Raw genomic sequence first — 72089 nt, 5'->3', positions numbered from 1 at the left:
ATTTATCTGGGTTACAAGAGGTCGACATGCAATCAGTACCAACGTGTGTCACCACACGAGCCTGTAGTTACTACTTTGTTGGCCAAAACATAGCGTGCTCACTCAATGGTCATCTGCCCTCCTTGCCCCGCTGGTCTTGGTTGTCTTTTCCAGTTTGTCTTCGGGATCTTGAATTAAGTATTGGGATTGGCGTCGGCGACAGCGTCCAACAGAAACTGTGCACGCTGGAATTCATTGAAGCAGAATAATTCAGGTTCTGTTGGCATCGGAGGGCAATTTGAGCAGAAGCCCCACCAGTGGCTGTTTGCTCTCGCAAGCAGAGGTCTTCATGGGTCCAAAAATTCGTGCCCGACCCCAAGAAGACCCAGATATGTACTACCCAGAACCAAACCGAACCCGTCTATTATTTTAGAGTGCAGAGTCGAGAAATGTTGGACTCAAACCCAGCCGGGAGACAGACCTGATCAGCTTTGTGTCTTGGCTAATCTAACATTAGTAGCCTTCTCCGCTGTGCCTGGCCGTGACACATACAGTCCACCCTCCTTGCAGAGACAGTTGGTAAAACACATCCAGGTTTTCTGTTAGTCCTCTCTCGCTGATTAAAACAGCATAGCAAATCCACTCATTATTTAAGCTTCATCATCTGTCATGGTGACAGATGATGAAGGTGACTCATTTAGAATCAGCTTTGCAGTTTTGTTGCATCAAGCATAATAATGTAGCGTTCACCGCTGTTAAAAAACACACTTCCAAACTTACAACTGAGTGTTGCTTTATTCACGGCTGTTGTCGGCCACAGCCACGTTGTATATACTGCCATTAAACCCACCTCACAGGTCATCTGTCTCTCCAAAGACCCGACCCACTAACCCTTGACTCGGCAACACCCAGAACTGCAAAAGAATCTCCCCCAACTATATATACAACAAACATTTACACCCCCCTGGTGAACCTGAACACGCTACAATAAAGATAATGTCGACTGTTTTCCCTTTTGAACTATAATATCGATTGCCCATTCATTGCCACGGCTGCTGATTTTAGTATTGCTAATTTGCTATCATCTGTGCTCTCCGAGATGAGTCTGACCGCTGCTCTCTCAGCGCTGTTTGATCACGGCCGGGTCTTCTCGGAGCCACGTGGTTATTACACATAATGTTAAACAGACTCAGGACCCGCGGTAATAGAACGGGACCTGATCCAGACCCGATTGACCCTATAAAACGTGGATCCAAAATTGTTCGGGTCCTGGGTTGGGTCTCACGTCTTTGGGCTCGGGTGGACCCATGAAGACCTCTACTCGGCAGCTCAGGTTCTGGATGGTCCCCACCAGCCATATCCTCTTGCTCAGCTAATGCAGCCTTGGCCTTGGCCTCTCTCCGGTGCATTTCTTCGGTCGTATACTCTGTCTGGCCCAAATGAATACAGTTGAATATCCAATTCAGCCAGAACACTGTAAAATGTATCGTCATCCATAAGATCCTCTGCACCCATATTTTGGGAGGCCATTTTCCTTGTTAGAAACATAGTTTGCAATACAAGGCAAAGAGAACAAGGAACAAGACATTTGTTTTTGAGTGGCATCTAGAGTACGCCCCCTGGCTGAGGTGCAGGCGGAGACTAGAAATCCAAGCTGAACTTGCCGGTAGCTCTCCCTAGTCACCAATAACAGATTTTACAACTACGTACCAGAGACACAGAAAGCATTGGCAACAACTGCAGGCGTTTTTCACATGATATCCCCCATTCAGAACGAGAGAGATAAGGTTGAAAATCTGGTCCTTTAACCCTCTTAACCTTAACCCAAGCCCTAACCTTAAAATAGACCTTTAAAGAAGTGAGGACCGGACAAAATGTCCTAACTTTACGAAGAAATGTCCTCACTCTGATGGTTAAAAAATAAAATTCGTCCTCACATTTATATAGAGGTACAACGACAACTTGCTCGCTGGTTGTCCACCGTATCCGATAGTGACCATCTTCTCCTATTTGTGAGTCTTTTGGTGGCTGAATAGTCCAATCCCAGATAAACAGTTGCGGTTGCAGACCGGGGGTGTAAAAGTGGGGTGGGGGGCAGCTTTGCGAGCATGCCTCTTCAGATGCTTTGCTACACAGTGTTATGTGCGCTGATTTTCCATACATTTCACTCCCTGTGAGATGTGAGAGCGCCAGATGGTGCGGCAGGAGGCAAGTTCCTCCAAAGAAGAGGGGTTGATCTGGCATCTTTTCAGCATGGTCTTCATTTGGTCTTTGAACCGCTTCTTCTGCCCACCAGCAGTGTGTTGACCAAGGTGTAGTTGGCCGTAGAGGACTCTGCGTGGGAGTCCTTGGCTGGGCATGCAAATGACATGCCCAAGCCACCTGAGTTGATGGTGGTTTAGGGTAGACGCCACGCTGCAACTGCCTGCCCGTTCCAACACTTCTGTGTGTGGCACTCTGTCCTCCCAAGTAATGCCGAGGACCCTCTGGAGACGTCTCACGTGGGAGGCCTCCAGGCTTCTGAGATGGTGGCCGTAGATAACACTATATCCCCAATTTGGAAAGAGAGAGATAAGGTTGAAAATCGGCGGAGTGGTCCTTTAACCTCTCCTAAGCTTAACCCAAGTCCTAACCCTAAAATAGACCTTTAAAGGAGTGAGGACCGGACAAAATGTCCTAACTTTACAAAAAAAAATGTCCTCACTCTGAAGGTTAAAAATTAAAATTCATCCTCACATAGATAGAGGTACAACAACAACACACGTACACGCACACACATTTGTTCACACAACTAGGTAGTTCATGTGTTGATTAGATTCCTCCTTATAGACAAACTACCAAATGACCCCGGGGTTCAATAAAACCGTTGCTGTTGATTTTTCCTAAAATGTGATGCAAATACTGTCTTTTTTTAGCAGTATGTTTAATTTGTGTGTTTGTTTTGTTTCAATCTGTCACAATTTAGTCAATTAGGTATAGCGGAATTAACACACAAAAGGGACTTTTTCAGATTATGCAACAGTGTGTAGTTCTACACTTATCTAGACTTGATTTAGCTGCTTACTAGCCAGCCCATGTTGACTAGCAGACATACGTATGGCAAGTGGAGTCAGTAGGAAAGGCCCGACTGGCTAATTTGCTACCAACATGAGGTACAACCAGCGCTCTGTCAGCGATGGCACAATAATGCCTTGGTCTTTGTGCACAGTGGCCCTGAATACACTGGCTTTCTTCTGCAGTGCCTCACTTTTCCACCTGGCTGTATCTCATGACATAAATCCAATCTCTACTGACCTGACCTCGCTTCACCGAGCATGCAATTAAAAGGTGTTGTCAGGATCTGGTTTGCCGGTGTTAGGTGGCTAGAAAGAGAGAGGGGAAAGAAAGCGAGACAGAAAGAGAGAGAGGGAAGTGAGGGATGGAGGGAGAGGTGAGGGATGGAGGGGGAGAGAGAGGTGGAGGGAAGTGAGGGATGGAGAGAGAGAGCGGGATGGAGAGAGAGGTGGAGGGAAGTGAGGGATGGAGAGAGAGAGAGCGGGATGGAGAGAGAGGTGGAGGGAAGTGAGGGATGGAGAGAGAGAGAGCGGGATGGAGAGAGAGGTGGAGGGAAGTGAGGGATGGAGAGAGAGAGAGCGGGATGGAGAGAGAGGTGGAGGGAAGTGAGGGATGGAGAGAGAGAGCAGGATGGAGAGAGCGGTGGAGGGAAGTGAGGGATGGAGAGAGAGAGAGTGGGATGGAGAGAGAGGTGGAGGGAAGTGAGGGATGGCGAGAGAGCGAGCGATAGATAATGTAGGTACACCACTGATGCTACCACATTTTCACCTCTCCACGTGTTTGTGTGCGAGACAGCTTCCGTGTAATTGCCTCGCTGGGTCCGACCATTACTTTCACACACTGTCAGACGGCTCATTCTGATGGTAATGGTGTGGCACATTAGCGTCCGTCTGCCTCGCTGTAATCTAAAGTGTTAAGTTTGCAGTGTCGTAGTTTTCATCTTTTTTTTTTTTTTCCCACATTTCATCACCTCTTTTGTTTCTCTCTAATCTCCTCCGTCGCGCCCCGGCCTTCCCTCCTTATTAAAGTTTGACTGTTTGCTTCGCTGGTGTGAAAAGTGGGCAGCCGCTTAGGATTCAAAGCGGCGGCATTAGTATTCCTGAAGCTGCTGCTCTGGCTGTGCCATCTGCTGCTTGCCGCCTGAGTCTGTGGCCCTCTGTCCTCTCCCCAGCCAGGCCCCAGCCCTGCCTCCAGCCACACACGCACCACTCGCACATCTAAGACATTTGTACAGCCAAGCAAGGCGAGTGTCTGACCGAGAGTGGTTTGAAGCGGTGGTTAACTGTAGCGGTGGCTTGCTGGAGGAACCGTAAATCAGTCTGTCCGTCGAGACGGCCCTGCCGAAATGGTCCCCAGCTGCAGCGCAAATCAGCCCATTGAGATGCCGCACGCAGCGAGCCCTGGCACCCGCTATGCCTCTAGTGTGTGTGTGTGTGTGTGAGTGCAATTGTGTCTGAGTGTGTATTTGCTTGTGTGTTACTGTGTTTGTTATGTAAAGGTGTAAATTCAAAAACAGGCAGGCAGAGATGGAGGCGATACGGGAAGAGCTGTAAAAAAGTTGCTGTAGCAAACTGCGGTGTGGGCGTCCGGGTACCGTGGCGGTCTATTCCGTTGCATACCAACACGGGGATCGTCAGTTCGAATCCCCGTGTTACCTCCGGCTTGGTCTGGCGTCCCTACAGACACAATTGGCCGTGTCTGCAGGTGGGAAGCCGGATGTGGGTGTGTGTCCTGATCACTGCACTAGCGCCTCCTCTGGTCGGTCGGGGCGCCTGTCCGGAGGGGAGGGGGAGAGGGAACTGGGGGGAATAGTGTGATCCTCCCACGTGCTACATCCCCCTGGTGAAACTCCTCACTGTCAGGTAAAAAGAAGTGGCTGGCGACTCTACATGTATCGGAGGAGGCAGCCCTCCCGGATCGGCACAGGGGGAGGAGCAGCGACCGGGACGGCTTGGAAGAGTGGGGTAATTGGACGGGTACAATTGGGGAGTAAAAGGGGGGGGGGTCCCCCCACAAAAAGAAACTACAGTGTGAACTGAAGAGTCCTTTAAATTGCAATTCCCGTACACATTAGAAATGGACAACTCGCACAAGTTTCTGTCACAACAGAAGCTTGTTAAAGTTGCTTCTTTCTGACATTATTTGATGCAACATTTTCATTTCTTTCGGTGAAAACATCAGTTGTTTGGTGTGGCAGGGCCCTAATGCTTACAGACACAGTAAACATGAGAGCCTAAGAACCACTGGGGATGTTCCGAGAGTGGAAAAAGTACCTGAAAAAGTAAGTAAGGCTGGCTCTGAGCCTCCAGCTGCACCGGTGGCGCGGCCTTGGAGCCAGCAGCACACCACACGATTGTAACTCTGCTCGATAGCTCCCGGGCAGCAATGTGCACATGTAGCGTGCATGTAAACATTTTCTTCCCCTGCGTCTGTCCTCCTGATAGTTGCTGCATACAAGAATGATGTGCTCTGTGTCAATGGTCCTCATTGAATAAACGATACTGTGTATTCTGCAGCGCCCGCAGTTAACCTTCAAATTAACTGTCAGTCTGACAATAGATAATAAATGATGATTAAATAACAATGTAAATAAATGAGAGGACAGAAAGCTCAACATGATTGTAATAGGTCTGATAGTAAATACAGTTAGGCTAACATTGCACAATCCTGAGATGCACAAACCGTATTGTACCCAATTTGCTAACAAAGATATAAGAGATGCTTTTTAAAATATATATTATTAATATATATTATTATCATTTTAATTATATATTATTATCCTATTAAATATATAATATAATATATAGTGTATGATTATTTGTATATGATATATAATAAAACAATTTATATATATATAGCAGGGTTTTTTCTGGAAACCGTCAATGGTGTTGACAGTTTATATGTAAAAGCCCAGTCCCTGTGATGGCCTGGTGGCCTGTCCAGGGTGTCTCCCCACCCGCTGCCCAATGACTGCTGGATAGGCTCCAGCATCCCCGCGACCCCTATACTTAAATCACAGCTGCTTTCACACTTACTCATTACTGATTTCCTACACTAAGAAAAGATGGGTCCACACTAAAGCCTGGTGAACCTCTCTCTGCAAGAACCAAATAATTAGCCTGGTATGGGGGATGTGTTGTTTTTGAAGGGAATGGACAAAGTAAAAAATACAAATACAAACTAGTCAGTTTTCTGTTGAAAATGATGGCACTCAAGTCATGACACGTGCTTCATGCTCCATGCAAGGATCGAGTCCATCTGAATTTTAATTCATTCTGACTTTGAAATGGACCCAGCCTTTGGTGGGGAAAGCTGGTGCTTACATAGCCGGAGCGGAAGCAAGGCAAACAAACACATCGACAGGCAGACACACAAACGCATAGATAGATACTAATGCGTACAAATTCAATAAACACTGTCGAGTATGACCCGGACACAGCACACCGGCGACACAGCACATTGGGGACAAAGCCCTGGGCTACTACAGATTTACACTGCGAGGATTTACAGATTTACACTGCGAGTATGACTGCATTGAGAAATGATAAAAATAAAAATAGAGATTTAACTTAAGAGAAATGAAACACAAATCCCAGCCCTCTAAAGAACGTTGAGAGAGGACTGATGAATCCGGGAAGCAAACAAAGAGGAGGTCAAAGGGCGTGTGTCCCCAGGGGAGGCAGTTACCCATAGTTACCAAGCCGTACCCTTAGCTGCCTCTTTGGGGGATTGGACGAGGCGTGGCCAGGCTGCTGGCGGAGGATGCTGGGATGTAATGATGGAGGAGGAGGGAGGGCGTACCAAAGGAGGAGCGTGCTGTGTAGCAGCCGATGGGGGAGGGGGAGGGGAAAGGGGTAGAGGGGGAGCGGTCGTTTGCCGTTATTATGCCAGATGCCAGTGCTACGCTACGCTATCACACAGCTCAGCACTCGAAACCAGAGGTAAGAGAGACCACAGATACACACTGTCCTGCACATGGGTTAGACAGAGGTGAGGCCATGCAGTAGTCAAGAGTCCTCGGCTCGAGATCTTGTTTCAACCAATTCTGGTAAGCAAACCCTTTTGACAAACCGTGCCTATATTTCTGCAGGTGTATGCATGAATGGATACCTGAATGTGTATGCCAGTGTTTATGTGTGGTTATGGTGTGCTGGTACATACATTTACACCTGTGTATCTGTGTATGTATGTATCTGTGTATGTATGTATGTAATCTTGGTAAGGTTTCTACCAACTCATTACTCAAAAAACAGTCAGCCAGGAAGGTGCAATTAGTTGTTTCTATTTGCTTTGATTCTTCATGTCCTTGTCCTGTCACTCAAATTCCTACAGGGGAAGAAACATTGGCTGTGTGTGTGTGTTTGTGTGTTTGCTCAATGTATGTATATGGCTGCTCATATCTGTGTGTTGGGGTGGTTATTTTGTTGTGTTGTGTTACTCTAATATTTAATCGTCATAATCACTGATAATGGAAAATGTAAGTGCTGGAGAACTGGTCTGTATAGACATGAATTTGGTAAGACAGGAGCTGCAGGAGTAGCTGGACTAATGTTGTTTCTGATCTCATCAACCTTATTGCAGAAAAAGTCTAGAAACTCATGGGCAGTGAATGGTGAGCAGCTAATAGACGGCTGCTTTTTAGTAAGTTTAGCTATAGCGTCAAGGAGAAATCTGGGATGATGTTTATTAATATTGATTAAGTGAGAGAGGTACGCTGTTTTCGCAGCAGATAAAGCACACATGTATTTCAATAAACACTCATGCCACAATAGGTAAAAAACTTCCAATTTTGATTTTCGCCATTTACGTTCCAGTCTCCTGCAGGCCCACTTAAGAGCACGTGTCTCCTCATTAAACCAGGGTGTAGGCCTCTTTAGTCATCTAGCTCTGGTAGGGAAAGGTGCAGCTGAATTGAGGAGACTAGAGAGGGCCGCATTTAAGTCACTAGTGACATTTTCATCAGAGTCAGTCTCTACAGTGAAAGGAGCCAAGACTTCAGGCAGCTGTTGGCCAAATGCTGCTACAGTGGATGGACCAATGTCGCGAGTGGCAATTACATCTGTGCTGACATTAACTCGACAGGCCAATGATGCTCAAATTTAATGAAAAATTATCTGACACAGCAGATGTGACTAGCAAGACAATCGGATCAGAAACGGCTATCCCTTTAGATAAAACCAAATCAAGGGTGTTACCACTGCATGAGTCGACTCTTGAACAAACTGAGTGAACCCAAAAGTATCAACTAATTCCAGAAAGGCTTTACTTAGAGGATCAGCGGCCTTATTCAGATGAATATTGAAATCACCAAGAATCAGAATCTCATCAGAATGAGTAAAAACAAGGCCTGAGACAAATTCTCCAAATTCTTCAAGAAACTGTAAGAGCCAGGAGGTTGATAAAGTATCACAATCTGGACTGAGCCGAGTCTATTCGTGGCTGAGGGAGATGGACTTGGAATAAGAGCCTCAAAAGATTGTAATTTAGATTCAAGTCTAGAATTCAGATTGAAAATAGACATATATTAAGGCGACACCCCCACCTTGTTTATTTGCCTTAGCTACATGGGCATAAGTATAGTCGGGTGGGGAAGCTTCATTTAAGGGAAGGAAAACATTTGGTTTCAGACATGTTTCACATAACAAAATCACATCGAAACTATGTTCAAGAATCAGATCATTTATAGTAAGGCTTTGGTAGACAATGATCTGACATTTATGACACCAAATTTAAGCATCTCGTTGAAGTGATCAGTAGTAGGCAAAACTGTGGAACTACCTCATCTCATCTCATCATCAGCGGCTTCTCTGGGGTCAGGTTGTGGTGGCAGCAAGCTAAGTTGGGCACTCCAGATGTCCCTCTCCCCAGCCACACCCTCCAGTTCCTCCTGGGGGATCCCAAGGCGTTCCTTGGCCAGATTGGACATGTAGTCCCTCCAGTGAGTTCTGGGTCTAACCCAGGGTCTCCTCCCAGTTGGACGTGCCCAGAAAAGCTCCAAAGGAAGGCGCCCAGGAGGCATCCTAATCAGATGCCCAAACCACCTCAACTCGATCCTTTTGACGCAAAGGAGCAGTGGCTCTACTCCAAGCTCCCTCCGGATGTCTGAGCTCCTCACTCTATCTCTAAGGCTGAGCCCAGACACCCTATGGGGGAAACTAATTTCAGGTGCTTGTATCCACGATCTCACCCTTTCAGTCACTACCCAAAGCTCATGACCATAGGTGAGGGTTGGAACAAAGATTGACTGGTAAATTTAGAGCTTTGCCTTCCAGCTCAGCTCCCTCTTCACCACAACGATCTGGAACAAAGTCCGCATTACTGCTGATGCTGCACCTGCTCCATCCTACCCTCACTTGTGAACAAGACCCCGAGGTACTTGAACTCCTTTACTTGAGGCAACAACTCATCCCCAACCTGGAGGGAGCAGTCCACCATTTTCTGGTAGAGAACCATGGCCTCAGACTTGGAGGTGCTGACTCTCATCCAGGCCATTTCACACTCAGCTGCAAACCACCCCAGTGCGTGCCGGAGGTCGCGTTCTGATGAAGCCGGCAAAACCACATTGTCTGCGAAGAGCAGAGATGCAATTCTGAGGTTCCCAAAACAGACACACTCCTCACCTTGGCTGTGCTTTGAGATCCTGTCCGTGAATATCACAAACAGAATCGGAGACAAGGGACAACCTTGGCGGAGTCCGACACCCACCAAAGACGTGTTTGACTTTGTGCCAGAAATGCGGACACAGCTCTCACTTTGGTTATACAAGGATTGGATGGCTTGTAGCAACTGCCCCAGAACCCCATACTCCTGCAGTACCACCTACAGAGTGCCCCGGGGTACATGGTCGTAAGACTTCTCCACCTCCACAAAACACATGCAGACTGGCTGGTCAAATTTCCATGTCTCCCTCAGCACTTCGGCAAGGGTAAAGAGTTGGTCCGTTGTTCCACGGCCACGACAGAATCCGTATTGTTCCTCCTGGATCTGAGGTTCGACAATCAGTCGGAGTCTCCTTTCCAGGACCCTAGAGTAGACTTTCCCAGGGAGGCTGAGCAGTGTGATTCTGTGGGTGGTGGGTCCACAGGGTGGGTGGATGGGTCCGACGCCCGCAGGGATGAACATTGGGGTAGGGTGCGATGCAGGCCGGGCAGCAGGCAAAGGCGGGGACCGGGGTGTGCTGACTTCCGGCATTGCAGACTGGTCCTTGGGACATGGAATGTCACCTCTCTGGCAGGGAAGGAGCTGGAGCTGGTGCGGGAGGCGGAGCGGTACCAACTAGATATAGTTGGGCTCACCTCCACACATAGCATGGGCTCTGGTACCAAATTCCTGAAGAGGGGCTGGACTTGACTCTTTACTGTAGAGCAACCACTAGATGAACTAGTCATTGGAATTAGACACCTTGTATTATAGTTGACCATTTTGAAGACCTACGCTTTGGACAATATGTGGTCACACTTTTGATAACATTAGATGTTTGGTTCTGTAGATTATTAAGTACTTCGTTGTACATTTCCCCACCACTAGTGGTAGGAAAGATTAGTAGATTGTAATTCACACATTTAGGAGAGGAGGGCTTGACAACAATACAACAGGGTAAAGAGACGGTCTCACTGTTATAGACCAAGCTGTCAATCTGATAATCTATACTATGAGAAATTCCCTGACTAAACATATTAATTAAACTAGCTGACTCCACATCCACACTAGATTAAACCTAGCAGGCTCTCTAATCACCTGCAACCTACTGAATGATGAGTCCCTAGTGTCACACTAAATGTAGACGGCTATCTATATTGCTAGACAAAAGAGCGGCATCATCCCCAGTAGGGTGACTGCCGTCTGCTTTCAGAAGGTAAGGGCAGCCCCAGAAAGAAGGCCAGTTATCAACATAAACGAATCCCTGCTCATTAAGGTAGCCAGTGGTTAATTGAGGTATGTGTGTGTGTGTGTGTGTGTTTTACTAGCACTGACAAAGCTTGTTGTGTCTAATAAACGAATCCCTATCTACTATAAGACACATTTATCCTCTCTGGATAAATGTGTCCAGATGAACTGATTCAACTTTCTGTGATTACATATAGTACATGCATGCATAAAGACATACATACATACATACATACATACATACATACATACATACATACATACATACATACATACATACATACATACATACATATAACTTTGGGTTCTAAGACCTTTTCCAGGGTTGTTGTGTTCATCTACCCAGGACCCAAATCACTCTGACCCACCTATTTAGCCATGATAATGTTTTTTATCCTCTACCTTTCGGATAATGGCAGGATTCCCATTGTCTGGTGGACTGTTCAGAGCCAACAAGGTGGCGGTAGATCAATACCAATCAAGACTGACTGATCATCTGCAAATCTATAATAAAGATAGCACACGCACACAGCACTTTGGCACAGCACCTTGGCGTAGATGACCTTGTTTTACTTATTGATTCCTCGTACATCAATGTCCCATTGCCTTTGCATTAAGGCAGGATGTATAAAAAGGCCTCGAGTGATTGTTTCCTTTGCTTTAGTCTTCTATGCCAGGGCCAGGAGAGATGGAGTGGTATGTTGGATCCAGTATTGTATTGTGAGAGCTGTAGTGCTAGGTAAGCAGATGAGTATTACCCTGGGTGTAGGTTGAGCAAATGAAGCAGCTGTGCTCAGGATTTGCTACAATGGACCGACCGGTCTCTCAGGCACAGAAAGCATGTGGCAGTTGCATGCAAAGAAAAGAAAGGGAGGAGACAGAGGGGGGCAATGATGAGAGAGGTTACATGTATGTGTGCTTTTGTGTACATTTGCATGCTTGGGTATGGTTATGTTCCTCTAGGGCACTGTTGGAGATAGATCAATCCAGTGTATTGATATAACCTGCGGCTGTGGCTATCGAATGGCACTCCCTCTTTGCCTTCTGTCTGTATGTTGCTCTCTCTCTCTCTCTCTCTCTCTCTCTCTCTCTCTCTCTCTCTCTCTCTCTCTCTCTCTCTCTCTCTCTCTCTCTCTCTCTCTCTCTCTCTCTCTCTCTTGCTCTCCCTCTCACTCACGCACACACACTGGTCTTCATCTTCAAGGTATTATGTGTGATGACCGTTGGGTTGAACATTCTGTTCTATTCCATTGTTTGTGTTTCCATAGTGTCGCTCACAAGTCCTTGTGATGTTAAAATGAATACATATATATATATATATATATATATATATATATATATATGCAGGACAACATAGAGAGAGAATCTAGAATCAACATTTGTACTAGATATAATTTCTTAATTGTTTTTTCTTACAGAGTAATTATAGAAAACAAAAATAGAACATGGGGTGTTTTCTATTTGAGATAAAAGAGGAAGAAAAAAGGAAAGAAAAAGTACAAAAACCGTACTTACATGAACAAATTTAAACAAAAGAAGGACGTTCTGGGGACATATACAATTTCCACTTCTCTCAAATTTCCTCAAATTTAGTTTCCTGAAGCCTCATGTAGAAGGTGATTCTTCCCATCACAAAAAATGTCATAAAGTATATCATACCAGTCCTCTGTAGACGGGCTGTCTGGCCTCGGCCATTTCTTTGTAATTGCTCTTCTTGCAGCAATATTCCAAATAAGTAACTTGTTTTAATGTTTGTGAGTGTTGCATGTAAGAGACCAAACAGGAGTTCATCTTAACTAAAAGTAATTTTTTTCCCAAATATAGTCACTATTTCTATATAAATACTTTTGGGCAGGCCCAGAACAAGTGGTAGTGACTGGCTTCCTGGGAGTTACAATTTCTCCAGCAGCTGGAGAAATTGGTATTTTTTTTCATTAGAATTGTGGCTATAAAAATACATGTGTGTAATGGGATTAAGAATAATTAAAAAGGGAAGCAGATATGTAATATTTCGGTTCGCTCACGCGTTAAAAACAGCCTGCAGTAGATATGTGCATTGTTGCTATTCCACTGATTCTCTTTGAGCGAGCATCTATGTTAAAGGTACAATCTATCCATTGAGCTAAATTAGGAGCCACTAGGAATTACAACACCAGAAGATTTATGGCCCATACCGCTGAGTGATTGTGGCCCACAAAAGTACACAACTAAGAGTACACAAAAGTACACAACCGAACAATATGTCACAATTCGGGAGCTACGTAATGAAGCAAACCTGCAAAAATGTCAAGTGAAGAGGTAATCCTGTTATGGAAGACTACAATATTTGTAACTTATCCCACATAGCTGTACTTTAAATGAAAATGTTGCTTACCTGTCCTACAGCAGCATGGCAAGTTTTGCATCGATTTTCATACCTTTATAGTCGTGAAGTTTTTGGCCCCTCCCCAAAGCAATACCTATATATGCATTCTATTTTTGGAGCGACCTTTACCATCTAAATTTTTTTTTTTTTTTGCAAGTTGAAAATATTTTTTGGATTCTTTAGAGTTATGTAGATTTTTGTTGTAAGGCTAACTCCCCCATACTGAGTTGTTGAAAGACCTGTAGTTTTGAGTTTACTGGTGGCATGTTGCTACTCACTGTTATCTTGCAGAACCTAACCATATATATCCAACACAGCTTTCGGTGACTAGTACTTCAGTTTGGTGTTTTTTAACATTATTGTAGTGATGAAGTTTGACTCAAATAGCCACCAATAAGACAGGAAGTTAGTTTTGGATTAGGGTTTAGCCATTAGGGATTAGGGTTTAGCCATGTCCAAATATATGGTGTACTGATTTAAAATCATATATCAGAACAATGATTGGCAGCACGGTGGGCGTAGTGGTTAGTGCAGTCGCCTCACAGCAAGAAGATCCTGGGTTCGAGCCCTGGGGTAGTCCAACCTTGGGGGTCGTCCCGGGTCGTCCTCTGTGTGGAGTTTGTATGTTCTCCCCGTGTCTGTGTGGGTTTCCTCCGGGTGCTCTGGTTTCCTCCAACAATCCAAAGACGTGCAGGTCAGGTGAATCGGCCGTACTAAATTGTCCCTAGGTGTGTGCGTGTGTGTGTGCGCGCGCCAGCCCTGTGGTGGACTGGCGGCCTGTCCAGGGTTTCTCCCCGCCTGCCGCCCAATGACTGCTGGGATAGGCTCCAGCCTCCCCGCGACCCTGAGAGCAGGATAAGTGGTTCGGATAATGGATGGATGGAATTCAGTCATTGTCAAGCTGTGAAATAGCAGCTGTTGCGTCTGTAAAGTTGGATTCTTGATTTTGTCAGGTGAAACTCAAAGTGACTCAGTAGTGATGTAAAGTTTTGCTCCTCTTCTGTATTTGTCTTCCAGGGTCAAAACCATAGCAATGCATGGCCTGTAAGCAGCCAATCATGGCTCACAGGAAGAGGCCAGGGACCAGCGGTGCGAACATTATGGCTGCCCCTGTCCCTGCTCCCTGTCCCGCCCCTCATCCTAAAGAGTCACATGACCAGACGTCTCTACCTTCTCGGCCACGCCCGATGCGTTACCCCAAAGAGTCAAACGATCAAAAACGCCTTCCCCGACCTTATAAGACACAATATCCTTCTGCTAAGTCCCATGACCTAAGTCACACCCAACCGCAAGAGGAGGTGGAGGTGGAAGAGACTCGCTACTGCAACCAAACAGACCCAGTGCTACAGAACCAACGGCCCGCTACACCTTCTACACCAGAACACGACCGCGACCTTGACGGTCACGAACGGGCAGATTTCCATGGTGGAGCTGACAGCTTGGATGAGGCCTCCAGCTCTGACTACATCAACAATACCTCAGAGGATGAGGAAGACTATGATGAAGGTGATTGCGACATTTTGCAGTAAAATGCAATAGAAGATGAGTGGGAACAATAAGGATGCATAGTGTCAGATGTACAACACAACTGTTTGTAAAATTTGTAACTGAAAGTAGGTTTTGTACTGACTGCACATGATTAATCAAGTAGCTAATGTTACATATTGTTTACATTATATCCTGACTGCACAGCTAACACTGACATTGTAAAATAGATGCTTCTGCGGTGGTTCAAAAGAGCAAACGTAGCTGGTCTGAATCACGTTTTAGCTAACTGACAACCCGGAAAAACAAACTGACACATCAGAAACACCGAAAATCTTCTATCAAAAGACATTTTAAAAGTAATAGAGAACACCTTACCTGCATCTCTGTTGATGGCGTTTCTGTGAACTCCTATCTTGAATGAAACCGCATGGGCAATACCAAGTGATGGAATATGAGGGAGAGAATAGTAGGGGGAGTGTAAAAACAATAATTTGTCAATTTTCTTACCAGCAGACCTTCACAAACATGGCCGAGGTACCCCCACTACCTCTCAGAAAGGTAAAGATCGGTTCTCCCCATGGTCCGTAATGTTAATCAGCCGATGTTCTGTTTCCTTTGATTGTGTCTATGATCACGTATTTTATGTTTCATCATAGCGTATAACACAATGTTGGTGTTGTCACTGATGATCTTGTGTTTCTGTTGTCAGATGACCGAACGACTATAAAAGTGATTTGATCATAACGCTAAAAGCTCTGAAATTACCATTAAACTTGTTTAGCCAGTTTGTTTGTTTCCCCCCCTTCTTCTCCCCAATTGTATCCGCCCAATTACCTCAGTCTCCTGAGCCGTCCCGGTCTCGGGGAGGGCTGCAGACTACCACATGCCTCCTCCGATACATGTGGAGTCGCCAGCTGCTGCTTTTCACCTGACAGTGAGGAGTTTCACCAGGGGGACGTAGCACGATCACGCTATTCTCCCTAGTTCCCCCTCCCCCCCCGAACAGGTGCCCCAACCGACCAGAGGAGGTGCTAGTGCAGCGACCAGGACACACACCCACATCCAGCTTCCCACCCGCAGACACGGTCAATTGTGTCTGTAGGGATGCTGGACCAAGCCGGAAGTAACACGGGGATTTGAACCGGCGATGCCAGTGTTGGTAGGCAACGGAATAGACCGCCACGCTACCCGGACGCCCCCAGTTTGTTTGTTTTTTGACCCCTGATTAAATCATTATTTTATAGTTGTGCAGTTGCACCTCAAAGACAGTTTTGACCCCCAGGTGGTCAGAATAATGAACAGTACGCACCTTACCCAACTTTCATTGATTTATTATTTTATGGGATTTCTCATTTCTTATTTGTTGTTTTTGTTATTATTTCTTATATATAATCTTGAGGGTTGAGAGAGCTGGAGCATATGCACTTCATTACAATTGAAGGTACATAGTGCTTTTTAAATGTATATGACAATAAAGTCAACTTGACTTATTAGACAACGGAAAAATAAAGATAAGTCAGTGAACTCACCTGTATTTTATTATACACTATGTTGAAACACAAGCTAGGTGATCACAGATGAAATGGAAGACAACAGAAAGTTGGCTTTCTAACATTGCGGACACTGGGGAGAACAGATCTTTACCCTACTAAGACGAAGTGGAAGTATATCAGCAATGTTTGTGAAAAAGGTCTTTGCAGATTATATTGATAATTTAAAAAAAAAATAGTCTAACATCTTAAAGCTATATATTTTTGGATGCACCCACTTGCAAACATCTTTTTAGGGGAGTTTGAAGGTGCTTTGCATATTGAAATAAGTCTCGCTCTGGTCTTCTAACATGCTCCAGGTCTGGCAGAGGAGGACGAGGGTGTAACCTACTACATCCGCTACTGCCCAGAAGATGACAGTTACCTAGAGGGCATGGACTGCAGCAGCCAAGGAGACTGTAAGCACAGCCACAACCAGCAGGACTGCTCTGCCACCGCCCAGCCAGGTGGACCCCATCCAGTCGAATGCCAGGAGGCTGTAGATGAGTGGGTGGAGGAGGCAGAGGGAGAGGAGGAGACGAGAGAGGAAGAATGGGCAGACGATGATGAGGGGGAACAAGGGGGAGAGGTCAGGGAAGAGTGGAGAGAGGAGGAGGAAGAGGTAAGGGAGGAGTGGAGAGAAGGGGAGCAGGCGAGAGAGGAATGGAGAGAGGGAGATGAGGAGGAGGAGGAAGAGGAGAAGGTGAGGCAGGAATGGAGAGAGGAGGGGCAGTGGGCGGGGCGAGAGAGGCACAGGGTGGAGGAATGGGGCGGGACCGAGGGGGAGGTTCGCTGCGAGGTGGTGGAGCAGGATCCGGACGAGCACATCTATGACGGACGACCGGAGCCCATTCTGGACCATCACCACCATCACCATCACCACCACCACCAACAGCAGCATCACCACCAGCACCAGCACCACCAGCCACCGCCGCCTCTGCAGGACGCCCTGCATCCTGGGCAAGCGGATGGGGATGGGGAGGAGGAGGAAGAAGTAGAAAGTGAGGGGTACTGCCCCAATGAGGAAGAGGATGAGGATGGTGAGGAGGATGAGAGACATGGTAGAGCCTACACAGGAGACTACTATGCCTCTGAGGACAACGGAAACTCAGTGCGGATGTCCCCATACCGCGGCCACAAGGTGTTGGTGGTAGAGGGTGAGACGGGGGAGGAGGCGGAGGAAGACATTGACCAGATCGTGGCCGAGATCAAGATGAGCATGAGCATGGGGAGTCTGAGCAGCAGCACCGACCAGAGCCCGGAGGAGCTGGTGCAGGACACGGTGCCGGGCGACTATCCGCAAGCCAAGCCCGACGCCGCCCCCTACCTCCCGCCACCTCACCACCGTCACGACAGCAGGCCAAAGTCTTTGAACCTGCCCTCCGCACGCCACAACCCTGACCTCCAGCGGGGGGGCTACAAGATGCACTCACGCACTCCTGAAGACAGGCAGAGATGGCCCCAAGACCAGGTGAGTTATTTTTAGGTGTTTAGAACAGGGTTCTCCGGTATCGTGGAAAAACCCGGAAATTTCTAGACTAGTATTCCAGTCATGGAAAATACCTGGGCCTGGAAATATTACCGAGGTGACAGAAAACTGTAATGTTAGGCTATAAATCGTGATTGTAGCTGATGTGATGGCATATTTTTAACATGCTTTTTAGATGACATCGCATATTTTCAGCCACATTCTTAGCTACTGAGATTGCACTCCAGAGCATGAAATTTGGGTGGCATGTTCTATAACCAGCCAAGTTACACTGTCCACTAAGACACTGTTGTTTGAAACAACCCCCAGTTGGTGTTATGGTATGCTGCGGTGTCAAACGTCACACAGTAGATCTTGGTGGTCAAACGTTAGTTGTTTGAGAAATGGCGTGTGTGTGTCAGTTAGTTTGTCCATCTGTCTGTCTATAAGGGTCATAGTGAGGCTACCAGTGATAGTACTTTCTGAATGATATAAGCTCCTGTGAGCGGTGGCTATCACGTATATGCAAGCAAATTCCATGGAAAAGGATTTCCCATAAGAAGTGGGAACCCTGTAGAATTATGACAGTACCTTGTTATTTCCTGGCAGGGACAAATGAAGTTTTAAATGTAAGCCATTGCTTAAAGTGATCTCACTTAAAGGTCTGACAATGGCTACAGTAGTTTCATTTCCAATTTGTACTAGTTTAATCACCGGCTGCATCGGTGTTCCTGTTGACCGTGACCCAACATGGTCAACAAAGAATGTAAAATTGGACCTTTACAGACCTTAAAAAGGGATGTTTTCTTTGTGCAACGTCGACAGATTTATAAGAAGTTCAGTTGTAGAGGGGCGTCCGGGTAGCATAGCTGTCTATTCCGTTGCCTACCAACACGGGGATCACCAGTTCGAATCCCCGTGTTACCTCCGGCTTGGTCGGGCGTCCCTACAGACACAATTGGCCGTGTCTGCGGGTGGGAAGCCGGATGTTGGCGTGTGTCCTGGCCACTGCACTAGCGCCTCCTCTGGTCAGTTGGGGCGCCTGTTCCGAGGGGGAGGGGGAACAGCATAATCCTCCCATGCGCTATGTCCCCCTGGTGAAACTCCTCACTGTCACGTGAAAAGAAGCATCTGGCGACTCCACATGTATTGGAAGAGGCATGTGGTAGTCTGCAGCCCTCCCCGGGTCGGCAGAGGGGGTGGAGCAGTGACCAGGACGGCTCAGAAGAGTGGGCTAATTGGCCAAGTACAATTGAGGAGAAAGGGGGGGGGCATTTCAGCTGTTGAGACGCAAATGCTTTATTCATTTATTAATTTCCTCTGAAATGTTGGTTTCCATATCAAACTGCTAGATCAAGAAGAGAAGGACTGAGCAACTTTCTCACTCAGATCCCCCAGTACTTCCAAAGCAGCCTTGTGAGACTTTGCCTTCGAAGTCTAATGCAAATGTCTCTAGGCAAACATGAAGGTTGTTTTTTTTTTTTGTTTTTTTTTTTAATTCCCCACTCTATGCCAATTTGAAGAATTTACCATCGCTCATGAATCGGTTCTTTACAGAAAGGACCGGTTTTCTGGGGTGACTAAAGGAAGAAAGCTGGGGATTCGTGCATGACGAATGTAGTGCAGATAATGCTGCACACTCTGCGAGCCAGGGGAGGAAATGTATCGCCGGGCTGTTCTGAGGCTCCAGAGTGGACTCTTGCCTTTGGAGATGATTAAAGGGAGATTTGTGGTGGGACGATATAGATGACTCACTGGTGACACGCTGGTTATTGCCATCCAGAGAATAGCTTAACATCTCCTCCCACCCCCCACCCCAAAGCCATCTTTCACGCCCCACCTCTATCTCTCCCTGTCACACTCACAGATGTACACACGTGCAACTTCATAAGTGAACACACACCACATACATTTGACCTGCAGACTACAAAAATCAGACATGCATATGCACACAATCAGAAATGCACAAACAGGTACACACACTGATGCAAAACACAGCTCCACAATATGCACACGTGTCTGTAGAATCTGCATGAATTACACCACTCGTAACCGTAAAGCAGGTCAGACAGACATAACCAGATTACACTGGAAGTACATGCGGCACGCTGGAGATTTCGGCCGACTTTCCGGCAAGCGCACACAAAACATTCAGTCATTCTTGTCCTCCGCTCCCGGATGAAATGTCCCGAGTCGTGTTCCCAGTAAACCGCCCAAAAACGTTGGAGCACACCGAAGACAGTGGACCTACAAGATTTTGTGGAACGATATACAGGAAGCTCACGACAGCGCTCGCTCTCTTAATATGATGTCTCAGAGGATAGTGACGTATGCCGCTCTAGACACTATACAAGTATTTTAGGTTCACGAAAAGAAGTTTCCTTTAAAGTTCGCAGAGATGTTTGTAAGGCTTTGGTGGCGAGACACGTTCCTCCTCTAGAATGCTGAGACCTCTTTGAGAAGCATTGGGGATTAGCGTTGCATCCAGCCAAACAACAAAAGGAATCTGATTTATTTGATGACTGTTTGCACAAGTGATTCAGCCAGCGTTTTGAATACAGATCAGGGTTTTGGATTCCGCTCTCTGTTCGGAGAGAGCGGGCTAATAACTTGTCATGTTTGTGGTACTAAATTTTAATTCCCAATGCACAATAACATGGCATATTGCTGTGCATATCAACTGCCTACTTTCACGCCCTGCTTTTCATCACTGGCGTGCCGAGGAGGAAGCGGTTTTATCAGGAGGATGATTTAATTTCAACCAGTAATACGTCGCAGTACTTAATGGCAGGGGATTGTGGGTTTTACAGCATTACTGCTAGTCTATTTATTCTATTCTGGAAAATCAGTGTCTTGGACTCACAGCTGTCCTTCTGTGATGTCCTCATAGGTGAGCAACGGTGCAGAGCAGCCAAGGAAACAACAGCGCTCCGACCTCAACGTTCCTCTGGAGAACAACAATGTTCCAGAGGTAACCCCTGATGTTGGATTTTGTTTTGAAACCATCCCTCTCCCTCATATTCTGTTAGATTTGAAGGCAAACATTTCACATTTGTTGTGTACTGTTCAATACTATATATGTAATGCTGCATTCACATCAAAAGTTTCTCGTTGCTTTATTAATGCAACAAACCAAGTCGTGCTACCAAGTACCTCAAATAGCACCACGGTTTCATACCAGTAACTTCTTTCGACACGACCATTATACAGCATTAGCGCTAGCATTAGCAACAGGGACTGTGTTTTCAAATCAAAAGAACATTTACTAGAGAATCCAATAACTTCGCTGACCTTCCACCACAGTATCACAACTTGGGGACATGCCGAGACAGCGCAAGTCATTTTGTCCTCCATATTGGCTTCTCTTCTCCATTCTTGACTTCACCGGAGGGGTCTCGGGATTCCAAACAAAGCTGATTGGCTGTGACTTTGTTGCTTTAGGCTGGAGATATACTTTCTTTTTAACCCCGCATTTGTGTAGACAACTAGCTGCATCTTGAATGGACTTGTTGGCATACTTCCCCTATGTTCTTTGCGTGTTGCTGGAGGATTCCATTAGAGAGCACACCAGAGAATCAAGGATATAAATAGAACTTTCAGATTTGCACGAAGTAAACAATAAACATGGCGAGTTGGCGACACTCGAGGAGGTTACTATTTCATTAATTCCAAGATCACGGCATTACCACAGTAACTGGACTGATAAATGACAACAATGAAGATGCCTATTGGAAGGAGGTGAGGGACCTATCCATACGGTGTCAAGATAACGATCTCTCCCGAAATGTTCAGAAAACAAAGGAGATAATTGTTGATTTTAGGAAGTCCAAACCGGTTCAGACACCAGTCTACATCAACAATGTCCCTGTTGAAATTATGGAAAAACTTCAGATTTTTAGGCATTCAGATCTTCGACTCCTTCTCCTGGTCTCTAAACACCAATTGTATCATTAAGAAGCCACAACAGAGACTATACTTTCTGAGATGTGTTAAAAAATGCAGAATGTCCACAAAAACCCTGGTCAGTTTCTACCAGACTACCATAGAGAGCATCCTTACTGGATGCATACTGGTGTGGTTTGGCAACCTGACTGAACACGACCGCCAACAACTGAGAAGGATAGTAAAAACAGCTTCAAATATCATAGGAGTTGCACTGCCACAGGTTCAGGACATTTACACCATCCGTTGCAGAAGGAGGGCTCTAAGTATCATGGAGGACACCAGTCATCCAGCACATGGCCTTGCCTCAGGACAATGCTTACATCAGAGCTCAGACCAGACACCTCAGAGACAGTTTTTACCCCCAGGCCGTCAGACTAATCAATCAGTCAATCAATCAAATTGCATTTTCTATGAACAGTAGGCTCCTTACATAACTTTCATTCATTTATTTTGTGGGATTTCTGATTTCTTATTTACTGATTTTTTAAAATTATTTCCTTATAGTATATTAGTTTTAATATATAAGGGGCGGTGCAGTGGTTTGCACGGTCGCCTCACAGCAAGAAGGTCCTGGGTTCGAGCCGCGGGGTAGTCCAACCTTGGGGGTCGTCCCGGGTCGTCCTCTGTGTGGAGTTTGCATGTTCTCTCTATGTCTGCGTGGGTTTCCTCTGGGTGCTCCGGTTTCCTCCCACAGTCCAAAGACATGTAGGTCAGGTGAATCGGCATTACTAAATTGTGCCTAGGTATGAATGTGTGTGTTCGTGTGTGGGGGGGGGGCCTGTGTGAGGGCCCGGCGACCTGTCCAGGGTGTCTCCCCGCCTGCCACCCAATGACTGCTGGGATAGGCTCCAGCATCCCCATGACCCTAAGAGCAGGATAAGCAGTTGGGATAATGGATGGATGGCTGATATTAGTTTTAAGGGCTGAGAGAGCCAGGGCACATGATTTTCATTGCATTTGCAGGTACATGGTACTTTTTATATATGTATATAGTAATAAAGTGAACTTGAACTTGAAAAAGCGCCAGCAGCATCGTTGTAGATGGTATGTAAGGCCCCTAAATCAAGCATGTTGTGACAATGGCAAGTATGTTTCTCTCGGTCTGCCATTGCAAGACAATGATGAGAAACACCAACAGTATTTTCAAATGTCCGCCAGGAAGTTTGATGATTTTCCCGGATCAGGCCGCTGATTATACACCACAACACACACAGTGAGCCAGTCAGTTCAGCAGAGCGGCTTGCCGTCACCCTCCGCTTTCTAGCAACAGGCATCACTGTCCCTGCCGTTCATGTGCATATTGCATCTTTTGGACGCGTAGCATTAATTTCTGAGGATGTGCACAACCACAGCTCCAAACCAACGCAGGATATGCGAGGCAGTCATCATTCGCAGGCAAACGAGTAGTTAAAAGCAAGTATATCTCCGGCCTTACTGAACATTTTTCAACTCATGCCACAATGTCGTCTGGTGCAACAAAGTGGAAACAAAGCCTTCCATTGACGTTTCATTCATTCTTGTGGCCTCGTAGCTTTTGCAATATTGCAATTTTATTTCTATTTGTGATTACTATTTTTCTAAGGCTGCATCCTTTAGTATCTACAGTAAAATGTGAAAAATGCTATAATCCAAAGAAAATGAATGACAAAATGTATTTATTTTAAGCCCTGTGTTTTACAAAAGCTTAAAACAGGAGTATGATTCTCTGAGTAAACATTCGAACAATTCAGGGCGTCCAGCTGGCTGGGCGGTCTGTTCCATTGCCTACCAACATGGGGATCAGCGGTTCGAATCCCTGAGTTACCTCCGGCTTGGCTGGGCATCCCTACAGACACAATTGGCCGTGTCTGCGGGTGGGAAGCCGAATGTGGGTATGTGTCCTGGTCGCTGTACTAACGCCTCCTCTGGTTGGTCAGGGCGCCTGTTCAGGGGGGGGGGGACTGGGGGGGAATAGTGTGATCCTCCCATGCGCTACATCCCCCTGGCGAAACTCCCCACTGTCAGGTGAAAAGAAGCGGCTGACGACTCCACATGTATCGGAGGAGACATGTGGTAGTCTGCAGCCCTCCCCAGCTCGGCAGAGGAGGTGGAGCAGCAACCGGGATGGCTCAGAAGAGTGGGGTAATTTGCCAAGTACAATTGGAAGGGGGGGGGGGATCCAAAAAACAAAACAAAACACACATTCAAATGATTCAAATTCAAACATTCATCGATGAAGAAATCATTACATTGGACCTCTTCACAGCATGTGTTCATTGTGCTTTGTGCTTCAACATTGCGTTCAGGGGAAATTGTGAGATATTAAAATCAACGTGGGCTAGAGTCACAAGTCTGCATTGCATCGATTTCCCCACTCCAGCCCAAACCAGCACTATAGTCAGACAGATAATACTGCTTACTTGTTTAGAGAGAGAGAGAGAGAGAGAGCATGGGTGTGTGCATTTGTACATGTATATTTGTGTGAGCGTCTCAGTAAATGAGTTATTGTGTAGTTACAACATCAGCTCATGTCCTCTGCTAATGGAATGATAGCGTGCTGCTTATCGAGTGACATCTCCAATTGAGCAGTCTTGTTTTATGAGAGCCATTTTTCACTCAGGCGTCTGCGGCGGATGGATACCGCACACCCGGCCCCCCACACCCTTCCCGCTGCTGGGCGGAGGAAGCTCACTGCTGTTGAGCAGTGAGTGGGTTAGAGGATCATGTACTGTAGCGGAGAAAGAAGCAGGATATAGATTTTTTTATATCTTGGCAGAGCATGCTTAGCCTTAACCCTCTCCAGTCATGAGTCACTCAGATACGAGCGAAACACACAGCTCTCGCCACAGCATTCTACAACAGCTTCCTCTTCACCCGGGTATCGATCTTCTTTGACACATGACTACCAATTCTCTCTTTTTTTTCCCCCTGATTTCCATCCCCGTTCCTGCTTGCCTTTTAAATCTACACTTCTCAGTCGATCCTGAATGCATCTCGCAAGCAGGCGGACTTAATAAACAGAACCCGAAACCAAGATGAATACTATAAATGTCATAGTGTGGTGAGAGGTGTCGCTGATGCTCTGACCCACTCAGAAGTTGATCCTTCAACATCACAGCACTCAAGCAGAAGCACATTTTATCTGACAAAGATGCAGCCAAGTCTCATGAATCGGAACTGGTCTTCAGAACATGTTGTAATGACCTGGGTCACACAACGTACTGTTTTTTTAGTTAATGTTATAGCTAGTGTTACAAAAAGAAATGTGACATATATCCATCCATTGCTCTGGTCTGCCAACCATCGAGCACGCCTGTATGTGTTGATCTGGGGGTGGTTGGTGGCTGCGGGTGGTGAGCTGGATAGCACCGTTCGAGAGCACAAAGACATCACAAAGTGCTTCACAGAGGAAATGAAGCATACATATACATACAGACATAAAACAATAAAACAGAAATAAACAGTAAATAGAAAAATTACAACAAGGCAAGACTAAACAAATGGGTCTTGAGCTGCTTTTTAAAGGTGTCCACAGATCGTAAGTCCAAAGGGAGGGAGTTCCAAAGTTTAGGAGCCACAACCTCAAAAGCTCATTCTCCTTTAGTTTTAAGCCTAGCTCGAGGAACAACCAGAAAACTCTGATCAGAAGACCTTAGAGACCTGCTGGTGACATAGGGTGCAGTACATCTCTAATGTAGGCAGGCCCTGACCATGCAGAGCTCTATAGGTGATCACAAGAATTTTGAATTGGATTCTGAATTTTATGGGGAGCCAGTGAAGAGCAATCACAATTGGTGTCACATGAGACCTTTTGGAGAACCTGGTCAAGCATTTAGCAGCGTCATTTAGGACCACTTGTAAACAATCAAGGGATGTTTTGCTCAGGCAGGTATAAAGGGAGTTACAGTTATAAAGATGGGACAGTATAAAAGCTTGAATTAACATTTCTGTCTCTGCTTGAGACACAATGGGCCTGAGCTTTGCAATGCTGGAAAAAACGAGCAAATCAGACACTTGACACGTTGGTCCAGAGTCAGAGCCTGATCCATAGACACCTAGATTTCTTATGGCGGATTTAACTGACGAGGCAAGAGACCTAAGACCATCCCTTATCTTAGGGATAAGACTAGGAGGGGCAGAAATAAGGATTTCTGTTTTGTCTGCATTTAGCTGTAAGACATTTTCTGGTATCCAGCTTTTTAAAGTGTTTAGGCAGTTATTTAAAACTGATAATTAAACTATGTTTTGAGGTTTAAATGAGATGTAACATTGAATATCATCTGCATAGCAGTGATAAATGAGAGTGACAGTGAAAAATAAATAGGTAGGCAATTTAGGAAGCGTTCTGTTTTTCATTGGATTGATTGGGTTATAGGGGCTCGTTGCCATTGTTGGTTTAGGTATGGCCCAACAGTAGCCTGGTATATGGTTTATAACAAAGAAACACTCGGAGTGGGTTGTGTGTTATTATTCTACGCCAGATCAATCCAATATTGAAGCCATATTCAAAGTGCCACACGTATCATTGAAGTTTTGACTTTCTTAAGACTAATGAACAATATGGAGGCTTGAATGTTCTTTTATCATCTGTCATGCACTTGTCATCTTAAGTGTCAGCTAGCGATGGAGAGACATGCTTGGATCACTGTGCACCTCTTCTCTAAACCCTCATCCACCAATGAAGTCTGTTTTTGTTTTTCAGCCAGCAAAGAAGGCTGCGTCATTCCCCAGTTTCGTGGATGGTAAGTAAACCTGTCTGCACCAGAACTTTCTGTTGTCTGGTGATGCGATCAAAAATTATAATAACATGCAACGAAACCACAGGATTCTTTATACCCTCTGTGGGGCTACTACTTAACACAGAAAACTACTACAGACTACCCACTTCTAGAGTGTAATACCACATATTACTGCAAACTATGGCATTTTACTGTGTAATACCTTGTAGTACCTATAATACCACATACTATCTCATAATGCTGAACATGGCAACATATTTCCAAATGATATTGCATACTACCGTATATTAACATAAATTATCGCATATTACTGCATGATACAGCACTATACTATATACTGCTGTAGTACTGCATATTTACATATAGTACTACATACTTCACATCGTACCGCATGCGACTGTATAATACAGCATACTGCAGTATCCAATGGTATAATACTGAACCTCATAATGCTGCATACTACTGGATACTACCACATAATATAGCACAATAACAAACAAAAATGCATAATACCATGTGCTGTATACTGCTACATACTACCACCAATATGACATAATACAGCACAACATTGCATACTACTAATACTGCATATGTACAAATTGTATAGCATTGTACAGCAATGTACTACATGGCAGTATGCAGTGCTGCATCCTTCCATGTAGTATATTACAGTATTGTGTGGTATTATGTAGTAGTATGCTGTATTAAGCGGCAGTCTATGTTGTGTTATGCGGTGCTATGCTGTAGTGTGTGATGTGATATGTATTACTTGACAGTACGCAATAGTAGGCTGTAGTATGTTGTATTATACTGTATTATGTGAGAATATGTTATACTATGGTGTATTATGTGGTAGTATGCTGTAGTATGTGTTAGTCTGCGGTGTTTAGTTGGACCATTATAGTTTTGCAGTTCTTCCAAGGCTTTCTCCATGACCGATCTGGGTAGATGCTAGAGTTAATGATGCTAGAGAACAGAGGCTTAGTAGTCTTTGTCTCTCAGATCATGACAGTGCATTGTATCCCAGAGAGGGTGTCTCAGAGGGCACATCTACATATCAGAGAAGTAGATTAATCCCACCCCACTCTCTTCCCAGCACTGTGCCTCCCTCAGCTTCCAGCTCCTACACTCTGCCAGTGGCCATCTTGCTGCTTAGTTCCCCCCCAACTTGTAACCAGTGTCTGTTTCTTATACCCTGCAAACATTAAGACTTGCAGTTTGATGCTTTCCATTTCGCCACACTGTGCATTCATGGTGGCGACTGCAATACCCCTACACTTTGTGCCCTTTATCTCCCTTTCTCCCTATTAATCAGCCTCTTTTCTCTCTCCCCATGGCCCAGTTCCAGGGCCTTGTGAGCCGGAGGACCTAATTGATGGAATCATCTTTGCTGCTAACTACCTTGGCTCCACTCAGCTCCTGTCTGAGAGGAACCCCTCCAAGAACATACGGATGATGCAGGCCCAGGAGGCCGTCAGCAGGGTCAAGGTAGTCCAAATCACAGACATAACCACACACACACACACACACTTGCAAAAACTTGTGTGCATACACACATGTACACAAGCTTTTGGTGTTCCATTTTCTCAAGGACACGACTAATTATTTCTGCCAAGGAAGTTTGCTTTTTCTGTTTGTCTGTCTTACAGCAAGCTATTGTAAAAACCGATGGGTGGATTCTCCAGAAAGCTTGAGTGGGTGGGCCTCAGGCAGCTGAACAAACACTGCCGGTGAAATTCTGTGTACTTTTTGAGATATTCTGCTCTTTTTGGGCGAAATGTTTCCCATAGAAATGAATGGTTGAATCTCAAGAGTGCAGCAGGTTAACGTGGCTCATTATGAGTGTGGGATGTTATTATGGGAAACTGTTCGGCCATGGTGATAGAACGCACTCTCTGAGTTCTCCCATTTTATTTTCGCATTTTTGACTTACAGATTCTCAGGGAAGTCAGTCTCACACCTTGCAGTGCATTCTTGCCTCTGGCTACTTACTCAGTAGACTAAGCTCTTCTCAGTTTGCTCTTAATTTTCCTTGGTAGGATTAGATACATCTTGTATCGTGTGTATACTAGGTCAATAAATCAGAGATCTATTTAGCAGCAAGACTGTTTAAGGCCTTAAAAGTGAGCAATAAAATTTAAAATCAGTTCTAAATCTGGTGGCGCAGTGGTTAGCACAGTTGCCTCACAGCAAGGTCCTGGGTTTGAGCCCGGGGTTGTCCAACCTTGGGGGTCATCCCAGGCCGTCCTCTATGTGGAGTTTGCGTGTTCTCCCTATGTCTGCGTGGGTTTCCCCCAGGTGCTCCGGTTTCCTCCCACAGTCCAAAGACATGTAGGTCAGGTGAATCGGCCGTACTAAATTGTCCCTAGGTGTGAATTTGTGTGTGTGTGTCGGCCTTGTGATGGCCTGGCGGCCTGTCCAGGGTGTCTCCTCGCCTGCCGCCCAATGACTGCTGGGCTAGGCTCCAGCATCCCACAACCCAAATTCGGATAAGCAGCTTGGATAATGGATGGATGGAAGCATTATCTAATGTATGGACTCTATTTTTCCGTTTTTGTTATGACCCAGATTATTCTGTGTGATGGTAGTCCCCCCCCAGTGGGCCGACGTAATATTACAATGCACTTAACATCCCACTGAGGATTCACATATTGCAGCTTTATGTAGTTTATATATTTCTAAGTTATACAGCATCTGAATACGTTTTGTGCATTCCCTATCCCAAAGTGAGAAATGGATGTTTACTGCCTTAATGCTGTTTGCATAGAGTCATGCGAATAAGCGAAACTCTCAATTTCTCTCTCTCAGAACAAGCGGTGGTAGGAAGCATCTGCCATGGTATCTCACCAGACCGGACTGGTGTCTCTGTGATCACCGTTTTAACAATGGGGTTTAATAGTCCAGATTGCTTCTTATTCGATGTGCATGGACATAAGCGCTGTTTGTGTCCAGAGCAAACCAGTGGTGGTTATGCAACAAATGGTGAGTCTTCTGTCAGGGCAGCGAGAGAACTTGGACAGATTGGGCTGTAGAGCCTGTGCTTGAAACGGCTGGCTGGATAATGAGACTGCTAGCAGGCAGACGTATTTTTTCCCTTGTTGACATTCTCTCCGTGCTATTTTCTTATATTGTTCTGATGACCATGATGATGTTCCAACCTCGCCCGGCAGAGTCTCATTTAAATGTTTTGGGGCTGTGCGAGTGCAGGGAAGTGGCGCTCAACACAAATTACCTTTGATTAGCTTGATTGTTTAGCTAATGACTATCCATCAACCTCAAACCTGTATGAGCGTTTCACTGATGGAGAGGCCGAATATTCCAAACAACTGGTCAGTATTTTCTATTGGCCAAAATAACACTTGGTCAGCTGGGGCCTCGTGTATCAATCGTTACTATGGGCAAATTTGTGCGTACACCCCCATGGAATTTTTTAACCCTCAAGACTGTCTGACCGTCAGCAGCAAAGCATGATGGTTATTTGTAATTCATTCCTCCTAACATCTATTGTCTACCTCTTGCAATGAACAATCACCCAGGCCTGCAAAGACATTGGTGTTAGCCAATCGGTGTCTAAATTCAGGGGTTACCCGGGTTCTACACTGGTCTCTGAGACAAGCTTCAGGGCTAAAAAATCCCATGGGTGTGTATGCACAAATTCGCCCATAGCAACGATTGATACATGAGGCCCCTGGTCTCTTATTGCTTTCGACATTTGATTGTGGATTCTGTTGTCCTTTTGCCAATTGATATTGTCTCGTTGAAAAATGGTTTTTATTGGTCTCTATTCCTGAATGAGTCTTCTGCAATCGAAAAATTAATCTGAAGGAGGCTGGCCAGTGAGTTGGAACAAAAATTAAATAAAGTTTCCGCGGTACCTGAGTTACACAAGAGAAAGACCAGATGGAAAAATAGACACAGTAGGTAAAAGACAATAAGTCCAGACTTAGATACAGGACCCATACTAAACCAACAGTCTGTATCAGGTCAACATTTTGGAAACACAAATAAATTCTCCTTCTTAAAGGTACAATCCATAATGTCACGTGGCACCACGGTTATGTGGCGTACGGTGACAACACTGACAACAAGGAACAGTGTGTACTTTGCCATCGCATTGTGAATTTGTTTGGCAAAAAATCAGACCACTGAAAGCCTCCAAAGGAAACGAAAGCAATGCGACATTGGCTGGTTTTCTCTTTCACAAGTAATAAAGTGAACAGCGTTGATAATATCTGACCAGAGCAATGGCAGACGTACGACAGACAGCCACTGTGTGCACCAGTTGTGGACTGTAGCTTTAAGTACAAAGTGGGTATTACTAAAACCAGTGTGTTCTTCCTGTGAAGGTGAGATGGAGAATGCTGTCATCAGTAAACACTTGTCTTAGGTGAATGGTTCAGGGTGAGCAGAAAAGGCCTAGTACATACGAAAGGTGTTCTTTCACCTCTGAGGTTACTCTACAAATGAGCAATAACCTAACAGTTCCACAATGAGGAGATACTTCGAAGACAGATGTTGTCTAATATACAGTCTTCATACATAAAACAACACATAGGAATATAAATCTGGAGAACTGACCTAAAAACGCAGGTGATATCAAGTACAGTATACATACGACTCCAAAATACTAACTATACATCCTGTAGCTGAACAAGGCCGTACAGTCTTTGTGAATTCCACATAGCCTAAATGTCAGAGAATTCCTGGTAGGTCCTGGTTACCAGCAGCACGGAGTTAATATCCATAGGTGTGCATTAATGTCCATGGTGTGGCAGGGCATCTTGCCTGCACACCATTACCCCAGTAAAGGGCTCAGACCCAAACCAGACAGCTATAGAGGAGATAAGAATGGACTCAACTATAGTGTTGTAGAAATTGTGCTATCATTGTCTGCAGAAGGGCAGTGTGACAGTGGTGAGGTGTGCGGTTGGAATGACAGATGGGTTCAAGGTGGAGGTGGGATTACATCAAGGGTCGGCTCTGAGCCCTTTTGATGGACAGGTTGGCGGACAGGATCAGGCAGGAGTCTCCATGGACTATGATGCTTGCGGATGACATTGTGATCTGTAGCGAGAGTAGGGTGCAGGTTGAGGAGAGGTGGAGGTATGCACTGGAGAGAAGAGGAATGAAAGTCAGTAGGATCAAGGTGGAATACATATCCATGAATGAGGGAGAGGACAGTGGAATGGTGAGGATGCAAGGAGTAGAGGTGATGAAGGCGTATGAGTTTAAATACTTGGGGTCAACTGTCCAAAGTAACGGGGAGTGCAGGAGAGAGATGAAGAAGAGAGCGCAGGCAGAGTGGAGTGGCTGAAGAAGAGCTGGAGTTGGCAGAATTGAAGCTGTTAAGGTTTTCACTGGGAGTGATGAAGAAGGACCGGATTAGGAATGATTATATTAGAGGGACAGCTCAGGTTGGACAGTTTGGAGACAAAACAAGCGATGCAAGATTGAGATGGTTTGGACATGTGTGGAGGAGAGATGCTGGGTATATTGGGAGAAGGATGCTGAATACGGAGCTGCCAGGGAAGAGGAAAAGAGGAAGGCCGAAGAGGAGGTTTATTGATGTGGTGAGGGAGGACATGCAGGTGGCTGGTGTGACAGAGGAAGACGCAGAGGACAGGAAGGGATGGAAACGGATGATCCGCTGTGGCGCCCCCTAACGGTATTAGATTGTCTGTGGAAGGTTGAAATTTCTTCAGCTGCCAAACAAAGTACATTTATCCGAGAATATTACAGACATGGGGATGGGGGGTAATTGTGAGATGGACAGTTTAGGGATAGAAAACTATTGGAGGTTCATGCTGCTGTTCAGTTTTCAATACAACATGGGGTATTGTAAACTTTGTAAAGCACACCTCCATCTGCCTCAGCCAGCACAGAAATCTGGCGAGCCCTGAAGTTGGCCTGCTGCTCTCCTTCACCCGCCAGCCTGCTGATTTGTCACAAGAAGCCCCCTTTACCAGGATAAGGATGTTGGCTCACATCCTTTAAAAGCTTTCCAATTTTGATCACTCCTTCTCTCTCGCTCTTTGTTTTTTTTGTCTCTATCTTTTACCAATGTTTTGTCCCTGCAAACGTAAAGCCCCAGAGCAAACTAAACCATTGGCAACAGTTATCTACCAGCCATCGGTGTTCTTTGTTTTTGTCTTTATGACTGTCCTTGAATTGGGGAAAAGTGCATCTATGAAGAAAGTGTTCATTCTGTTCCTGGATTGTCCTCAATGTGCAGAATGAACGGCCAAGAGGGTGCTCGGGCAAACAGAAAATGGCAGATATTGACAGTTAAATCTTCACTTTCATCACCCTCACAACTAGTACCAAGTAGTCACATGCTCCATATGCACACACACAGATGCACACACGCACACACAAGTAAACCCACCCACGTACAAGCACGATAACGCCTTCCATGGTACATCTGGCAACGTTGAGACTCACAGCAGTTATAACGCCTCCATTTGGTTTATTCATGAAAGTCTCTGCTATGATGTTCATTCCATTTGATGTAATATTTAAACAGCTTCTTTAACCTATTCACTCTTTCCTATTTTCTGTTTCTACTTTGCTTGGCTTCTCTTGAACGTGAGATCGCATTTCTGTCTCGTGTGAGAGCTGAAGAGCTAAACATGGAAAAACAAATGTTAAAAACAATAAAGACGAACTCGTCAGATGTCTTGCCCCTCTGGGTGGTTTCTCTTGCTCTTAAACCAGCATCTGTATGCCGGCCTCAAGTAGACATCCAGTCTAATTGTATGATGGGGCTCTTTCCCCTGCCCGCCCACCAATGATGCCCAGATAGAGAGGGTGCTAGCTCGTCCTGAAGCCTGATGTCCAGGCAGCAAACCCTGCACCTGTTTCTTGGGGGGGGGCACATATTAACCCACACCTGTGCAAATCGTGGCTATAGCCCTATTCACACGGCACTAGTATTACCTGGGAACTCTAGTCATTTGTAATAATTGCGGAGGTCGTCTGAGATCTTAGTCCCGTGTGAATCGGCCATGTCCGTAATTTGTGAAATAAAAATTCCACCGCAAATTAGCTACCACAGTTCAGCAAACACAGAGGTCGTCTGATAATATTAGCCCCGTGCGAATTAACATATCAGTAATATGGGGTCATGTTTTTTTTTAGCAAGGTTTTTTTTTTTTCCCGCCACACCTTTTTCTGCCTCTTTTCCTCTCCAGAATTATGGAGGCTGTGGTGGAAATAATGCAATGTGGTGCAAATTCAGGAGACTCGTTCGCAGAAAGAGCAAGCTCCAATCCAAAGACGATGAGATGGATGAGATGCATGACAGCATGCAGTAACGACTCTACCTAAAGACGTTCCAGACGTGGTTGCAGAGGAAAATATCGGGGGGAGGGGAGTGTCAGTAAATTTGAGTAAAATACAGACCTCACTTAACCAGTGTGAATGTGCCACATGAAACACAGGGGGGGGGGTAATTTCTGAATCACACAAGGTCCCCAGGTAATACTAGTCCCATGCGAATAGGGCTTATGCTTTGAAATTGTCCCATTTTCGCAGTCCCGCTCCTCGCTCCTCGCTCCGTGCTGCCTCTGTCCCGTGCCCCCAGCTTCAGTTCCTCTCTCCCCTGACATTGTGTGTGTTTTTTGGGGTTTTGTTTTTTTCTTTTCTTGTTTTCTCATGAGTCCTTCCTGGTGAAACCATTTAGACTGACATGAAGGATGATGAGAGCAGTATGTCTTGGGGAACAAGTGCCGTCGGAGGCGCGGCGCTGTATCACAGCACCACAGCATTCTCCAGCCGGCAGCCTTGTTTGGCTGAAATGCTTTTAGATGAAAGAAGCTTTCATGTTTCTCCCTCTTTACGTACATGAAAAACTCCATGCAGGTAACAAACATGCCTTCAGAAGCATCCTTGAATTGAATAAAAAAAAAATATCGACTCCTTCTAAGAATGGCTTTATTTAGATGTTCAGTGTGCAAGGAAGCTGTCACTTCATCTTTGCATGCATTTTTTGGATATGTTGCGCTCAAAGGGAAGAAAAGAGCAATTATTACCCTCTGTAATTGCTGTTTTGATTTGTCTTTGACACACAACACGCCTGTGCTATCACCAAAATCCCCCATCACAGACACACAAACACACACGCACACACCCTACAAACGATAGCACATCTGCTGTTTGCTTCGGGGTTTGGGTGGCTTACTTTCTGTTTTTTTTACCTTCTTTAATTATTCCTCCTCCTCCACTCCCCCTGTTCCCCCTGTTTTTGGTGCTCCCGTGTCCGATGACCCTGTCCTCTCCCAACGCCTGCCTGCCTGCCTGCCTGCCTGCCTGCCAGAGGGTTCAGAAGGCTGCCAAAATCAAGAAAAAGGCGGTGTGTAAGACATCAAAACAAAAGGAAGGACAATGGCCAACTTCATCCCACCCTCACCTTTCCTTTCATGTTTCAATTGTCTGTGTGTGAGTGTTTTGTTTTTTGTTTTGTTCTTTTTGGTTGTCCTGTCCAGTCTTTCCTTTCTCATGCTAGCTGACATCAGTTAGACCATGGGGGTTCTTAACCCGGTCCTATGGGAAGTCAAGTCGGGTCCATTTTATTTGTATAGCCCAATATCACAAATTACAAATTTGCCTCAAGGGGCTTTACAGAAAGACAACGTCCTTAGCTAGGAAGGTTAGTGCTGCTGGTGTATTATTCTTAAAGAATAATTCCCTTTTTTATGACCTGGGTTTTATTCTCATTCTTTTTGCCATCGTGCATATCGGTTATGATTTCATTTTACTAACCGGCTCTAGGCGGCACGGTCGCCTCACACCAAGAAGGGTTTCTTCCCGGTGCTCCGGTTTCCTCCCACAGTCCAAGACATGTAGGTCAGGTGAATCAGCCATACTAAATTGTCCCTAGGTCTGAATATTTGTGTGTGTGTGTCGGCCCTGTGATGGACTGGCGGCCTGTCCAGGGTGTCTCCCCGCCTGCTGCCTAATGACTGCTGGGATAGGCTCCAGCATCCCTGCGACCCTGAGAGCAGGATAAGCGGTTTGGATAATGGATGAGTGGAATGGATGGATGGATAAGCGGCCTCTGTTGTGGAGATTTTGGATAAGAGATCACCGCTGGACTCAGCTTTACAATCGTGTCTTATGAGGCAACTGAACAGGAGTCTTAAACGTGTTCTCTAAACAACAAACCCCCCCCTTAGTGTCTCAGTCAGACTGTGTCCATGACTGCCCTATATCTATGACATCTCTATTGTGTTGGCTGGCTAGTTTATGGATGGTTACTACTGCCTACGGTAAGTATAGGCTGCTCATTCCTGCAAGTTGAATCAGGAAGTAGATCAGCAACGTCATCCACCATTGATCATATTGGACATTTTCAGAAATAATTTTTTTTAGCTTGCACTTTTTTTACTTCCAATTACGTGGTTTACATAATTGGGTTAAATTAGACTTTTTGAAACATGTCTGAGACTGTTCAGTTGTCCCATAAGACATCGTTGTAAAGCTGAGTCCAGCTGCGCTGCCATGTGCAAGATGGATACACGGTGAGTAGAATTGAATCATAACTGATACACATGATGACAAAAACTACGACATAAAACCCAGATTGTAAACCCCCCCCTTCAAATTCACAATGTAGTCAGTGCAAACAAAAGAACCATATCTTTACAATCTTCACAATCAAAACCAATTCATCGTCACGTTTTTTACACACTGGAGCCACAAGGCGGCAGGAGAAGTCTAGTGAGAAAACATGGGTGAACCCCTTTACTTCACTATACACTTATATACTTCTGTATTAGCTTGTTTCGAGCAACACAATGAAAGTACAAAATGAGCAAATTAGTGCTAAAATAATTACTTCCAAAAAATTGATACAGCTTGTAAGGGTTGAAGGTACATGGGTCAACATTTCCCCACAACATCCTAGTGCTAGATTCATGTCTATTTGGCCAAAAAAAAGGAAGGAAGAAAGAAAGAAAGAAAAACGTTTCTAAGACAATATCAATAACAAAACATCTCTATGTCCACAAAAAGGAAAGGGCGATTTAAGTTCTCACTATATAGCCACTTAATTTTAAAAAATCCTATACATTTGAGAATTTCCTCGGTGTCAAGGGCAGAAATCTGGTTGATGGTGCCATAAACAATGCCTCAATGACTTCTATTTTATCACCATAAAACAGGAGTTTCACATTGTGGAAATATTACAAGACACCCTGTGACCATTTTGTTTTCTGCTGGAAAAATGTACAGTGCATCAGCTAGTGTTCCTTAATGTGTCACCCCAAGCTCAAAAGGACCGTTGCATAATTTCAGTAAATAAAACAACAGTAAAAGTCAGTGTCCTTCAGTCTGTCTTACAGTATGCCAAAGTGCTGCGGTTCAATCATTTATTTATTTTTTTACTTACCGAAAGCTACATTGTGGTGATACTGGTAATGGTATTGGTGTTCGACCACTCCAAATTCCATTGGTCTGTTTGAAAGAAAACATTCAAAATGGAGTCACCAGTGTCTTGCCAAAAAACACAACTGAATCTGGGTTTCAGCTGTCGATGTTCTAGTATCCGTTGATAAAGACGTTTTATGAGCTTCTTATGCCATATCTGCTGTTTATCCAACACAGCCTTGCATCTTCAAACTCGCTGCTACCTGCCTTCTTTTCCTGCATTTGGTTGCTATGGTGAAGATTTAAGAACCTTTGCATTCTTTCATTTTCCCCCGGGAAAGTCTTGCGCAACTTCAGACATTAAAATGTGCAGCTACAAACGCATTAGTGAGTTGGATATATATATATGTATGTGTATATATATATATATATATATATATATGTGTGTGTGTGTGTGTGTGTGTGTGTGTATATATATGTATATATATATATGTGTGTGTGTTTGTATGTATGTGTATATATATATATATATATATATATATATATATATATATATATATATATATATATATATATATATATATATATATATATACATATTGGCTAGCTGTTGCCTTAAGTACACCACAGATCTCAAAAAGGACATTTGATCAGCATTGGAATTTTTCTCAAAGGGCTTATGAGCACACTACATTTGTACAACTCCCGTTTACATGGTGTTGTTAGACCCCCATTTTCTCTCAGTACTTTCTCAGCTGCATTATGTATGCAATACAAATCCTTTACCTCCTGTGCGAAGATACTTATAATACCTTTACTCAGGTGTAAAACCACATTAGCATTAGGTGTTTTACACTTACCCTTATTCTTGTAATTCTCTCAACACATGTCACTCACTGTCATTTAACAGTGTACAAATAGACCATGTACCATCAACTAAACCTCCTTTTATATCCTGTTTGAGGTTGATGAGTTACATATGCAGTTCAACACATGGTCGTCTCTTAGTAGCCGTGTTTTACGTATCATTAAGAGATGGGGAAGAGCTTACCTGGGCGAACCATTTATTTCTTGAGAACCTCCTGTGAAAACACAGAGGAAAAATTGTATTACTAAACGCTGCATTGTTCCCCGTCAAGGTGAAAAAAGAATGGAAGCGCTAATGAATGTCAATAAGTGCACCCTGAAATGAACAGTCCACAATTCATTATGTTAAATATTCCATTACTGCCATGCTTATGCGCTCAGAAAATATTTGCAGCAGTAGCGAACCGTGAGTCTTAAACCTTGGCCCTCTGAACCCCCTTCCCTCGTTGGGGGGGGGGGGAAACTACCAGCCTAGCTTACTGTCTCCTCTCCTGTAGCACTGCAAAAGTTACCTACGACAAGTCCAACTCTGAAACGAAAAATTAAGACACTAGTCCAGCCTTAGTAATGCAGCGAGCAAACAGCGCGGAGAGAGTGAGAGTTATCACCAAATCCAAAAAACACCAAATTCTCCTTTACAAATAATCGCAAAAGCTGTCTGTGCACTTCGGCGGAATATGGTGACAAAGGGCAGGGGTGCAAAACACATGACAGCCATCCACTCCTACCACACAAAACCAACAAAATGTCATGCGCGTCATGACAACGTGACCGTTAGCATTAGCCACAGACACTTCAGAACCATGGACAGTGGACAGTGACCATGGCATTCTGGGAACCCACCACCACAAACAAGCAATATTGTTAATAAATAATTTTGTAGCTTGGGACAGCGGCCTATATATGTTATATGTGTTACAGGAAATGTGTATAATGACCGCTGAGTTGATAAATTTACAGATTGACCGGTCATTCTGCATAATGACCGTTTCCCCAAATAAACCGTAACATATACATAACAGTGGCGGCGGCCAGAATAAAATCAGTGGGCACGGCGGGTTATTAGATTTTAAATAATTTACCAACTGGGTGGGTGGGTCTTCCTTTGCCGATTAACGCCAACTTTTCTTTAAAAGTTAATCTTGAAAACAGCATGGATGATAAATTCGCAGCGTTGTCCTCCTCGCTAGCGGTAACGTTACTCACGGCTGCCATCGTGAAGCAACAGGCTATCGCCGTTTTTTTATTTTTTCGCTAGCTTGTGATTCGCGACCCCCCCACAGGGGGAGGAACTTGTCAAAGTTAGCGATTACAAAGCCCGCCCATTTAGAGAGAAGATGTGACTGGTCAATTTGACTGTCATTTGAAATTATTCTCTCATTGAGTTACTGTCGCTCGGCTCTCTAATTACAGCTGGGCCACCAATCACAGAGCTGAAAGCGCAGCATCTTCTTCCCAGCAACTGCAGAGGCAGTAAAATTCCGATAGGGAGACAAAGGGGCCTCTTTCAATTTAACCCTTCACATTCCAACACGCACTAAATAGGCAGGTTTTACATTTTTATTTCCTCAGAAACATTTGTTTAGATGTTGATTTTCAAGTTATGAATTGATAAAAAATCAAATGAGGACTGATGACTTTTTAAATATTATATTTTAGAATATCTTGGGCCCTTTCTGACGGCCTAGAGGGCCCTGACAGTTCTCCTCTGATTTGCAGTAATGCGGCTTCATTTTAAATGCATCAGGCATTTGTTAACTAAGCAGAATCAAACATAATTTCATTAGTCTGAAGCACACGCTGATTAGAGCAAAATATGTGCAGGCCTGTGCTGTGCTGAGGCTGCATGCTATTCGCTGGCATAATAGCCAGCTGGTTAGGGCTTAGTGCTTATGCTCTTTCTTGTAGCAGCGCCAGGTTACCATCCCCGTGCCAGGCCAATCGATGTAAGCTAACATCACTGTTAAACAGATGTCTACCTCTCTTTTCTGACTCTTCCATCTCACCTCCACACCAAACCTCCCATCTATCCATCCTCTCAGCAGTCCCCAAACTGAACCCCAAACTGCTTTATGCATGCATGCATGTATGCCCTCTCAGAAACATGGCTGTTTTCATTATGGACTTTGTAGGGCACATGTTAATGGGATTCGAAGATATCTTTCAGAAAGTTAACAAATGTTGTCTAGCAGAGTAGGCTAGATTGTACAGTCAAAGTGTTTGGAGTCTGTGTAGCACAGTGAGGTGATCTGATCCCCTCGCCCTTTTGTTTGTGTCTCCTTTCCTGCAGAGCCCAGAAGGAGATGCTCAGACCTTAACTGAAGTGGACCTGTTTATCTCCACCCAGAGGATCAAAGTCCTCAATGCAGACTCACAGGTAAGTGCCACTAAGCACAGAAGGGGTAGAGGCATTACGCCAAAGATGAAAGGCCCTGTCACAATAACTGTGACATAACGATGGGCACGCGGTCCTTCTCCTTTGCCCCCATCATAGTATTATTTGTTTAATCTCTTAACGTCCTTATCAGTATTACATTAGGGGGAAGGATAAGAATAGATTGATGGAGCCAGGGAGACACGTGAACATCTGTCCATGAAAGCTGGCTTGGAGAGCATGCAAATTGCAAAGAGCCATAGTGTAATGTAGAAACAAATACCATCTGTTTCATATGAGAAAATGTGTAATCTAAAGTTGGAATATCTGCAGTCGGTTATTCATGTGTGTCGAGATGAAACTGAAATTATCATTTGCTACATACCCCTTTTTCTCTTCACTTTGGTTAATGGTGTAAACGGGCCTCAACACAGACTGGAACTGCTCGGGTTTAGGTCTCTCTAACTCCTCTTCTGAATCGTCTATTGCTCCAGTTGAGCACATACCCTAGTCACACTCTTTAGAAGCTCTGCGTGAATACATCAGTAGCTAGCTGTCTGGATTTACCCCGGAGGTGTGATCGTCATGGGACATTTGACACGAGGCTTTTTTTTCAGAAAGCCGAACTCTTTGAGTGTATGCAGAAAAAGTAATGACACCCTTCCACAGCTGAATGGGCGAACCAGCCGTCACAGTCTCCATTAGGTGCTCGTTGTGGGAATCCTATCTTCCACCAACTGGGGCAAACCAAAAACCCTACGATGGCTGGCAAGGTCATTGGTGTCAAGCTGAAAACCACTATTGGAGATCGCTGAACACCGGCTTTACAGACAGTTTGACTTCCTTCCCTCTGTTTTGAGGTTTAAACCGCTCAAGCGAAAGTCTAATGGGTTGAGAAAGTTTATCAATCATTTGCTCCATTGGGCGTCCGGGTGGCGTGGCGGTCTATTCCGTTGCCTACCAACACGGGGATCAGCGGTTCGAATCCCTGTGTTACCTCCGGCTTGGTCGGGCGTCCCTACAGACACGATTGGCCGTGTCTGCGGGTAGGAAGCCGGATGTGGGTATGTGTCCTGGCCGCTGCATTAGCGCCTCCTCTGGTCAGTCGGGGGGCATAGTATGTTAATGTATATGGAATAAGTAATTCATTGGTTGTCATTCGGTGAGTGAGAACTGTTGCCTAGCTGAATGAACAGCGGCAGCTTTGTCAGAATATGTGTGTGTGTGTGTGTGTGGGCGGGCAGCAGCCTGGCAGAAACTAATGTGCTGCAATGCAGTGTCTCTTTTCTTCCTCCTTCCATCTGCCAGCCACTCGCGCTGGCACCCTTGAGATAGCGCTTCGGGGTTTTTACAAGCCTTTATTGAGCAATGCAAAAAAAAGTGTGCCACAGCTTGCACCGGGCTCCTGGCACTGATAAACAAAAAGAGCAATTGTTAAGGTAAGAAACAACAGCCATGCGGAAAAAAAACAGTCGACAAAAAAACATCATGAGCTAAATCAAGATAAAGATACTAGTCCGTCTCCCCCACAGACGCGGTGCGTTTCCTTGTAAAATCACTGCATTCATCTTTGCCAATATTGGAATTGGCTGGATAAAAAACCACTACCTTCGAGTGCCGCTACAGCACCAGTGCCCTCCTTACTGCATTACTGTGATGCAGTAATAAGACGTTCCTGACCATATTCCCTCTGTTCTTTATGAAATTGGTAGTCAGTGATTTATTTTGGATTTTGTTTCGATACCTTGAAAAGACTCACAGCTGACATGTAGCTGCGATAGAAAGCCATCCATTATCTAGAGCCACTTAATCCTAATCAGGGTAGCGGGGGTCTGGAGTCTATCCCAGCATGCATAGGGCAGAAGGCAGGGAGACACACTGGACAGGTCACCAGTCCATCACAGGACCCAGTAACACACACACACACATACAGCAGTGTATAGAGTCCACTACACCTGACATGCATGTCTTTGGACTGTGAGAGGAAACATGAGGAAAGCCACCGCAAACACAGGAAGAACATACAAACTCCACACAGATGGGCTGGAATTGAGCCTAGGACCCTCTCGCTGTGAGGCAACTGTGCGAACCTCTAAGCCACTGTGATGGCCAGACAGGAAACGACAAGCCTCAAAAGGCACTAAGCCAAGCTTGTACAGGACAGTACATGCAGCGTAAATGAACACACATGCATGCAGCTGTTGGCAGCACAGCGACCCTCATATACGCTGTGGATTTACACTGTCGATTCATTTTCTCAGTTGAAATTAAGGATTCTGATGCAGTCGTGTTTCTCTGTTTAACGGCTGCCTGGAGGGACTCCCTTGAAAATGTACATGTCCGCTACCTTATTAGACCCTTTTCTCACAAAACACCCCATTTTACTGCAACACACAGGGCCTCGTTTTGCTCACAGAGTCTCCGTAACGTACATGAAACATGTTGTTAACATTTTTTTAAATCCAGGCGCCCGGGTAGCATAGCAGTCTATTCCATTGCCTACCAACATGTGGCTTGCCAGTTCGAATCCCCGTGTTACCTCTGGCTTGGTTGGGCGTCCCTACAGACACAGTTGGCCGTGTCTGTGGGTGGGAAGCCGGATGTGGTTGTGTGTCCTGGTTGCTGCACTAGCACCTCCTCTGGTTGGTCAGGGTGCCTGTTTGGGGGGGATTGGGGGTAATTGCGTGATCCTCCCACGCGCTACGTCCCCCTGGCGAAACTGCTCACTGTCAGGTGAAAAGAAGCGGCTGGCAACTCCAAATATATCGGAGGAGGTATGTGGTAGTCTGCAGCCCTCCCCGGATCAACAGAGGGGCTGGAGCAGCGACCGGGATGGCTCGAAAGAGCGGGGTAATTGGCCAAGTACAGTTGGGGAGAAAAGGGGGGGGGGGTTCTTAAATCCAAAAAAGTGGTTTCCAGCTAAATTTGAAAGAGGCACTTTCATTGTATGCAGTTTTAGATTTTACATGTGTTTATATTGTGTCTTTTTGGTTGGTTTGCCCTCAGGAAACAATGATGGACAATGCACTCCGCACCATCTCTTACATCGCTGACATCGGGAACATTGTGGTTCTGATGGCGAGACGCCGCATGCCCCGCACAGCCTCTCAGGACTGTATTGAAACCACTCCCGGGGCACCCGAGGCCAAGAAACAGTACAAGATGATCTGCCACGTCTTTGAGTCGGAGGATGTAAGTGAAAACCGATAATGTGATTTGTGTGTTTGTAGGTATTATGGTGGACAGCTGTGTCACTTGTTTTGTCCCTAACAGAAACAGATCTATTTTGATGTGCCCCGTCTCGCGGAATTGGGAGCAGGTTAAGCTGTTGCATATGGTTTCTAAAGGAAGTCAGACGGTTCAAAGAAGGTTGAATCAGTTCATCTGGATACAATGTTTACTGACAGATACATTTCATCACAGCTAAGTGACATCTTCAGTCTGAACTACTACTAGTACCACTTTCGGCTGCTCCCATTAGGGGTTGCCACAGCGGCTCATCCGTTTCCATCTCTTCCTGTCCTCTGCATCTTCCTCTGTCACACCAGCCACCTGCATGTCCTCCCTCACCACATCCATAAACCTCCTCTTTGGCCTTCCTCTTTTCCTCTTCCCTGGCAGCTACATATTCAGCATCCTTCTCCCAATATACCCAGCATCTCTCCTCCACACACGTCCAAGCCATCTCAATCTTGCCTCTTTTGCTTTCTCTCCAAACCGTCCAACTTGAGCTGTCCCTCTAATATACTCATTCCTAATCCTGTCCTTCTTCGTCACTCCCAATGAAAATCTTAGCATCTTCAACTCTGCCACCTCCAGCTCCACCTCCTGTCTTTTTGTCAGTGCCACTGTCCCCACACCATACAACATAGCTGGTCTCACTACCATCATGGAAACCTTCCCTTTAACTCTTGCTGGTACCCTTCTGTTGCAAATCACTCCTGACACTCTTTTCCACCCACTCCACCCTGGCTGCACTCTCTTCTTCACCTCTCTTCTGCACTCCCTGTTACTTTGGACAGTTGACCCCAAGTATTTAAACTCATACACCTTCATCACCTCTACTCCTTGCATCCTCACCATTCCACTGTCCTCCCTCTCATTCACACATATGCATTCCGTTCTTCAGTCTTCAGTAACTACAGTTGCATAATGATGGAAACCAATGACCAGTTTCATGTGAATATAATGACATAATCCTGGGTGTATTGGGAGAAGGATGCTGAATATGGAGCTGCCAGGGAAGAGGAAAAGAGGAAGGTCAAAGAGGAGGTTTATGGATGTGGTGAGAGAGGACATGCAGGTGGCTGGTGTGACAGAGGAAGATGCAGAGGACAGGAAGAGATGGAAACGGATGATCCGCTGTGGCGACCCCTAACGGGAGCGGCCGAAAGTAGTAGCAGTAGATAACAATATAATATTAGCATAAACCTGGTCATTGGTTTCGATCATTATGCATGTCGCCACCTTACAATGCTGTGATTGTAACAGTCCCCAATCCTCTGTGACTAGTACACATGGCCATTGTATTTCTAGTTAATGGTCACACCCATATTTGCATATGAAACTGGTCATTGGTTTCGGTTGTTATGCCACTGTATTGTTTATAAGGGTGGGGATACATGCAGTCAGTTGAGTTTGAAGAGTTCCCTTAGATGATGATGAGACGTTTCTGTCAGTAAATGTTGTGTCCAGATGAACTGATTCAACTTTCTGGGATTTTCTCACCTGGATTACTGAGCATGCATCAAGACCAATCAGACAGTTGTTCCACCTGGCGCCATGTAAAGTGACTTATTCGGTATATAAGTTACTCCGACCTTCTCAAACATGCACGTTATCTTTGGAGGCAAGACGTTCGATAGCAAAACACTGTAAAAGCAAGATAAAACCCATGAATTGCTCATCCTAACTTTTTTTCAGCAGGCGTTATCTCATTGGGCCAATTATTCTCATCACTTGTGTTTGCTCTCCGTTAGTCCACAGGGAATCCTTTTTCATGATTACTTGTGAATTTATTCTCCTCTACCTTTGTTTTTCTACTCTTCGCTCCAATATTCATCTGAAAGGTGGCGGTTCCCTTGAAATGACGGTGGTGCAGTTGACCCGTCATCTTTAATAACTTATTAAAGATGACGGTTGAGCAGGCTCATGCACTGCGCAGGGAGAAAAGTCCAAACCATTGTAAATCCATCTGCAGAATGGCTTGTTTTACCACACAGCCACTGGTTTTCTTGCTGAACCAGACTTTGCAAAACTGGACCGGAAAAGATACTGTCACACCAAATGGCCAGCAGTTCATACTGGGCTGTATAGTCATGGTTGTTCCATCGTCCTGTCCTATTGTGTCCTCTCTTTGTCCTAATTTTGCTACCAGAGTAATAACAGAGCCACCCGGGCTCTCATATAACACGATTATATGTAGTGAGTCTCGTCTGAGGCTTTAATGCACATATGGGGGGGTTGGGCATTTTAGTCAAATTACTGCCTACTAACACGGGGATCGCTGGTTCAAATCCCCATGTTACCTCCAGCTTGGTCGGGCGTCCCTACAGGCACAATTGGCCGTGTCTGCGGGTGGGAAGCCAGATGTGGGTACGTGACCTGGTCGCTGCACTGGCGCCTCCTCTGGTCGGTTGGGGCGCCTGTTCAGGGGGGAGGGGGAACTGGGGGGAATAGCGTGATCCTCCCATGCGCTACGTCCCCCTGGTGAAACTCCTCACTGTCAGGTGAAAAGAAGCGGCTGGTGACTCCACATGTGTTGGAGGAGGCTTGTGGTAGTCTGCAGCCCTCCCCGGATCGGCAGAGGGACTGGAGCAGCGACCGGGACGGCTCGGAAAATAGGGTAATTGGCCAGATACAATTGGAGAGAAAAAGGAGAAAGAAAGAAAAAAAGACTCATTATTTCATATCATAATTTGTTGATGCTTCATCTGTGGGTTGTTATCTTGGATAGTTGGGTGTTTTAATGGGCTTTATTCATAATTGTTATAACTCTCCCTGGCCTCCTATGTTGTCATACTGAGTCTCTTCAAAAGCTCTGTGTAAAACATCTTAATGGAACAGGAGGGTAAAGGGCCCTGATGTGCTTTACGACGTTGCAGAATAGGCCGACCCGTTGTGCTTGTGGGTGACTTTTCATGTCATTTGAAGCAAAACAAACCTCCCATTACTGTGTTAGAGAAACAGAAGATCCATCCATCCATTACCTGAACCGCTTATCCTGTTCTCGGGGTTGCGGGGATGCTGGAGCCTATCCCAGCAGTCATTGGGCGGCAGGCGGGGAGACACCCTGGACAGGCCGCCGGGCCATCACACAGGGCCAACATACACACACACACGTTCATACCCTAGGGACAATTTTTTAGTACGGCCGATTCACCTGACCTACATGTCTTCGGACTGTGGGAGGAAACCGGAGCCCCCAGAGGAGGAAACCGAGGATGCACTTCTCAAAAAAAAATTTTCCACTGCCTTTTTCTCCTCAGTTGTACACAGCCAATTACCCCACTCTTCCGAGCCGTCCCAGTCTCTGCTCCACCCCGTCTGCCGATCCGGGGAGGGCTGCAGACTACCACATGCCTCCTCCGATGCATGTGGAGTCGCCAGCCGCTTCTTTTCACCTGACAGTGAGGAGTTTCGCCAGGGGGACGTAGCGCGTGGGAGGATCACGCGATTACCCCCAGTTCCCCCTCCCCCCCGAACAGGCACCCTGACCGACCAGATGTGGCGCTAGTGCAGCGACCATGACACATACCCACATCCGGCTTCTCACCCGCAGACACGGTCACTTGTGTCTGTAGGGATGCTCGACCAAGCCGGAGGTAACACGGGGATTCGAACCGGCGATCCCCGTGTTGGAAGGCAACGGAATAGACCGCCATGCTACCCGGGTGCCCTTTTCCACTGACCTTTAAAGTAAAATTAGAAAAGAGAACCTGCACTGAGAGTGCACTGGATTATATTGTTCATATAATATTGTTTATATTATATTGTGTATTTATTGTGTTCTGAGGTTTGTGCGGACATCAGCATCTAGTGTGCTGCGTGGTTCTAGTATGTCAGCAGAACAACACTGTGTGTGTTCCGCCTCTGCATACCGAACAGGCTTCCTCCCCCTCAGAGGCTCCGTAGTCACATCGTCCTACATACTTTTACTTTTCATCTCCTACAAGGCATATATTGCCAAATAATGATTCTCAACCCCCCATAGGTTTCATTATTTGCCTCAATCTGGCAATGCAAACTTCTGCTCAACTTGTGTTGGTTTATGGACTTCATTTTGCCGGGCTGGCAGGATGGCTGTGAGCTGTCTGTCGTTGAGATGAACGCAAATAGCCACTGACAGGGGAAATCAATTTGTATCGCCCGCTATTATTTCTGGCACAAGTGTTGTTTGTTGCCACAGAAGGTTTGCTTGCATTATGACTTATATCTTTCTCTGTCTCAGTGAAGGATAGCTACTGAGCTAGAACTGCAGACAGTAGTACTACCGCACTTCTACTTCTGCTTCAACTTCCTGTACCCTAAACGTTTTTTGTGTGTGTGTGTGTGTGTGTGTGTGTGTCTGTCTTCAGGCCCAGCTTATAGCACAGTCTATTGGTCAGGCATTCAGTGTGGCTTACCAGGAATTCCTCAGAGCCAACGGCATTAACCCCGAGGACCTGAGCCAGAAGGAGTACAGTGACATCATCAACACCCAGGAGATGTACAACGATGACCTCATTCACTTCTCCAACTCTGAAAACTGCAAAGAGGTTGGTTTGCATTTGCTTGCCTTGACGTGTGCTTTTCTTCGTGTTCGGGCGTGACTGTGAATCTGATTTCCTGTCTGTACCGTTGCTGTGGTATGACGTACAAGCTGCAGCATGTATGCTGTAGCTTGGTGAAAATGTGAACGGTACCCAACCCTAACTGCGACAAGCTCAGGCAATGTTGTGGCAATAACGGTGAACAAGACGTGATCTTTATTTGCTCACAGGAAGTGACCCTCTCTACGAAGCATGGTAAAAACCAACCCTGGATTTTAGATGTTTTTTTCGTCAGCTGGGGGTAGAGGTCGCAGCAAAGTATGCATAGCTCGTTGCAAGTCACTTTAAGTAAAGTCGGCAAAATCAATTACAGATTACTAGTAGTAGCCATGTCATTAAGTTGGATGAACTTCATTTTCTTGGTAAAACAAAGTCACTTAACATGAGATTTATTGAACTCAGTTAAACCGAATACAGGTTACCAGTATTACGCATGTAAATGAGTTGGGTAAACTTAATTTTCGTAGTGAAATATGCCCGCTCATACGTGTGAACGAGCTGAATTAAATTAGGTGCAGGCTACAAACTCAGGTTCAGGTTCTTCAATATAGCCCCTTACCACACATATCCCAAAGGGCTTCACATGCCATACCACATATTACACCATACAACCCTTCTATTCATCCCTGTACATCAGACATGTGTGGGGCTGGGGGGGAACATGCAAACTCCATACAGAAAGGACCAGGACCAGGATTTAACCCTACATATGACCTTCTCGCTGTGAAGCTACAGTGCCATAATCACTTCATATATGGGGTAGCCAAATTAGAGATTTGATTTTGTTCAACTGAGAAAATTGGATTAACATATACATATACATTTTATATACACACACACACACACACACATATATATATGTGTGTGTGTGTGTGTGTGTGTGTGTATGTATGTATGTCCACAGGATGTTGCAATGAAACCTTCAATGTCAAAAAAAGAGCTCAACAACTCAGGAGCAAAGATATATTTTATATATATATATACACATACGTATATATATACATACATACATACTTAAACACACACACACACACACACACACACACACATATATATATATATATATATGTATGGGTGGCACGGTGGTTAGTGCGGTCGCCTCACAGCAAGAAGGTCCTGGGTGCGAGCCCCGGGGTAGTCCAACCTTGGGGGTCATCCCGGGTCATCCTCTATGTGGAGTTTGCATGTTCTGTCCATGTCTGTGTGGGTTTCCTCCGGGTGCTCCAGTTTTCTCCCACAGTCCAAAGACATGTAGGTCAGGTGAATTGGCATTACTAAATTGTCCCTAGGTATGAATGTGTGTGTGTGTGTGGGGGGGGCCCTGTGTGAGGGCCTGGCGACCTGTCCAGGGTGTCTCCCTGCCTGCCACCCAATGACTGCTGGGATAGGCTCCAGCATCCCCGCGACCCTGAGAGCAGGATAAGCGGTTCGGATAATGGATGTGATAAGTGTTATTAAGATGAAAAGCCTCAAAGCAGATTCAAGTCAAGATATTTATTCAGACTATTTTACCAAGTTGTGCAACCGCTGAATGAACAGTAATGAATGCTAAACAGGACCCGTCTGAAAGCCTTGGAAGCATCTCAAAAAAATTGAAAAAATAAAAAATCCCAATCTAAAGGGTGAAACAGTGAATTACTAAGCGCAGCATCATCCCTTCTTTAAATTATCGTCTGACACACTTCCTCACATTTTCACATACAATTTCAGAAGCGTGAAATTGTTCAACTTAACTCATCTGTCGTCACCGTCGTTCCCGTGCTGCGGTGGCGAGGATTTCCTTCCTGCCTGTCACAACACCACCGAACTTCACCGGTGTGTTTTCACCTGTCTGGCTGAAGGCGTGTTAGCCGGTATATAATCAGCTTGTGTAGCTGGAGGTAAGAAGGAAAGATAAAACCTGCATACACACAGCCCTCCGTTGTGTAGGGCTGGACACCGTTGTCCACGTAACAGAAAAACAATGTCGGCACACTTCCATTAACACAATAATCACATCGATCACGCTACTTAAATTGTTTAGATTTCATCTAAAACAAGTAATTGCATCGGGAATCAGGAAGACTTTGTTGTTTCCCTCAGCCCACAGCAGGGCAACACAAAGACAAAAACGCATATTTAAAAACTACAAGAGCACACAGTTAGCTAGCTGTTAGCTTAGCCTGCTCCTCTTCTGTATCCTGTCAGACCGCCCTCGGTGCTTCCTCTTCGGGCACAGCTCCGGGCAGGGCCGTGGTCGTTGGGCCCACTGGATGCAGCAGAACAGGCTCCCTCGGCTGATCCAACGCCAGTTCTCCCAGCCAGTCACCCTCGACACACCTCCTCGCACTCCACACAACGACACCAAAAACACAGTCAACGCCAGGCGAGGCTGCCGCCACACCGCCGGTCTGCATGGGCTAGCAGTTAGCTTAGCCGGCCCGCTTCCGCATCCTGTCAGACTGCCCTCAGTGTTACCTCCTAGGCACAGCTCTGGGCAGGGCCGTGGTCCCTGGGCCCACAGGACGCAGTAGACCAAGCTCTCCCAGCCAATCCAGCCATCAAACGAAGACAAAACTTAAACACGGTCGTGGACAAAGACACTGCATGGACGGTACTGGGTGAGGCCGCCGCAAACGTGAATTCGCGCCGCCATTTTCCCAGACCGGAAGTGGGGGAAAATGCTATGCTAATTAATTCTTGTTGAGTACTAGGAAAGTAAACCGATGCTATTTAGGATGAAACATGTAAATATCCAACAACAGATGGTCGTAATTAGATATATAGTATGTTAGTAAAACAATGTGATGATGTGATGACAAGATTTTTTTTACAGTGCAAGTGGCATTAAGATGAAACACACTATTGAGGGACCAGCACACAGTACACTTGTGTCATGTGTTCCTGCAGTAAACGGATGTGTTTGTTGGCAGCAGTCGCTGGTCTGGTCTTCGAGATGACCTTTTACTCGCGACGTGCATGTGGCCGGATGCACGAGGGGGAGCGATTAAAAACACAGAAAGGGTTTGTGTGTGTGTGTGTGTGTGTGTGTGTGTGTGTCAGAAATCCGACTCATCTCACAAAACCCAGCAGCTTGTAAACCCATTAAAAATGATGATGAAGAGGCAGAAAGTGCAGCGCACTTGGCTCAAAGCTTCTCTCAAAGCGAGCGCTCCCAGCTGAAAGGATTTCGTCAGCCGGCCTCGGGCCCCCGAAGTGCTGCTTGGAAAAACTACATTAAAGCCACACGAGTAATTTGTGGCGAGGTCGATTTTTTTTTTTTTTTACACAGTGTGGCCATTGGAGGTCGTATTCCGGATCACACCCTGCACGTTGATCGTGCTATGGAGAGCAAACAAAGGGGTCATTCCTACCGGGATGACCAAAGCGCCACGTCATTATCATTACTGCAATTCAACCACATGATGAAATTATTGTAAAACTGACCAATAAAATGATCTCCTTCCCTGCCTCCTTCGTGCCCGCTGTTCCACAGCTGCAGCTGGAGAAGAGTAAAGGCGAGATCTTGGGCGTGGTGATCGTAGAGTCGGGCTGGGGCTCCATCCTCCCCACGGTCATCTTAGCCAACATGATGAACGGCGGCCCCGCGGCGCGCTCCGGAAAGCTCAGCATCGGAGACCAGATCATGTCCATCAACAACACCAGCCTGGTGGGGCTGCCGCTCGCCACCTGTCAGGGAATCATCAAGGTACGGGAGAGACCGCCGGCACGAGCCGCTGGCTGGCGGAGAGAGAGGGGGATTTGAAAATCACAACAACCGATATACAAGTAGAACCCCCCTATGGCTTTATACCTGTGTGTGTCTGTGTTCAAGGGTTTAAAGAACCAGGTCCAGGTCAAACTGAACATCGTCAGCTGTCCCCCCGTCACCACCGTCCTTATCAAGAGACCAGATCTGAAGTATCAGCTGGGCTTCAGTGTCCAGAATGGCATTGTAAGTACACATGTCAACACACGTATTGTAAGTACACATGTCTTTTAGTTGCATTTGGGTTATTTATTTATTTATTTTGGACACCCCCCCCCCCCCCTTCCATTTGGCCAATTACCCCACTCTCCAGCCGTCCCGGTCGCTGCTCCACCCCCTCTGCCGATCCGGGGAGGGCTGCAGACTACCACATGCCTCCTCCCATACATGTGGAGTCGCCAGCCACTTCTTTTCACCTGACAGTGAGGAGTTTCACCAGGGGGATGTAGCGCGTGGGAGGATCACGCTATTCCCCCCCAGTTCCCCCTCCCCCCCCAAACAGGCGCCCCGCCCCAACCGACCGACCAGAGAAGGCGCTAGTGCCAGCTGCACATCCGGCTTCCCACCCGCAGACACGGCCAGTTGTGTCTGTAGGGACGCCCGACCAAGCCGGAGGTAACACGGGGATTCAAACCAGCGATCCCCGTGTTGGTAGGCAACGGGATAGACTGCTGCGCTACCTAGATGCCCCATTTGGGTTATTTGAGTAACATGAGAGCCTTGATTTTCAAAACACTGTCAACAATTTCTGCAGTTTCGGGCCTTTTGCCATGAAAAACGACGATGCCTTTAAGTTAGTGTGTTAATGTAATGGTTTGCATTACAGTTTAGAAATAAGTCTACGAAAGCATGCACATCCAAACGATAAATACTAGATGATGAACATATGAAAAATGAAAAAATAGAGTCTGCACACTAGATCCTGCTCCCATGATCAGTTTAATGGTACACCATCAAGTGACGTTTCGAGTGTTCAAGCTCTTCTTCAGAGAAAAAGCACACAGAGTTGCACCTTAAATTACCTACTAGGCCAGGTAATCTGAAGCACACGTTTTCTAGTGTGGACTCTATTGCTCCGTTTTGCATCCCAGTTCATGCCTAGACTCTCTTTTCACCACGTCGATTCACTAACTAAAGTAATTCATTCGCAGTGGTGCAATAAATTCCTCTCGACTCAGAATATTCATCCGGCGGGGACTGTCGTTATTAAAAATCCCATTGTTTTTAAGCAAGGACTGGATGTGATGGCCCTTTATCACACTGTCTGTTAAATGTGATATGATGGTGATAGCTTTTCCAGCACTCACTGCTCTCCCGGTCTCATAGCCCCATCTCAGCTGTCAGTGCCATTACCGAGTCACTCCTCAGTGACCTCTCTCACTATGCCGTTCCCTACACGAAGTATTCTGCCGTCCTGACACTTGATTTGCATGAGCACTGTTGAGTTTTATTTATTTATTTTGGTTTGTCTCACCCCGCAGATATGCAGTTTAATGCGGGGAGGCATCGCAGAACGAGGTGGAGTCCGCGTGGGCCACAGGATCATAGAGATCAACGGCCAGAGTGTGGTGGCCACAGCACACGAGAAGATCGTCCAGGCCCTCTCAAACTCCGTCGGCGAGGTCAGAGGCAGCAAACACACACGTTGCGCATACAACATACACAAATACACTCGCATATACATAAACAGGGCGGCACGGTGGCGCAGTGGTTAGCGCGGTCGCCTCACAGAAAGGAGGTCCTGGATTCAAGCCCTGGGGTAGTCCGACCTTGGGGGTCGTCCCGGGTCGTCCTGTGTGTGGAGTTTGCATGTACTCCCCGTGTCTGCGTGAGTTTCCTCCGGGCGCTCCGGTTTCCTTCCACAGTCCAAAGACATGTAGGTCCGGTGAATCAGCCGAACTAAATTGTCCCTAGCTGTGAATGTGTATGTGTGGGCCCTGTGTGATGGCCTGGCGGCCTGTCCGGGGTGTCTCCCCGCCTGCCTGACTGTGAGATAGGATGAGCAGTGTGGATGATGGATGGATGGATGCATAAACAGTAGTACAAACAAGCGAGTAAGCTGATACCTTCCCAGCCACACACGAGCGAACACAGACATGCGGCCACGGATCACTCATCATCTGTCATTTCTTCCATCACCAGATTCACATGAAGACCATGCCGGCAGCCATGTTCAGACTCCTGACAGGACAGGAGACACCCATGTACATATAAACGACGGGCGGCGGGGGCCATTCCACGTGGATGAGCTGTCAGGGTGTGCAGGGGCAAACAAGCTGACCAATGACTGACTGAGGATGGCTTCTCCTCATGCCCGGACCAACGACGCCCTCTCCCCCTTTCCTGTGCTTGATTTTTTGCAACGGCCATTCCAGCAACGCTTCAGACCGCCTCGGCAGCTGAAGGGCGACGATGTCATCTTTTTTCTTTTTTTTTTTGTTATTCGTCACGTCTGTGTCTCCGTCAGTCAGTCCCGTGAGATCGTCGGTGGACCGTTCGAGTGAATGCGTCACAATTTATTTTTTTAATTCACACAACCTAATACGGTCCCCTCTACTGTACTTCCTGTATACTGTCCGAGTTTTCCTTCCTGTCAGTTATTTATTTCTCGTGTAAATACATGTTTTGCAAATATCGTGACTGAAGTGGAACGGGAAAGGGCTGCGCTCGCTTTGTACATATTTACTGAATCCTTTCGTCGGTTCGAAAGCAGGCGAGAGACGACTGCGAGGACACTTGGACGCCCGTGCTCACAGTTGGCTTACTGTGAAACGGCAGTCTTGGCGAGTTGAACTTGGCCGTGTCATACGTTGGGTTTAAGTACGCTGATTTGATGATGTAATGTACCTGTGAATCAGACCAGTGCTTTCGGCGGTGGTTTTTAATGGGAGAAAAGGCCATATCCTTCTAATTTAACTCATTTTAGGGCAATACAAGAAGTTCCACCTCTGAATGACAAGTCACTTCAAGGGGGCGTGCGAAGTCTTTTCTAAACCCCGTGTACAAACATGCAACACTGTCACCACACGCGTGAACGACAAGCGACTCAAAAGGAAACTTTTAGCATCCGTTAGCGACGACGCTTTCCAAATCGGAGTCATCCGCACAGAAACCGAGGTCGCGTTTTATTTTCTCGTGGTATCCTACTACTGTACGTCCATCTTTAATGTTCCCGACTGACGCTCGTACCTGAGTGGATTGTGAATGTACCGTGTCGTGTGAGCCGTTTCCATTGCCATAAGCAGTATTAGAATGTGTGTACATAAGAAGAAACGTTGTCTAGTATTGTGCTCATGTAGAAATTAGTCACATGGTTTAGTCACGGCGAACACGTTTTCCTGCGTATGTTGGCTCTCTGCCTTGCAAGAGAGAGAGAGAGAGAGAGAGAACTGTGAATCACACACTGTGACATAACAAGCCTTACCATGGAGTAATGGTTTTGAAATGCATTGTACTAAAACGCTAACCATAAGAACATTACCTGTGTGCATGCCTCTTGAAGTAGTATGACGTCATTGTGGCAAGATAATAAAACCTGAGCTGAAGTTCTGTGTCTTTGTGTTTGACTGGGTCAGACTGAGGGCAGCCTGCTTCGGGCTCTTCAGAGATGTGGTGGGAACCTGGGAACCTTCAGGATGAGGTCAAGGGGCTCCTTCAAGAGCGGCATGGCCTCTGACTCATTTATGTATTTAAATGAACTAAGAACTAAACTAGGGTGCACGGGTAGTGTAGCAGTCTGTTCCGTTGCCCTGCCAACTCGGAGGTCACCAGTTCGAATCCCCATGTTACCTCCGGCTTGGTCGGGCGTCCCTACAGACACGGTTGGCCGTGTCTGCGTGTGGGAAGCTGGATGTGGGTGTATGTCCCGGTCACTGCACTAGCGCCTCCTCTGGTCGGGGGGGGAATAGCGTGATCTTCCCACGCACTAGGTCCCCCTGGTGAAACTCCTCACTGTCAGGTGAAAAGCAGCAGCTGGCGTCTCCACATGTATCGGAGGAGGCATGTGGTAGTCTGCAGCCCTCCCCGGATCAGCAGAGGGGGTGGAGCAGTGAAGAGTGGGGTAATTGGCCAGGTACAATTAGGGAGAGAAATGGGGGGGGGGGGGAACAAAAACAAAAAAACTTAAGAAGTACCCCGATTTCAATTTTAAGTCTCTAGCTCCTCCTAGTGTCTGATTGTGTGGTTGCAGGCTTTGTCAAAATTGCACAGCTATTCAATATATTTCACAACACTTTATTTAAGCAAATCTTTGGAGTATTTCGGAATTTTTGTAAAACTGCAAAGGAGAAGTTGTTATTATCAAGTTATAAAGTAACTGCTGTTTGTTTCCTAATGTCATTCTGAAGGATGGAAGCTGGCGGTGACCGAATGAAGCCGAACAGTAAGAACAAAGACACATGTCATGTCTAGACAGATAGACTGGAAAAGGTCAAACACAAGATACGTGCACAGCATCTCTGAGTGGAACAAGTTCACCATAAACGTAACATTTAATAATTTAACATGACCGCGTGGTAGCGAAAGTGCTGCTGTTGAGGTGTGTATCTGGCTGACTGCTTCTGTGACCCTGTGGACAATGACGCGGGCTGCTTATGATTAACCCGCGACCCTGAGAGCAGGATAAGCGGTGTGGATAATGGATGGATGGATGGATGGATGCTTGTGATTAACCCTGTTGTTTTTAGTCTTGCTCTGTTCCGGATCTTTCTTAAAAGGTGCATATCAAATCTGTGAATCTTTGCTGTCCAAGTCTCCCGATCTGTTTTGTTCGGCTGCCGCCGGTCGGATCAAGGGTTCTGGTCGTTCCGGTCACACTTTAACATGACCTTCACCCCCTGGCCTTGACGTGTGGTTTCGAAGGCCTGGGCCGCCTGCTCCAGAGGGAACCGGTGGGTCACGAGGGGCTTCACGTTGACCTTCCCCGACGCCAGCATGGCTATGGCCATCGGCCAGCTGAAACACAGTCAGACAGGTTTTACTAACAAGTGCTTCCCTTCCCTGTGCATCCTGTTGCTTCTTTACATACGAGGCCCTAGTCGATCTAGAACACACGAGGGGTGACACCCCTAAAAACACAAGGGTTTGGACTTATTTTCAAGAAGGTGTTTGAGATATTTAAAGGACACCACAGTCGTTAATATGCCAGAATGAAGCCAAAATGGCAGCTCACTTACGTATTGCAGTAGCGGAACACCCCTCTGATGTCCACTTCTCTTACGGCGGCATGGATCAACGGAACCGTGACCATCTCTGAGCCGAGACCCACCAGCACCACGACGCCTCCGGACCGTGTTGCCTGAGGGCGAGCAACTCGTGACTCACAGAACTACTTCAACCAACGGTTCGATCTAAATGAGCTCGTTAGAAAGGAAGACTGACGGTATCGGACATCCGGGCTAATTTTTGGCTATCAAGTGGACAAGCTAGGCTACTTGAATGTGGAAAAATGTCATGTAGTAGATTACATGGATTGTAGACTACGTCAGTGTCGTGGACTAGATAAGGAAATGCGGGAGAAGGAGAAAGGATCTATGAGCATTGCAGCTTATCTAACATCTTCCCACCAATGCATGCTGCAAAGATCGTCACGGTAGCGATGCAACAGCCTCACTGTCAGAGACGCCATCCACTGATAACGGTATTCTTTATTTTTTGTGGAGGTTTTCCCCCCAATTGCATCCAACCAATTACCCCATTCTTCTGAGCTGTCCCGGTTGCTGCTCCACGCCCTCTGCCGATCCGGGGAGGGCTGCAGACTACCACATGCCTCCTCCCATACATGTGGAGTCGCCAGCTGCTTCTTTTCACCTGACAGTAAGGAGTTTCACCAGGGGGACGTAGCGCGTGGGAGGATCACGCTATTCCCCCCCAGTGCCCCCTCCCCCCTCAACAGGTGCCCTGACCGACCAGAGGAGGCGCTAGTGCAGCGCCCAGGACACATACCCACGTCCGGCTTCCCACCCGCAGACACGGCCAATTGTGTCTGTAGGGATGCCCGGCCAAGCCGGAGGTAACACGGGGATCCAAACTGGCGATCCCCATGTTGGTAGGCGACGGAATAGACCGCCACGCTACCCGGACACCTCTTGATAAGGGTACTCTCTGAAAGAAATGTTAAATCTTCAGAGTTTTGGGTCTATTGTTTGTTCTCGGTTCCCTGGTTTAGATGTAAATGCCGGCGGCCTGTGATGTAGGTAGTCACATACATAGATGGCTGTTTGGATGCTGCTCTCAACGCCGGTGCATTCAATGGTAATGTGAGGCTGTGCTCCGAGCACATCCTCCACACTCTTGGCCAGATCCTCCGGTCCATCCTCTCGCTTCACTACCAGTGGGAAGTCAGCACCCAGCTCCTTGGCCATTGCCAAGCGGTCCGAGGACAGATCTAAAGGGGGTTACCAACGGTGTAGACCAGTGGAACAGATCACCGCAAAGGAAAAAACCATGAGAAAACCCCTCAGAGTCATTACGCTTCTCCACTGTACCCTTCAGATGTGATAAGTGTTTATTCAAATATACCCTACCAGTAATGGCCACTTGTGAGGCCCCCATCGCCTTGGCCACAAGAAGACAGACCAGTCCAATAGGCCCTGTGACAACAGAGGACACAACCTAAATATTTAAACACGATACAAACATCTCACATAGACACACACAAACAAAAACATTTTTTGTCTTTTTGTTTCAATATGTTTGTTTCAATTTGTTTACGTTCAATTTGTTAACATTGTTTCAATATGTTTGTTTCTATAAACATGACAGAGACCGAATGTAAAGTTAACCTCTTTACTGCAATCATCAAGAATCCAACGCGGCTCGAGCCAAGCACATAACAACAATGAACGGTGTCCCGCACTCAAGCTCCCTACTAGGAACAAACATTAACCTCAAAAGCTCCACTGAGAAATAACATATATTGATACGCGTTTCCTTTTTTTCCAAACATAACATTAATTAACATAAAGTCCCTGATGTATTTTTTCCCCAAGTGTCCTCATGAACTCCTTAGACACTGTCCATGAACTGAATGTGTGCTGTCCTTGTGTCAGCTGACTCAAATAAAGTCTTTCAGGTGTGCTGGTGCCCTCAAAGGTCAACCAGACCTAGAGCGAGGAGTGTGGGCCACATCTGGCGGTACTGGCCCATCTGAGCCCCCCATTTGAGTTTCCATTTCCATGTCTATCGGTGTTCCTTCTGCCTGCTCTACGGCCTGTTCCTCAGCTTCCACACAGTCCTCTGCTGCGGGGAAGTCTCCCTCTATTTCCTTGCTCTCCCTTAGGTGTCTCCTGTTCCTCCTAAAAACCCGGCCTTGCTCTCTTCTCACCTCATATGACCTCTGCTCCACTGGTTTGAGCGCTGTCGCTCTCTGTGTGCATTATTCACTTTTAACTGACAACGCAATCTTCCAAGTTTCAGGTTCACACAAGTCTGTTCGGTCGGTCGATCGGCACCATCAGCTACGATGTTGGCCGCCGAAAAACCTGCTCAGCAACTGTCCGCCATCGCTCTCTCTCCACACATGCTCTGATGGCCTCCGTCTTACCCATTTTCGTCCGGTTTGAGATGTTGTCCATGTACGACATCGCGGATCCGCCTCGTCGCCTCCTGTCTTCAGCTTTGCCTTGCAGCATATTTTTCCTAATACCGCAGGTCTTATGAGGCACAGCATGGCCGAAATAGTTCAGTTTTCGTCTCTGAATGGTCGACGGGGGGGGGGGGGGGTCACATTTGTTCCAAGTTGCTATAGCACACTTTCATTTTGTACGTTTTTCTATCCCTCCTATTCTCAGCAAACGGCGGTAAAACCACATTTCGTTTCCTTTTCATCTCTTCTACGCCAAGTCCATCCTTCGCTTCCGTAAATCACGACTGGCCATACGACTGTTTGTAGTATCTTCACTTTCAGATTGGTTGAGATGGAGCGATCTTTCCAGAAGTTATTTAGTCGGATCGTTCATTGCTTTGCCATCCCGCTTCTCATTTTGACGTCGGTAGTACACGAACCATTTGCTGTTTTGATCAACAAGTCCGGGCGAGACAAAATGATGCTCTGTCTACAACACGGTTAACATTTATTATCAATCCTACACTCCCCGCCTGCTGCCCAACGACTGCTGAGATAGGCTCCAGCATCCCCGCACCCCTGAGAGCAGGCCCAGTGGTTTGCATGATGGATGGATGGATGTATATATATATATATATATATATATATATATATATATATATATAGTGCTTTTACTTTAGAAGAATTCAGATACTTTAGAAGGTATTTGCTTGAGGTGCTCATAACCTTGTTTTCTATAGCTCAAAGGACACGTTAACTATTAAGTCTCTTACAGGAGGTGTTTTGGTTCATTGGTTATTACCGCCGGAGTTGTGTTGAGTCAGTATGAGTCTTGCTTTTGTAACTACATCTTGTGTTGACTTGGTTCTCCTTCTTGCACGGACATGTTACGCTGCTTTTCTCAATCCTCGTCTCTGTCTTGGTTTGCAACATGCCCCAAATTGTCAGCGCTGGAGAGTAATCTACAACGGTCTGTCACGTGACTCATGGCTTATAATAAAGTCAGTGATTGTACACAAAGAACAGATAAAAAAATCAAAGAAAAAACATTCTTACCTGAACCACAAATGAGCACACTGCTGCCAAGGGAGACCCCAGCCCTGCGACAGGCATGGATCCCCACAGACAGGGGTTCAACTAGAGCCCCCTCCTCAAATGTCACATTGTCGGGCAACCTAATTTGAGAGGAGAGAGAGAGAGGGCCGAGGAGGGCACACACAAAGGTGAGCAAGAGAGAAATAGGGGGTCATTTAGCAGCCTCTTTTGAACGGTACAGAATAAGACAACAGTGGAAGGGGGAACTAAAGTGTTAATTCACTTGTAGCAGAAGTTGCCATTGTGTTTGTAGTATCTGCACAAGTTCCCGTCATCAGGGGGGGTGGCACAGAAGAACACGGTGGGACACAAGTTATAGCGTCCAGATTTGAAGAACTCGTCCATCTCACGGGGCACTCCTGGCTCAACTGCCACTCTGTCCCCTATTGGATGATAGCGAGCAAGTCAAAACTGACAACAAAGCACGAGTTTATGGAATCAAACTCACAGCAGTGTGCGATACTGGCCGATTTGTTCGCCTCAAAAGACTCGATAAGTGGAATGAGTAAGGTATTGCATCAAAATTGCGCAATGTGTGAGCTTGCGAGACAGGAAATGTGATACACAAACGGGCCAGAAGTACACACACATGCAACTTAAATGGTGCATATACTCATTTGAGATATAGATTGTCAACTGTTGTTGGAAATGGCAGTCTGTTCGGAAAAGCCTGAGGAACAGCTGTATGCCATACTTCTGACTCGCAGCACTTCTTACTCACCTGCTTTGAGATGCTTGACTGCCGAGCCAACCTTAACCACCCGCCCAGCAGCCTCATGTCCGAGAATCATGGGTTTCTTCAGCACAAAGTCCCCGATTCGCCCATGCTGCCAGTAGTGCACGTCAGAGCCGCAGATCCCCACAGAGTGCATCTGCAGCAAAACCTCTGTGCACAAAAGGAGCAGGATGAGGGTGGTTCAGTCATCTCTCTCTCATGAACGCAGACAAATTTCGGCGCCATATTAATGTTGGGTGAATACAATGCTGTGGCAGTACTCTTAATACAATTCTATCAGTAGAACTACATCTGTTGAACACTTGACTGATACCATTAGGTCCTGGTTCGGGGATCGGGCGCTGCTCCTGTAAACCAAAAACAGTGACACAAAAATGGGGGTCAGTTTACCAAGATATGAGAATCAGAATCAGAAATACTTCACCCCCGAGGGGAAAGTGGGTCCTATTCCAGACACCCTCGGCTCTAGTAAAGAAAATAACTAAAAACTTAAGACAGCAAGAAAATAGAAACAAATAGAAATAAATACTATAAGTGAATGCGGGGGGGACAACGCAACCCTAGAAACTGCCGCGGCCGAGAAGCGAACCCGCATCGCCCGCACCGCAGGAGGCATCACTAACCGCTCGACTAAAGGGTCAGACTCGCAAGCCAGCGGCCAGCGTGTCTTCTTATTCATGCACGTTACAATACAAATAGAAGCTAAAATAAGAAATATAATCAAGTATTTGTGTGCACCATGCTCCAGCATATAACACCCTATCTGTACTGTGTTACTGCAGCATGAAATGTGCAGTAATACAGTACATAAGCACAAAAGTACACAAGCGTGAGTACACAAGCAAGCACGGCTGTGGTTTGTGTGTCGTTTTAACGGGAAATCGAGCAATCCTGCAGCTGAGTCACGCACCAGTCTTAAGTCTCCTTGAGAGTGAAGTACCACAGAGAGATTGTCCTTCTCCATGTCTTCGGACACGTGCTGTTAGTTCAGGACGTGGACGTGGGGCAGAGGCGGACAGCTGCAAACTCCAACGACGAAGCCCTCTTCGCGGTCTCCCTCGGCGCACTCCGCGGTCCGGAGCCAAGGTACAAAGTGTGATTTCTGAGCCATGTTGGGCAGGAGTACAAACAAGGCGTGTGATTGGCGCTGCGTCCGGGGCTCGGTCCATTCCCACAGGTGTGGCGGCTTCGTACGCGCAGAAGAATAAGTGGCAAAACGACGAAAATGTCACACACGCAGATATCCCCCTTATTTATGCCTCGCTTTACGGCACATTTTTAGTGAAATCGGAGCGGAATTAATCCCGTTTCTACGTTATTATTTCGTACAGAAATGAGCGGAAACCCCAGACGGCAAACGATCACGTGGCCTACGCTTGGCCAATCAGGGAGAGAGCCTCCGTCTCCCGGAAGCGTTTCTATAGAAACGAGACGCTAAGGCGCTGCCGGCGGTCTGCTACCCTGTTGGTGATGTTCTACACCAATGTTTCTCAACCGGGGGGGGGTCCGCGGACCCCTAGTGGTCCGTGGTGTAATTGCAAGGGGTCCGTGAAAATAAAATATCTTTAAAAAAAAAAAGATCCTACGACATTTATAGAAATAGGATTATTTTACTCAAATGTGACTGAGACCTTTATCTACCTAAACTATAAAGGGTAACGGGACTTTTTTCTCTAATTACATCTGTTTCACAAGTGTAATTTATTGTATTTTAATAAGAGATCTCGCTCCCGTTTGCATTGTTAAAAGTTACTGCATAAAAATGCTGTTACATATATCTGAAAGTTACTGAATACAAATTCTGTTGTTACATATATCTGAAAGTTACTGAATACATATTGTTTTGTTACATATATCTGAAAGTTACTGAATACATATTCTGTTTTTTTACATATATCTGAAAGTTACTGAATACATATTCTGTGTTGTTACATATATCTGAAAGTTACTGCATAAGAATTCTGTTGTGTTAACTATATCTGAAAGTTACAACTGAAAGCTCTTATTTTTGCCCCAAAGAGTGAATAAATGCTATAATGCAATTTAAAATGCAGTTTCTACTGTTTCTATCAAATTGCAACCCCCCTTCCCCAAGATCAGGTGGAGGGGTCCTCAGGGTAGATCAAAAATACGCAGGGGGTCCAGGACCCCAAAAAGGTTGAGAACCACTGATCTACACAAGAGGTGTAAACCTGAAGTGCATCCTGGCGTCTCCTGTTCTTCTGAGGCTGCAAACATTCACAGTTTATTTTCTAAATTGTTCTTATGCTCAGTTGTTTTGGTCTGAGATCCATAATTGGTCGTCTTTGAAATGAGTAAACAATACCTTCATTTGAATACGTTGATATCTACTTCATGGACGGTCTCCATGTAAACATTTCAGATACTGTGATTCTTTTGGGTAAATATCATTTACATACACTACCGTTCAAAAGTTTGGGATCACCCAAACAATTTTGTGTTTTCCATGAAAAGTCACACTTATTCACCACCATATGTTGTGAAATGAATAGAAAATAGAGTCAAGACATTGACAAGGTTAGAAATAATGATTTGTATTTGAAATAAGATTTTTTTTACATCAAACTTTGCTTTCGTCAAAGAATCCTCCATTTGCAGCAATTACAGCATTGCAGACCTTTGGCATTCTAGCTGTTAATTTGTTGAGGTAATCTGGAGAAATTGCACCCCACGCTTCCAGAAGCAGCTCCCACAAGTTGGATTGGTTGGATGGGCACTTCTTTGAGCAGATTGAGTTTCTGGAGCATCACATTTGTGGGGTCAATTAAACGCTCAAAATGGCCAGAAAAAGAGAACTTTCATCTGAAACTCGACAGTCTATTCTTGTTCTTAGAAATGAAGGCTATTCCATGCGAGAAATTGCTAAGAAATTGAAGATTTCCTACACCGGTGTGTACTACTCCCTTCAGAGGACAGCACAAGCAGGCTCTAACAGGTACTATTTAATGAAGATGCCAGTTGGGGACCTGTGAGGCGTCTGTTTCTCAAACTAGAGACTCTAATGTACTTATCTTCTTGCTCAGTTGTGCAACGCGGCCTCCCACTTCTTTTTCTACTCTGGTTAGAGCCTGTTTGTGCTGTCCTCTGAAGGGAGTAGTACACACCGGTGTAGGAAATCTTCAATTTCTTAGCAATTTCTCGCATGGAATAGCCTTCATTTCTAAGAACAAGAATAGACTGTCGAGTTTCAGATGAAAGTTCTCTTTTTCTGGCCATTTTGAGCGTTTAATTGACCCCACAAATGTGATGCTCCAGAAACTCAATCTGCTCAAAGAAGTGCCCATCCAACCAATCCAACTTGTGGGAGCTGCTTCTGGAAGCGTGGGGTGCAATTTCTCCAGATTACCTCAACAAATTAACAGCTAGAATGCCAAAGGTCTGCAATGCTGTAATTGCTGCAAATGGAGGATTCTTTGACGAAAGCAAAGTTTGATGTAAAAAAAATCTTATTTCAAATACAAATCATTATTTCTAACCTTGTCAATGTCTTGACTCTATTTTCTATTCATTTCACAACATATGGTGGTGAATAAGTGTGACTTTTCATGGAAAACACAAAATTGTTTGGGTGATCCCAAACTTTTGAACGGTGGTGTACTTGTAAGTGGAAAGGCAGCCCTCCCTCTTGTACCAAGCTTTTATAGACATTTGTAAATTACTTCAAGTCATTGAAAGATCTGGAAAAAAAACGAATAGAAAAGCAAAAAGAAAAAGAAAAAAGGTGCTTCTATATCTTGGCCCTTGCTCTTTTAATTCATCTCAACCTGCTCCTTTGTGCTCTCCATCTGTTTACCCAATAGTGTGTGTGTGTGTGTGTTTGAATTTGATGTAACATTATTACCAGCATCCCACCAGTGTCTGGACTTTATCCTTCTTTTTGTACATTTATTCCATATCTTGTTTTGTCTATTTCCCTGTATTTAATAAATAATAATAATAAATTAAACTTATACAGTGCTTTTCTAACACTCAAAGTCGCTTTACAATAAACGGGGTGAAACAAGTCGACAGATAAACATAACACAGACGTACAGGGGCGGATGGGAAGGGGGGCTACGAGAGGCCACACACGACGCCAGCAGTACTCTCCCACTTAAACACATACAAAAGGGGAAGAAAAACAAACATCACAAATCACAGATGAAGTCTGGAGAGGTGAGTCCCGACCAATGACCTGAATGTGGGCAGCCCGCAGCAGTGTCTGATGTGCTTGGGGGGGGGGGGGGTTGAGGGAGGGAGCAGGCCGAGTGCTCGGTCCTTAGTCTGCCTCAGATTAGGGGCGGATGAGCGGACAGGGGGCATGTGATGGCCTGGCGGCCTGTCCAGGGTGTCTCCCCGTCTACCGCCCAAGGACTGCTGGGATAGGCTCCAGCATCCCCGCGACCTCGATTGGGATAAGCTGCTTGGATAATGGATGGAGAGGACGGGGGGGGGGGGGCACAAGAAGGCAATGGGGAAGAGGTGTGTCTTGAGACGGGATTGGAAGAGTGGGAGGGATTCTGAGTTTCTAATGGTTTGGGGGAGTGAGTTCCAGAGCCTGGGAGCTGCCCTGGGGAAGGCTCGGCCACCACAGCTGCAGAGGTTGGATCTGGGGATAGAGAGCAGAGAGGCTGAGGTGGATCTGAGGGAGTGAGAGGGTTGGAAGGGGGAGAGGAGGTCGGTGATGTATGGGGGAGCCATTATGGCAATGTGTACTATTCACACAGGATTTGGGAAATGTATGAAATATTTATATCAATATAGCAATATTATACATATGCATGTACGCGTGCATTACATGTGACAACTGACTATACTGTGTGTGTGTGTGTGTGTGTGTGTGGTAACACGCGTCAGATGGAGTTTAAAGTGATATTGGTGTCGGTCTCGGGCATATAAATTGCATACTTTACCGGGCTGGGGCTTCAACACCACGGGCCAGACCGGGCCGGGCTGGACTTTTCAGCCCGTGCAGGGCTCTAGCTCCTACCCGTGCGTTGCACCTTTCTATTCAGAGAAGCTTTCTACATTCTCACAGAAAAGCATTTTAATTCTCATTGGGTCCCAGTCCACGGCCCCCACGGCCCTTCAGTCTATGTAATAATTAGACAAATGTTTTTCAGCAAAATCAAAACAGTACATATCGCCAAAGAAAAAAAGCTGGTTTTCAATTGCTGTGGTCACGGGGATGCTGCAGCCTATCGCAGCAGTCATTGGGCGGCAGGCGGGGAGACCCAATTTGTAAATACAAGTGACATTATGAGAGTAAACCCAGCCACTGAGGATGCACAAGCCAGTACATTCTTAGTGCTGGTCTCAAGCCTGGACAAGTGGGGAGGGTTGTGTCAGGAAGGGCATCCGGCGTAAAACCTTGGCCACATCAAATATGCGGATCATAGATCAGATTTCCATACCGGATCGGTGGAGGCCCAGGTTAATGACTGCCACCGGTACTGCTGGTCAGCAGGGTGCCGGTGGAAACGATGCTACTGTTGGGCAAAGCAGTGGCGGAGCCAGAAAATGTTTGTAAGGGGGTGGCCAGGCTGAGAACATCGGGGGGGCACAAAAACCGATGTCTCGTTAATTGTTTTTCTGCTTGGCAAATCGCTGTAGGCCAAATAATGAATGTTTTTGGTCACTCGCTCTTTTCATCATTTGCTTATGCAGGCCACAGTGACTGCTGTGTAGAAGTACACCATGAGGGCTCGTGCACGTTTCTACTATTATGTAACCCTCAAATGATCAAAACAACTGGAATCGTTAAAAGTTATGCTTTTTTAATTGGTGATAAAGCTCATGACTGCAATTTAAATTACGTAAGAAGTACACATAAGATACTTGTGTCAAACAAACCTACAGAGGTCATATTCTGCGGTTGCTGTGACTGGCAAACTGATTCACATATTCGTCTAAGTCAGGGACTTGGCTCGTCTCGACTCCACACCCAAAACACCCCGGTTGCTCAATCTGCCATCGTCCGTGGCTGAACTCAAGTTAAGTTTTAATGCGATCAAGTACTGAAAAGCTGCTTTCACATGCAGCTGTACTTCAGCGGATCATCAGTTCACACTCACAAACACACACACACACAGACGTAGTAGTTTGGCATACACAAACACACAAATATACAAACAACTACATACAAATATGCACATTTATTAAGGCTGGGCCTACACACACAGCACCCTACATACACCACGCGCTATTTATTATTATTACTGCTTTTTTTGTTCTGTTTTGTTGTTATCCAAAGGAGTTGAGTCAAGTGCAACTGGACTTGGTATATATCCGTGAAGACGTTTCGCCTCTCATCCAAGAGGCTTAGCTTGGTCTAGTCCGAAAGGCACGAACTGATGAAGCCTCTTGGATGAGAGGCGAAACGTCTTCACGGATATATACCAAGTCCAGTTGCACTTGACTCAACTCCTTTGGATAACCATGACCTGGATGAATGAGAACATTCACAGACATGTTTTGTTGTTATTTTATTACTATCGTTGCTGCGGTGTTGAGGAGCCAAAACAAGAATTTTACTCTCTTGTACTTGTATAATGAGACGTAACAAGTGAAGAATCCTGAATCTTGAGGTATGGTGACTGCTATTTTAGCTAGAGTTCATGAAACACCTCATGATATGGCTCAATGAAGTTTGTGAGGTGAACTATTCTGGAGGGGTTCTCTACGCCTGCCTGGACTTTCCTCTCCAGGTGTAATTCATGTCTGAGGTCTTCGATGCTGCATTCATAGAAGTAAGGGGAAAACAGAGCTTCCTCATCACCAACTGTAGCATTTGTGGGATTTAAGGATTTAATACACTCCATTATCTAACAGTTTGGTTTAGAGAACAAACTGTTGATCTCAGTGAGCATATTATCAAGGACAGGGTAAAATATCTCTGTACGAAAAGTGTCCTTGTTCTGCTCAGGACGCCCACCTCGTTGAGACGTCACACTATGTCCATCCAGCCTTTTGTTTTGCATTTTCTTTTAGATGCAGGTTCTGTGTTTATTGCATTGTTCAGCAGTATGTACCACTTCTTTCCAGTGCTCTTCAAAGTAGGTTTCAACCCTACAACCTTTAAGGGTCTGTACAACAGCTTCAACCAAATCCACAGCTGAACCTAAATCAAGATTTGGAGACTGGAGAGCATCAGAAAGGCATCTTGCCTCACCAAAAAGCCCAGTCAGTCCTAGGAACTGCAGGGCCATTTGAGCTAGCAGGCCTCGTGCTTCAACTGACCAATCACCACTCTTTTCTTCGCCCATTTCTTCAAGAACACAGATAACAGCAGAATAGTAGGACAAGCCTTGTGTCACTTAGCCTTTGCAGCTCTCTTGGTGCCCCATCACACATGTCTTTTGCTTCTTGAGCCACTTGGTATGAACATAAGACCCAGACATAAACATGTATGGTTTTTGCACAAGAGAGAAGAAGCATTTTGGGACTGCTTTGCCAGTGTCATCGAGAACCAGATTAAGGTAATGAGCATTACAGTGGGCATAAAAGGCCTGCTTGGCCACCTCCTTAACATGAGCCCGAGTGGCAGAGTTCTTGCTGCTCATTACAGATGCTCCGCCGTAGGAAATTGTGTCTATATTCCAGTCCATATCTCTCAAGGACATGTTTTACATTATCCGCCAAACCTGCAGCATTAAGATGCTCTGCGGCTTCAAAGTGCAAGCTCTTTTACAGCTCCCCTGTAACAATAATACCTGGGAAAAAGAGAAACGTGCTCTCTCTTTTTAACATGTTTGGTTTCATCTGCCATGAGGGCAAAAACTTGACTTCCCTTGACCTCACTGATAATGGTGGAGAGCACCATTTCTGCTAAAATGTCCAAATTTTTTTTAACCCCCCCCATTTTCTCCCCAGTTGTATCCGGCCAATTACCCCACTCTTCTAAGGCTTCCCAGTCGCTGCTCCACCCCCTCTGCCGATCCGGGGAGGGCTGCAGACTACCACGTCACCTTCGATACATGTGGGGTTGCCAGTTGCTTCTTTTCACCTGACAGTTAGGAGTTTCACCAGGGGGACGTAGTGCGTGGGAGGATCATGCTATTCCCCCCAGTTCCCCTTCCCCCCCGAACTGGCACTCCGACCGACCAGAGGAGGCGCTAGTGCAGCGACCAGGACACACACCCACATCTGGCCCACGCCCACAATTGTGTCTGTGGGTGGGAAGCCCGACCAAGCCAGAGGCAAAACAGGGATTCGAACCAGGATCCCCATGTCGGTAGGCAATGGAAAAGACCACTATGCTACCCGGACGCCCCCTGAATATTTTTTTTCCCCAGCAAACTGAGAGTGAGGCTGTTTATACCTTATGACTTAAATACCGGTAACTGAAATGTACAAGATCACATCTCATTCAACTCATGCATCCCAGCCATAAAATACACACATGATGCAAGAAACATTTAAAACATACTAAATTCGCTTCTTTCTGCTTGTTAAAAGCTTACCTGTGATTATACTGCCGAAATGAGGCCTCTCTCCTCAGGCTGCAGGCAGCGGGTTGTGGCTGGCTAGAAGGGCTCATGCCCTGTTAAAATGCATCCATATGGGAACAACGGTCATAGAGAAATGGTTCCATAAAAGTTCTGCCTGAAAAGCGGTGGTGTGGCCAGATTTTAGTCTGTGGTGGCTCTGGCCACCCCACGCAACCCTTTGGCTCCACCCCTGGGGCAAAGGAGAATGAGAGGGAGATGACATATCCAGAGGCAGCGGGAGAGGAAGGGTAGCAGTGTGGAGGTGAGAGTCGGAACTTTGAATGTTGGCACTATGACTGGTAAAGGGAGGGAGCTGGCTGATATGATGAAGAGAAGGAAGGTACTCATACTGTGTGTGCAAGAGACCAGGTGGAAGGGCAGTAAGGCCAGACACATCAGCGTTGGGTTCAAACTCTTCTACCATGGTGTGGATGGCAGGAGAAATGGGGCAGGGGTAATCCTGAAGGAAGAGATTGTAAAGAGTGTATTGGAGGTAAAGAAAGTGTCAGACAGAATGATGAGTATGAAGCTGGAAATTGAAAGTGTGATGATGAATGTTGTCAGCGCATATGCCCCGCAAGAAGAGAAAGAAGAATTCTGAAGTGAGTTGGATGAAGTGGTGGAGAGTGTATTCAAGGAGGAGAGTGTGGTGATTGGAGCGGACTTAAATGGGCATGTTGGTGAAGGGAACAGAGGTGATGAGGTGGTGATGGGCAGATTTGGTGTCAAGGAGAGAAATGTGGAAGGACAGATGGTGGTGGATTTTGCAAAAAGGATGGAAATGACTGTGGTGAATACGTATTTCAAGGAGAGAGAGGAACACAGGGTGACGTATAAGAGTGGAGGAAGGTGCAGCATTGGGTAGTGGTCTGTAGGATGACTTTGGAGATCAAGATGAGGAAGAGAGTGAAGGCAGAGCCAAGGATCAAATAGTGGAAGGTGAAGGAAGACTTGTGTGGAGTTCAGGGAGGAGCCAAGACAGGCACTGGGGAAGAGTTGCCGGATGGCTGGGCAACCACTGCAGAAATGGTGAGAGACCACAAGGAATGTACTTGGTGTGTCATTTGGACAGAGGAATGAAGACAAGGAGACCTGGTGGTGGAATAAGGAAGTACAGTAAAGTATACAGAGGAAGAGGTTGCCAAAGAAGAAGTGAATAGTCAGGGATTAAAGTAGACAGGAGTAAAAGGATATGCAGCATAAGGCAAAGAGAATGGTGGCAAAGGAAAAGGCATACGGTGAGTTGTATAAGAGATTGGACACTAAGGAGAAAAGAACTTGTACTGATTGGCTAGACAGAGGGACCGAGCTGGGAAGGATGTATAGCAGGTTAGTTTGATCAAGGATAGAGATGGAAATGTGCTGACAAGCGAGGAGAGTGTGTTGAGAAGGTGGAAGGAATACTTTTGAGGAGCTGATGAATGAAGAAAATGAGAGAGAAGGTTGGATGATGTGGGGATAGTGAATCAGGAAGTGCAATGGATTAGCAAGGGGGAAGCGAAGGCAGCCATGAAGAAGATGAAGAGTGGAAAGGCAGTTGCTCGAGATGACATACCTGTTGAGGTATGGAGATGTTTGGGAGAGATGGGAGTGGAGGTTTTTTTTTTTGTGGCATTTTCCACCTTTATTGGATAGTGATTGTAGTGAGAGAGACAGAAAAGGCATGGGCGAGAGCAGGAATGACATGATGCAGCACACCCCCGGATTCTGTACTTGGGGTTGATACCCAGCGACATAATTCAAAAGGAGGACATCTGTCTTTTCAAAATCCTGATACTTGCATGCAAAAAGGCCATCACAAGGAGCTGGTAGAACTGTGACCCTCCAGGACTCGGGCAGTGGCTGGACATTGTGGAGGAAATACACTCCATGGGAAAACTGACCCATTATCTAAGGACTGAAGTCAGGATCCACAAACAGCGCTGGGGAAAATGGATGGTATACAAGAAAATAGACGGGTCGAGTTCCCAGCCGGTATCAGTCTGGACCAAATGTTGTAAATTGAGAGTAGTGCACACACCCCCCCTTCATGTTTTTCATATTTTTGTTTACATTTACTTTGTTGTATATGCATTATCAATCTTATTTGTTCTCATTGTCATGGTTGCTGAAAAGTGACAGTTCAGCTGCTCCAGCCTTCATGGATGTGTAAAGTATAAGGTTTTGATATTGAGTCATGTGATGTGAGAGACTAAGAAAAGCATTAGAGACAAGATTACACTAACACTATTAATTTTCTCAAGAGAATTTTAATTCAAAACCTAAAGCCTGCCAAACTAGAAACAAACTGATAGACCATGCCGCCTGGACACATAAGAACCCATTAAACGGACGGCATGTTTGGCACGGTTACATAACTTCACTGGGAGAAGAAAAAAAAGACTGAATAGACATCTGATAGGGCTTTGGCCAAAATTCAAAAAAGACCATCTTAACTAGCAGAGCGTATTCACGCATTTTCTGTAAACTCCTGCACATCGTGTAACAAAAATCATATAAACAGTCATTTTAAATTACATGTTAAACATCTAATCTGAAACCCTGAAGTGCATTTATATTCATTCAACCTCCTGAGACACACAAACAGAACTTATCTGGAAACAAAAA

The 72089-nt window shown here is 45.9% G+C and overlaps 2 protein-coding genes across 2 annotated transcripts; one reads left to right on the top strand and one right to left on the bottom strand.

Annotated features, from left to right (window-relative positions):
* The first annotated feature begins 14321 nt into the window (after window positions 1–14321).
* Window positions 14322–54158, top strand: apba2b (amyloid beta (A4) precursor protein-binding, family A, member 2b). Its single transcript, XM_056278960.1, has 14 exons — window positions 14322–14791; window positions 16623–17177; window positions 17232–17773; window positions 20661–20741; window positions 26397–26436; window positions 27776–27921; window positions 34748–34783; window positions 39956–40042; window positions 43046–43231; window positions 47617–47796; window positions 51326–51538; window positions 51665–51784; window positions 53080–53220; window positions 53741–54158. Exons 1-14 carry the CDS (start codon window positions 14323–14325, stop codon window positions 53810–53812), a joined length of 2868 nt encoding a protein of 955 aa, XP_056134935.1. The 5' UTR covers window position 14322; the 3' UTR covers window positions 53813–54158.
* A 1657-nt stretch (window positions 54159–55815) lies between these two features.
* Window positions 55816–62102, bottom strand: sord (sorbitol dehydrogenase). Its single transcript, XM_056278893.1, has 9 exons — window positions 61904–62102; window positions 61307–61340; window positions 60979–61143; window positions 60481–60640; window positions 60219–60337; window positions 58123–58188; window positions 57805–57983; window positions 56773–56894; window positions 55816–56551 (listed from the first exon to the last, which is right to left on the bottom strand). Exons 1-9 carry the CDS (start codon window positions 61955–61957, stop codon window positions 56386–56388), a joined length of 1065 nt encoding a protein of 354 aa, XP_056134868.1. The 5' UTR covers window positions 61958–62102; the 3' UTR covers window positions 55816–56385.
* Window positions 62103–72089: the final 9987 nt, after the last annotated feature.

Source organism: Lampris incognitus, chromosome 4 (assembly GCF_029633865.1).
Source record: "Lampris incognitus isolate fLamInc1 chromosome 4, fLamInc1.hap2, whole genome shotgun sequence".
In the NCBI taxonomy this organism is placed as follows: Eukaryota; Metazoa; Chordata; class Actinopteri; order Lampriformes; family Lampridae; genus Lampris; species Lampris incognitus.
Note: the sequence above shows the minus strand (reverse complement) of the source record. Positions and strands in the feature narration are given on the sequence as shown.

Bases quoted from the DNA above. Each gene is read 5' to 3' on its own strand.
- apba2b (XM_056278960.1), top strand. From the start codon at position 14,323: ATGGCCTGTAAGCAGCCAATCATGGCTCACAGGAAGAGGCCAGGGACC. The intron at 43,232-47,616 runs GTAAGTGAAAAC...GTCTGTCTTCAG, and splicing joins ACGTCTTTGAGTCGGAGGAT to GCCCAGCTTATAGCACAGTC. The intron at 53,221-53,740 runs GTCAGAGGCAGC...TTCCATCACCAG, and splicing joins TCTCAAACTCCGTCGGCGAG to ATTCACATGAAGACCATGCC.
- sord (XM_056278893.1), bottom strand. From the start codon at position 61,957: ATGGAGAAGGACAATCTCTCTGTGGTACTTCACTCTCAAGGAGACTTA. The intron at 61,144-61,306 runs GTATCAGTCAAG...TTTTGTGCACAG, and splicing joins CCCCGAACCAGGACCTAATG to AGGTTTTGCTGCAGATGCAC. The intron at 60,641-60,978 runs GTGAGTAAGAAG...ATCATCCAATAG, and splicing joins AGTCAAGCATCTCAAAGCAG to GGGACAGAGTGGCAGTTGAG.